The sequence below is a fragment of the Canis lupus genome, chromosome 15, assembly GCF_011100685.1.
Source record: "Canis lupus familiaris isolate Mischka breed German Shepherd chromosome 15, alternate assembly UU_Cfam_GSD_1.0, whole genome shotgun sequence".
NCBI classification, from domain to species: Eukaryota; Metazoa; Chordata; class Mammalia; order Carnivora; family Canidae; genus Canis; species Canis lupus.
Genome location: NC_049236.1, coordinates 33,022,760 through 33,094,848, shown reverse-complemented (window position 1 = coordinate 33,094,848; position 72,089 = coordinate 33,022,760). Strand labels below are relative to the sequence as shown.

Genomic DNA, 72,089 nt, shown 5'->3' with positions numbered 1-72,089 from the left:
AGACAGTACCTTCAAAATAATTAGAATAAAATATTCATACAATTCAGTAAACCCCCTAAAGAATATCCTTCATTGAGCAGAATTTACTCTGCAATTACAAAATATCTCAGCAGCTTTAGAGAGAGTGTTTTCTCAGTAAAAAATTTATGGTCAACAGAGAAAAGTCAGTTAAGGTTGTCAAAGTGTCAAATTTATTGACCACTGAAGAATGCAACTTTAAAGAAGACTGGCAATGTTATGGGAAAAGTTAAAATAAGAAGACCATTAAAAATACACTCTTCAGAAAATCTCCAGTGTCATATTAGATTCAGATATGACTTTAAATGATTAAATTATATAAATAAGTACCAAGAATAATTATTCTCATGTTATTTTTAATATTCAGATAATCATAAATAAGGATTTTTTTAAACTTTACATGAATATGTATTATTTTGAATTTTTAGATAAAATTTTGAAAATATTTTTTGAATATAATTATTTTATAGGCCAACCAATATGTAATAATAGCATAAGCACGGCATGCTGTCACAGCCACAGTGCCCACCACCATCACCAAAGACACGCTCGACGGCGGTGACCTCAGTCCTGCTCTGTCTGACCTGGAAGAGTCTGGACAAAGTGTGGATGGCTAAGACCCTGAGCGCAGGCTACATTTCACAGGGAACAGAGACAGATGGGAGAAGCAGTTGTCCATATTATTACAGCTTGATGCTGTGATGTATGCATTGCATTGTGCACAATGCAAACATTGCGATATTTGCTGCATTGATAGTAATAATTTTAAGTAAAAATAACTAGCCAAAAAAAGAAATTTCTTCAAGTTTTCAATATGGATCAGCCTTTGTGGCCTGTTCTACTGATTTAACTAGAAATTTGGATATAATCACAATAGGCCTATGAAGGAAAGGGTTGTGATAGGAGAGTTAATTCCCATTTTCCTTAGAGGAAGTTATTAGTATGATAGACAATGTCCAAAAGTTTTTTAAATAATCAAGAAGTAAGGACACCTGGGTGACTCAGCGGTTGAGTGCCTACTTCAGCTCAGGGCATGATTCCGGGGCCCAGGATCGAGTCCCACATCAGGCTCCTTAGGGGAGGCCTGCTTCTTCCTCTGCCTGTGTCTCTGCCTCTTTCTCTGTGTCTCTCATGAATAAATAAATAAAACCTTTAAAAAAATAATCAAGAAGTAGCGCTAGAAATGTCTTATGTATAAATATGGAAGAAAACAGCAGAAGAAACCACTAAACTGGTTGAAAGTGGAAATGGACTTGGGATGAGGTGAGAAGAGTTGGCGCTAAAAGTTTATATTATTGTATTTGAGTTTTAAAATTTTGAACATCTGTTGGTCTTTAAAAAACTAAATAAGTTAAATTTTTAAACAAAGGGCCTGATCTACATAGCAAGACACCCAGTTTTCCTGTCCCTGCCATTTCCCATTTTCCCAAGCCTCTCTTTATACAACTGATTTCCGCCTGTTTTCTGACAATTTTGGCATCAGAAATTACTAATTACCACAATCTTGAGGCCATGCAGACTGACATACATCGTCTTGGAATTGTTAAACCGTTAGGAAGGGCTTTCTGTTAGCTCAGTTTCAATCCCTTCAGAAGGCGAAATTTTTGCTAACTCAGAGCATTTTTACAAACATAGTTGATTGGAATCTGGAAAAGTGATGAGCTTCTTTATATTTTTGCATGGCATTCCCAATGTCACACACTAGAATTCATTTGAACGATTACCTACTTGTCCCAAATATCCTCACCATATTAAAGGAAAACAGAGATGACCCTCTTCTGGTTTCCCATGATGGAGATGAGAGCTATAAATGTGTTATTATAAATCATAATCAATGGTGGGTGGAAATTCTGGTATCGAATAAAGGAAGTTACACCCCAGATGAGGCTTACTAATGAAGCATTTTTTTTGTTTAATGCATCATTGACTTCTCCTTCCTTGTGTTTCTGGGTAAACAAATCAAGAATTCTGAGAGTTGTGGGCTGGCCTTGGGTTTCCCTGCAATGCATTTCCTGGGCTCTATCACTGAAATGCATGTCATTGTCTGTACATCAGTCCAGAGGCCCTCAGGTGCTGTTGTGACTAGTTCATTCATGGTGTTCAAATCATCTAGTTGTAGTGGCAACACTTTGAGGTTAAGTCTCTGATCATGACCCTCCAGGCTTACTCCGTTATTGGCAGTGGGTTCTTTTTCACAGTGCTGAAACCTCAGATCAACATCTGCTCAAAACAGACTTGATCAGCAATGAGAAGTAGGGTACTCCACATTGAAATTGCCAAGTGAATCAGTAGAGGGTCACTTTAGACTCTGGATAGTTTCACAGCTGGTTGAAAATGATATTGGGTAAAAAAGTTTGAGTTAATATTGAGGGCAATTATCCATTACCAGCCTGTTCCAGCCTCCCTTTTAAGAGTAAACTGATCATAATCAGAGCTACATTCCCTGGGGCTTACAGAGCTCAAGATAGGCATGGTTTTTGTTGTTGTTGTTTTGTTTTGCCTTTTTAAAGAATTTATTTATTTATTTATTTATTATTTATTTATTTGTTTGAGAGAGAGAAAGCAGGCACGAGTAGGAGGAGAAGCAGAGAGAGAGAGGGAGGGGGAAGTCATCTCAAGCAGACTCCACGCTGAGCACTGGAGGCAGGGCTCCATCCCACCACCCCAAGATCATGACCTAAGCTGAAACCAAGAGTCAGATGCTAACCGACTGAGCCACTCAGGCTCCCCAGGCAAGGTTTTAAGTACTTTTTCTGTCTTATCTCATTTAGTCCTCATCACATCCATAGGTGGTTTTTCTCCTTCATAGAGTTAAATAAAAGAATGTCATACATACTTAACAAAATCCCTGCCTACGCATAAAGAAATGTTAGCCCACTATCATCACTAATCATCGATAAAGAATCATCAATGTGTTGTAGTTATAAAGCAGAGTCTCTCAGAATCCTACCAGTTCAAGGTAGACTCCTCCCTTGGGGGAGGAATGCAAAGAGTAGAATAGTAAACTTTTATGCAAGTTCATATTCATATATTTTAGTGGCTAGTAATGTCAACAAGCAAGGGCAAGACAAAAGAAATTTCCCAACACAAGTTATAGTGACTCAAGTACATCCAGTGTCCAGATGTTACATGTGACTTTCCTGCGCCAACTCCTCCCCAGTTTAATACCAGCCTTTTAGCTCAGTGACCAGAGATTCAGTCTCACAGCCTCAACTGCCCCGGAGGGAATAGGATGCCGGGCAGACAGTGGGAACGCTTTGTAAATCTCGTCAGCAAAGATGCCATAGAGGAAATTAAAGCAACAGTTTAGTGTCGCGTCTCACTCTGAGAATGTACAATGCCAAGGACCCATGTTGATAACACTTTTTAAGGGATTGAAGTAAAGGCTTCATCACTGTATTGCTAAGTTTACATTTTGGAAACAAAACTTAATGAGATCTTATTTTTAGTGAAAACTTTTAACTACAAAAAAAAAAGCTTTAAGAAAGGATATTAAAAAGTTAAACATTAGAATCCTAGGTGGGCCATGGTTGGGGTGGGCAAGGGGCGTGATGTAAGGATGCGATTAAATCAGGAACTTTGGCATCAGATGGATAGGACTAGGATTAAAATGACACTGAGCCTAACTAGCTCCGGGACCTTGGGAAAGAGGTCATGTAGTCTCTTTACATGCATGGTTCTGCATCTGCAGAATAAGATACCTTAAAGAATCTTTATAAGGATTCTGTGAGGGTACACCTATAAAGTACTTGGTACGTAGTAGGTGCTTGGTAAGTGACAGTTATAACAGTAACAATGAAAAGGAGACCAAAGAGAGCCAAGAAGTACCTTTGAGTTCTGCACAGCAGAGGGATCATTTTCAAGTCATTCGCCATAAACGATTCACCCATCTTGCCCCAAACTTGGGCATATCAACCCCTCCTAACCTCACAAACCAGTTCAGAGAGTTGCAGTCATTCTCTCAGAGTTCCTGTCTCCCTGCCTGCACCCTCCGGGTGTGGGGTGGTCACCCTTACCATGCTCTCTACCACCCCAATGCAGACACCCAGACTAACACCTGTTTGGATGAGTGGTCCGCCCTTTAGGATGTCAGGACCATCCTGCTGTCCATCCAGAGCCTGCTAGAAGAACCAAACATCAATAGCCCTTTGAACACACATGCTGCCGAGCTCTGGAAAACCCCCATAGCCTTGAATAAATATCTGCAAGAAACCTGCTCAAAGCAGGTCTCCAGCCAAGAACCCTGTCTGGCCTCTCTCCTTGCGCTATCTTTCTATTTTCTCCTTAGATGGTCTGTCCTTTCCTTCATTTCTGTCCAGGACTCTGTATCTTAAGTTGTGGTGTCATTTTTGTTTTATTTCTGTGTTTTAAATTAAATCTCTGGTTGAGCCCTGCTGATGAATATATTAAATATATAGATTGTTGGGGTTTTTTCGGTAACAATGAGAAAAAAACATACACACACACACAAAACCACTCAGAAAAATGTAAGTCTGGACAGAAAAGGCTAGAGAGGCAGATTATGTGTTTCTCACAGGTAATAATACCTCAGGTGATGCATATTTGCATCCAGTGGGTACCAAACAAACTTTCACACACGGCAGACATTCAATAAATAGAACCAAGCAGAACAGGAAGCACGTTTAGCAGAAACACCACTTCCTGTAGGAAATAGCCAGCATTTCAGAGTCTCCCAAAGGACAGCAGATATGTTGAACTCACCAATGCAAACTCCATAAAATACAGAAATTATCTGTAGTTAAACTGCAAATGACCAGAGAGAGGGAACCAACAATTCCGACCAGGGTGGATGATTACAGGAAACATGGAGGGCAGACACTGAGAGATACAAAATCAGGACATGGACAGATAAGGAGTTTTGGCTCCTAAAAGGCAGAGAAATTACCATCTCTCCAAAGAGGAAGAGCCCACATTATTATTTTTATTACAGAATTAGCTTATAGTGCATTCTTGTTCTTATTCAGTCATATATTCATTCATTCTCAATTATTTCTTTCATTTAGAAAGAAACCTTTTAGCTGTTAATGACACCTGGAATAACTGAGACCCCAATTGGCAATGTTAATAGTGGTTTTAGGATGGATAGCCCAAGCTCAGTAGATACCCCTGCAAAGTGGTGTTTTCATGAAGTTTAATCCTATATAATAAATTTGCCATTATTCCTTCCATCTCAACACTGCCTTTGTAAGTAGATGAGGAAAGTATTATCAGACCCATTTCACAGATGACAGGACTAAGCTCCTTGCCATGTTAATTTCCCAAACCTACAGAGTTTATGTGAGAACTGAGTGTAAAATCCAGGTCAAGTTAAGTAAAACAAAATCCCAGGACCTCTGCTCTTTACCATATTGCCTTCTGAGAAATACTTTTGTGAATAATATGGTGGTTTTTATTTGCTTCTGGTTTCAAAATGTTACATTTTCTAATCTGACTGTGATTTCAGCCTACTCTATGTTGAATATGTAATCTCTGAACTGTGAAAAACCTTGTGATATTTCTAAGGATCCAAGAGCTATATACAGTCTAGAAGAACATCAGTTATAATGGAAATAATGGATGCATTGAATGGGTCGGATCTTTAAAATATTCATTTCACACAAGGAAATGCTTTAGAATTAGACTCCGTGCTAACACACTACAGAAAAAATATCAATAACCTTCGGGATGGAATTAAGGCTGAAATTTAAACCCAGCCTGGCCCTAGAATTGCTATGTTTAACATTTACTGAAGGAGCCATACTCGGTCACATTCTGAAGATTGAGACTTGTTTTGTTAAATCCATATGTATATATCTTCAGACAGGCTAAGAAATGTAAATGTAATATAGTTTTCACATGTTATGTGTGAAAATGTTCTCCTTTTGGTTGATTGGTTATGGAGATTCTGAATTCACAGACCCTGACACCTGCAGATATATGCACATTTGCAAATGGTAATTAGACCCTCATCCTGCCACCCCGTTCAATGCTCCCACCTCTAATATCTTCTATTTATCTTGTTTAGATTTTGGTTATCTTTGCAGAACTCTCAAGGAAGGAAGAAGAGGCTGCTGCTCTGGCACATTCCCAGGACTGAATTTGTCATCACTGATGTTTTGAACCAGCTGCATTTGGGTTATTGTAATAATTGGTTCAGAAAGGTTAGAGAAGTCTCATCTCATTCCCTACCCAAAGATGCTGGGACGATGTCAACCCCAAAGGAGTACAGTACAAAGGTAGTCTGGAATCAGTCGGTCATTTTGTGTAAGGAAGGGTAGGTGCACGTCAGCAGGCCAAGGTCTTTGACATCCTTTACCAATCCCCCTTTTCTGAGTTGCCTTTTAATGACGCCGGTGGAAACAACACTTTAAATGACTTATTGAATTTTCCAGCTGGGAGAGATGTTAGGGATTATCAAATGCCATTTCCATCATTTTATGGAAATGAAGGCACAGAGAGATGACATGCTTTTCCCAAGGCGACATAACTAGTAGTGACAACTGGAACTAGAAACTGGGTTTACCAACATCCTTTCGCTTCACACTCTGCCTTCCATGCCCAGTCAAATAAATGAGTTAAGGGAGATGGTCACTGAATTAAGCAGTTGTTTTGATTGAACTGGTGTAATAAATTCAAGTTCCAGCAACGAGGATTTTTTTTTTTTCCAGTTGAGCCACAGTGCTGATGAGCAGACTTAAAGCTGATTAAGCATTTCAGATTCAATTCTTTCTGGATTCCTTGGGCCATGCTCTCATCTGGCTCAACCTCAAAATAAAGAACTCCGGAACATTTTATTCCTTAAGAAATGCAATTAGGTATGCCATTGTAAAATGTATTGTGTGATTATAGGAATTTTGCCATTATATCCTCTCAGCCAAAGATGATTTTATTATGTAGAATTGAATTGAAGTCATGTAAATGGAAAACACTATTTTTTAAAACACCAAGAAAGAACAACATTGCAGAGATGTGATAACATCTACATCACATAAATGCTGGGTTTTGACTAGTACTTAATGTTGTTTGGAACACAGAATAATGGAATCCATGAAGGAAATAACCAGCACCACCTTTAAATTTCTCAAGTAGATCTCAGGGAAAAATGCAGCATTTAACAGGCACTGGAAACCATCATTGAATATCTAAAGGCTTTCTTTCAGTTGTAGGACAAAGGGACTGGTGTCAAAAAAAGAGGGGGGGGGGGAAATCAGATGTAATGATTGATATTTCTTCTGTAGCTCCTGGCCTGGTGTTTTTAAAAGCCATGAAGTACCCTCATCATTTGTGGCCATAGCAAGAGATAGTGGAATCATTCATGAAATCAGTTAAATGGGGGCATTTATGAAAGCATGTGAAATTGATATAAAGAAAGAAAGTTAGGTCATCAACATATTTACCATTAAAATCTATTGCATCTGTGTACATGTGTTTTGGGTATAGTTGCATCGATTGCTATTTTCAGCAGCAAGTTCATTCCTTGTTTCAAGCCAAGTTCCTTTTAGGATTTCCACGTGACTTGCATTAGCATTTTTGGCTTCAAAACTCCCTCTGATGAACCATTGGCAGTTTGAGGTTTTTTTTTTTTAAGAGTGCTTAAAAAAATTAGGCTGTGACAGTTATCCAAAACATAATTTGATATACTGTTTAATTATTTAACAGGCTGTTTAAAAATTGAAATGTGGCTTCTGGTTGGTTGGTTGATATAATACTATTAAGGTGGATTGGAAGCCCCTTCACAACTATGATTATCAGCAGAGTCTTTCATGGCCTAACTTTATGAATTAGATCGTGTTCTAATGAAATGCTAATTCAAAAATGTTGATATTGATGATGTTTTTAAATGTATGTCTTTAAAATATTACTAAACACATATCTTTAAAAAAAGAATTACTAAGCCAAGGAAATTGAGTGAGATATTCTTTTAAAGTGAAAGTACTCTTATTATATTTATGTACACTCTCATTTGTATCTCATTTTCAGATTCTAAAAAAAAACACATTGAACACCAATAAAAAAATAAATTAAAAAAAAAACAACAACAACAACAAAAAAATAAAAATAAAAATAAATAAAAAAAATAAAAACACACACACACACACACACAAAAAATACAAAAACAAAAACCCAGGATTCTTTTCTACAAAAATATCTGTTGACCATTGTTAGCGTGGTTTAGATCTTCACGAAATATCTGGCCTTGAGGCAAGCTCTAAGATAGTGATGGGTTTCTTGTAACAAATGACTATTGGACATCACATAAACCTTAGAATTCCTTTTATAGGAGGAAAATGAAAGTGAGTGACAACTTTTCTGCACCATATTATCAAATTGTGCCTCTTTTTGTGAAATACAGTAGTAGTGCTTTTTTTTTTTCAGGAGTAATATAAATAGAAATGGAAATATAATGTGGCTTAGATAAATATTTCTTGAACAGTACTCTGAAGACCTCTGTATTAGAATCACCTGGTACTGTGGTACTTGTTTAAAATGCAAATTCTTTGGAGACCTGGGGGGCTCAGCCAGTTAAATGTCCCACTCTTGATTTCAGCTCAGGTCATGATCTCAGGGTGTGGGGATAGAGTCCCACTTTGGGCTCTGTGCTCAGTAGGGGAGTCTGCTTGAGACTTTCTCTCCTTCTCCCTCTGCCCCTCCTCTCATTTAAAAAAAAATACAATGAAAATTCTTGGCTAGCCTCAGACCTACAGAATCTGAGGGTTCTTTAAAATTTGAAAACCACTGATTAAGATGCTTAACTATTCCTTGTTTCAAAGGAGTTCCTGATCCACCTCAAAACCAGATTTGTTAGTTTTTCCCATATTCTTTCTTCAAATTACCCTTACATTATAATTACTGCCTGAAGACAGGGGCAGTGTTTTCTTGTCCATTGTATTCTCAGGATTTAGCACAGTAACTGAGATGTGGTAAACCTGTTTAGTAACTATTTGTTGAATTAAATGAACAACTAATTAGTATAACATGGAACTTTGGCCATGATGAAGCAGAAGTGTTGATGATAATCCAATCTCCCAAATCACAAACTAAGGTGACTTTATTTATTTATTTTTTAAGATTTTGTTTATTTATTAGAGAGAGCACAAAGTACAGTTATTGAGACCAAAAAGAAGCTGATTAGATTCTGAACAGCTACAATCATGGCCTGAGGCTTCTCTTCCTCAGCTTCTCAAGGACTGGTTGAGTCGAAGATCTTTGAGCAGAATTTGGACACCTGGCAAAAGAAGGGGGTGACGGCTAAGGTTATGAAGAGATTTAGGAAGCTTTCATGAACAGTTTGGCTTACAGAGACAGAGAGAGGGAAAGGGAGAAGCAGACTCCCCACTCAGCAGGGAGCCAGATGTGGGGCTTGATCCCAGGACCTTGGGATCATGACCTGAGCCAAAGGCAGATGCCTAACTGACTGAGCCACCCAGGTACCCCTAAAGTGACTTTAAATAAAGGGTCAGTCCTTCCCTCTGCCACCACCCAACAGGCTGCCACCACCGCAGAGAACAATCCACAAACTTTAGAACTGAACTATCACCTCAGTAATGATATTCAGGTATGTCTACAACTCTGTAATTATTCAGGCCAGATCTTTTGCTCATCCAAATTTAGAACTGGAAGCACTCTGTACCCTTGGCATTGGGATCAAGAATGCTCTTAAGAGAAGTCAAAAATGCAAGATGAGCAAAGTTCAATGCAGTGAAGTGGTTGACTAAGAATTGAGGGAAATTGGAGAAGCCAGAGACACCAGAAACTTTGTATAATTCTTTGAGGTTAAGTCTGGAAATCTGTTAGAAAAGTATAGCTAGAGGGTTTTCAAAATTTTGGTTAAGCATTCAAGATTAAGAGAAGTACCTTATTTACTCGAATGTAGGGTGCAGTTTGTGTTAGAAACATCACCCCTTAAAGAGAGTATGGGGGGCTGATCTGGGAAAACCACCCCAGTGTACCTGCTCTTATATTTATCTCAATAAACCACTCTTCCGGGTAAAAAGGAGCAAAAAGAGGGAGCCGCCTAAGACATTTCTTAGTTTGAATGAATGATACATTCAGTAACAATATTCTAGGCTCAGAAGGCACTAGAGTTTGACTGTTTTGAGGACCTCGATCAGGGCCTCTTTACCTTTGCACCCTCACACTCCTGAAAGAGCTCTGGCTCGCAGCAGTAGTTACTTGGTCAATGCTTGTTGGATGTTGAATCAAAACAAAAGGAAAACTCACACTAAGCAAGAATAGAGAATTTTAAGTAATTGGGTTTCTCTCTATCAAAATTTTTCTGTTGAGTATTATACTAAAGCATAGGCCTCCACTGAAAGTATAGACTCAGAGTATGAAAGGTAAATATGGACAGGACTAGAGCCAAAACCGGAATGTGGGATGAGAGCTTGGCCACTGGTAAGACAAGTACAGTTATTGAGACCAAAAAGAAGCTGATTAGATTCTAAACAGCTACAATCATGGCCTGAGGCTTCTCTTCCTCAGCTTCTCAAGGACTGGTTGAGTCGAAGATCTTTGAGCAGAATTTGGACACCTGGCAAAAGAAGGGGGTGATGGCTAAGGTTATGAAGAGATTTAGGAAGCTTTCATGAACAGTTTGGCTTACAGACCCTCCCTCCTTTGGCACACCTATTAACATCTCCCAGACACGGCCAGACTTGTAGGCGTACAACCTGTGTAGTCAGAGGGACTCTTGGGCTGCCATCTTGAAATTCTTAAGAATTTTATTTTAGAGCTTGTGTTTTGCAAGTGAGATTCCATGAAGCAGCAGAGTATGTGTAGGAGCAGAGAAGATATGCACCATATGAGTGTCTGTCCTTTCTTGCCTCCTTGCTCACATACAGTGTTTGTGATGTCCCAAGGACACAGATTCCAGGTGGGTCCATGATGTGGGCAAGTTCAACAAGCCTAAGGAAGTACAAGTAACATTTAAAACTGAGTCATCTGGGCCTACTGACAGCCCCAAGCATCTATACATTCAATCTGAACCAGAGTGTGCTTGGAACAGAGGGAGAAAGCAGTGGGACTTTGAGGAACATCAACCTAATTTAGGAATCCTGTCATTTTTACTGCTGTTTTTCCCCAAATGGGCCAAACACGTTTGCTGAAAATGATGCTGTAGTAGGAAAGGGGGAGAGATAGGGTCAACCCAATGTTCCTTCTCCTTCTAGTTCTTCCTTACTCCTCAGTAAGATAGAGATAGAGAGTGTTGGTGGAATGTGTGTATATCAGGAAGGAAAAGAACGTTTCACAGCATTTCCACTCTTGTGGTAAGAACAAAATATATATGCATGTGTGAGCTACAGACTATGACTTGTGCCATTTCGTGATTCTGCATCTGCTCTTACATTTGCATTTAAAACTGACATTGTACAGTATAAACATGAACAGTAAAATTCACGCTAACGATTTAAAATTTTAATTTTTGTCTATTTAGAATGACATTTAATAATAAACAAAACACTATGACACGTCAAGAGACCGCAGAACAAAGGAAAAAGTTTATCTTTTAATATCTTTCCTGGCACTTCCCCCACCCCCACTTCTGCTTTCTCAACAGGGAACTGTGTGTTTTTATTTTGCTCTAAACTCTGCATGTGAAATAGCTAGTCTTGCTCTCAGGCAAGTATTCCAAGGACCATCTTCTTGGAAAATGCTGGAAAGGAGGCATGAACAGCAGAGAAGTGAAACCTGAAAGAGTATTTAACCTCCTTCCCAGCCAATGGGGCAATCGAAGGGCATTGTCAGGAACTCTGTTGAAGTAGGCTGATCTAGGTTTTGCTCTTTAGCTGTGTGGTCTTGTAAGTATTGCTTAACCTTTCTGAGCCTCAGTTTCCCCATATGTGAAAGTGGATTAGTAACATGCATGGGTTTTGAGAGAGATAGACACTACTCATACAAAGTGTCTACCACATAGTGAGCTCTAAGTCTATAATAGCTATTAATACTGCTGTAATCAAAGGTCCGGTTATTTCTAGGACCCATAGGACTGCCTTATCTCTGGTGGGCTATGGTGGACTAAGGTTTGCTTTCATGAAAGGATTTGAAGACATGCTGACTTTTTTTTTTTTTTTTTTTTTTTCCTGAGGCCTAAAACTCCTCCAGCAATTCACTCCGGATTATTCTACTTTTCCTTTTCATAGGCCTACCGGGAAAGAGGTATGATACAAATCCCGAGCATTTCATTGTGAATGTAACATAAAATACAGGCCATATCTGCAAGACCAGTGGATGCCTGGAAGGGGGGTGCAGTATGTTTCTAAAAGAAAGAAGTTCTCCAGAATGAGAGCATGAAGGAAGGGGAGAAGGAAGAACAGGAATGAATTCTATCTTCTTGAAAGCTGCAAGTAAAACTCACCATCATCAACCTGAACAAACTTGAACAAGTCAAATGTCTTACAACCCATTGGTCTCGGTTTCATATAAAATAAGGGGTTGATTATGTGAAACTACCATCACAATCAAAGATTTAGAAATTCAAAAAGTATTTATCAGAGACCTGTTCCAGATATGACACAGTTCTAGGCATTGGGGAGACATGAAAAGAATAAGGAAGAATCCTTGCCCTCAAGGAGGTCACAATTTGGAAAGAAGGATTAGATCAACATATCCAACACTCACCATATATAATACAGAGAAGAATAAAGGTTATAGGAAGAACAGAGACTGAAAACAGAGACCTTATTTTGATCTGATAAGAGCCTTTCTTTACTCTTCCTGTCACGTACTAACCTATGTGAACTTCTTTTGTTTTTTGTAATAAGAACCACATTTTTTTTTTTTTTGGCACATGCAATCTGTGTCAAACATTGTTCCAGAAACATTCACCTATGCCATATTAGTTAAACCATGTGAATACTTCTAGAATGAGAGAATGGACTAATAGAAGCTCAAGACTTGTTCAAGGTCATGTGGCTAATGAGTAACAGAGTTAGGATTTGAACCTAGGTTAAACTGACTCCAAAGCCCATTTTCTTTCCATTTTGCTTTCTTAAGGGCCTACTGGAGTTTCTCCAAAGAGACCACATTGCTATGTTCCTCCAGCTTTGTATATGTTATTCCTCTATCTGGAATGATCTTGACCCCTGGTCTCCATGATAAGTTCCTATACATTATTACTAACCCACCTCTGCTATTAAACTCCTTCCCCTACCACTTTACTCTTCCATCAAAGAAAATTAATCGATTGATTAATTAATTAATTCAATGCTTCCAGTTATCGACTATATGTGTTATAATTTTACACATCATGTCATAGAGAAATAATTCATTTATAGTTTTGTTATAACTTTAAGGCAGTAAGCTCCTTGAGGGACAGTTCATATCTTTTCTGTTTTTGTATATTTAGCACATGGTAAGGCCTCAATAAGTTTTTCCTAAAACACATTGAATTGGATATTCAGTGAGGGGAATTAGTAATGGTTAATGTTATATTGCAAGGCTCTGCAGACATTTTCTGTGAAGGACTAGAAAGTAAGTATTTTAGGCTTCACATACCTAAGGGGTCTCTGAGGCAATTACTTACCACGGGTGTTTCAGTACAAAAGCAGCCATCGAAAATATACTTAAATGAACAGGTGTGACTGTGTTTCAATAGAATTTATCTACAAAAAATAGACTGGTGGGCCAGATTTGGCCTTCAGAGTGTAGTTTACCAACTCTTAATGTAGTGTATGCCAACAAACTGATATTAAGAATGGGAATAGGGGTGTCTGGGTGGTTCAGTTGGTTGAGTGTCTGACTCCTGGTTTACAGCTCAGGTTGTGGTCTCCAGGTTATGAGATCAAGGCCCAACTAGGGCTTCATGCTCAGCGGGGAGTCTGGTTGAGATTATCTCCCTCCTGTCCCCCACCCTGGCTCACACACTCTCTCTCTAAAATAAATAAATAGATAGATAGATAGATAGATAGATGATAGATAGATAGATAGATAAGTAAATAAATAAATAAATCTTAAACCAAAAAAAGGGATGGGAATAAAGAAGGCCTGCCAAGCTGCAGAAACAGCATTTGCAAATGTCCTGTGGTAGTATATGTTCAGGGAAAAACACAAACCAGCAAGGCTGTTTTATGATATACAAAACAAAGCAAGAGAGTAACAATAGACACATTTGGAGAAGTAGGGCAAGAATATGGAGGGACTGAAATGCTAGAGTAAAGAATCTATTCTAAATCCAGCAGGTATGGGAATACCATTGAAGTTCTTGAGCATACTGATGACCTGCAGTGACTGTACATAGATTAAGAGGGTCATAAAATAACCTAATCAAGGAACTAATGACCATAAGAATGGAAAGACAGGGGCAAACATGAGAAAGATTGAGGCAAAACTGGCAGGAACTGGCATGGACAGAATAAAAGATGACACTGACCTCTCTATCCTGGTGTCGGGGAACATGCAGACCCAGGAATAAAACCAGGAAAGGCAAGAGGAGAGACTGGCTTCAGAAAAAAAAAAAAAAAAAAAAATGACGAATGTGTTTCAGACATGTTAAGTCTGATTTTCATACTTGTTTTGCCTGGTTAAAGCCTAAGTTTAAAATACTGTGACTTATAACAGCATTCCTTTCCAAAACTGGATTAAAATGTTTCTGCCATTTGGCAGGGAAAAGACTTTTAAATTCTTTTCCCAAATATACCTTTCTGTGATGTTTGATCTCTGTTTAATTTTTCTTTTAAGTTCCATTTGTCCTAACAACTAAAAACACTTAGGAAGTTCCCTCTCCTTTTCCATGTTTTTAAATTTTTTAGTCACATGTTATGTAATTCTGGACCAATTTCTTTAGGTTCACATTTCCTTCATAAAATGGGACAAATTAATCGTCAGTGCAGGGAATTTGGGTCATTCCTTATGAACTGTGATTACTGAGGTAGAGTTAGGGTACAGCCCAATGATAAGAACACAAAACCTAAATGTCAAGCTAGAGAAACAACTGAAATTGAATTGTAATCATAAGATGTGTCTCAAAGGAAAATTGATGTGGCACATAGAAATTGAGGTCAGGAACTTGCAAGTTCTGAGTCAGGTTGCCAAATCTTGGTAAGAAACATCTGAGAGCACAGCCCAAAAGACTAAATCAAGTCATATGGTTGAGACTCACATACAGGAACCATGTGCAACTGAGGATGCAGAGTGTTAGTGGAAGGGAGAGTGTGTGGGTCTTATCTGATTGTGATCAACCATGAAATGTAAACTCACCCCAAACCCAGTGATATTTGGAGCCCCTAATGTCAGACAAGGGCAGAGCTGGTTAAGTATAAAACTTACAGTTGAAAGCCACACTCAACTCCTTAGGGCATAAAACAACAGATCTACCATTACACACCTATTAGAATGGCCAAAACACAGAATACTGACAATACCAAATGCCAACAACAGAAACTCTCAACCATTGTTGATAAGAGTGTCGACTTTGGAAGACAGTTTAGCAGTTCCTTACAAAACTAAACACAGTCCCATCATACCAGCAATCATGATCCTTGGTGTTTACCCAAAGGTGTTGAAAACTTAACATTCACACAGAAACCTGCACATGGATGTTGACAACAACTTTCATCATAATTGCCAAAATTTAGAAGCAATCAAGATGTTTCTTAGTAGTAGAATAGTAGAATGAGTAAAGAAGCTGCGGTACATCCAGACAAGGGAATATTATTCAGAGCTTAAAGGAAATGAGCTATCAAACTATAAAAAGACATGGAGCAACCTTAAATGCATATTTACTTTTCTTGAAAGTGAAAGAAGCCAATCTTAAAAAGCTATATACTGTGTGATGCCAACTATATGACATTCTGGAAAACAAAAAGCTATGGAGACTGTAAAAAAAAAAAAAAAAAAAAAAAAAACCAGACAGAGGTTGCTAGGGATGGGCTGGGAGTGAGTGTTAGGGGATGAGCATGTGGAGCATTGAGGAATATTATGGCAGTGAAACTATTCTGTATGATACTATAATGGATACAGGTCATTTATACATTTGTCTAATCCCATAGAAGGTACACCACCAAGAGTGAACCCTATGTAAATTATGGACTTTGGGTGACAATGATGTCACTATAGCTTCATCAGTTGTAACAAAGGTACTACTCTGGTGGGAGGTGCTGATAATAGGGGAGGCTGTACATATGTGGGGACAGAGAGTAAAAGGGATATCTCTGTACCTTCCTCTCAGTTTTGCTGTCAACTTAAAATTGCTCTTACAATAAAGCCTTAATAATTTTTTTAAATCATTCACTAAAAAAAAAAAAAAAAAAAAAAAAAAAAAAAAAAAAAAAAATCCTAACAAGGATGATGAAATTGGAAGATACAAGAAAAACTTGCAAGGAAAAATTGTACCACAATCTGAATAAAGTCTGCAGTTTAGTAAATAGTACTGTACCAAAGATAGTTTCTTAGTTCTGACAAATGTAGCATGATTATGTAAGACGTTAACATTAGAAGAGGGATGAAGGGTAGATGGGAACTCTTTGTACTATCTTTGCGACTTCTCTATGAAATCTAAATTTATTCTGAAATAAAGAGGCTAAAATAAAAACAAAATCTCCACATGCTTCCTGGTTCTACAATTTACCTAGTTGAAAGATTAGTCACGGCTTAGATTGGCTTTTCTGCAAAAAAGTCCTTACTGCAAATAACTCAATTGCTCAGGGCACATATGCCGAAACTCAAGGATTCTGGTTTCAAGCCTGATTCTGTTTTACTAGTTGTGTGACTTGGAGCAGGTTTACTTCACTTCTGTAGGTCTCTATTTACTTCACATACCAAGTGAGTACACTAACAATACTTACCCTTCACAAAATCATCCGCGAGCTTTGCACATTGCCACTGATACATGGATAGTACTCAATAGATGCGATTGGTGTCAATAGTATCGATTGATATCTGTATATTGTCTGTGTGTAAAAATTTAACTTGTCCACAGGCAGAGCTGAATATGCAGCCCTCAGTCATATCTCATCACTGCCCGAATGAAATGCTAGACTTGTTTTGCTGTGCTTTGGGTTCACAAACACAAGACTTGTTCCAGCCTTCTCTCAGAAGTATGATTTTCAACTCAGGCAGTCTTTTATATTAAAGCAAGCACTGTGAGCAGATGGTCCCTGTTCTGGAGTTCCAGAATGACATTAAAAATGAGTGGGCAGAGGGATTTTATTAGTCATTTGTTGGCTTCACAGCAGCCATTTCCATGAAATTATAGGACAATGACAAAATTAAGGCAGCTTATGTTGGGCTTTGGAAAGCTGGTCCCTATGTCTGCAAATATTCATAGGTCAGGAATGTAGAACACGGGCAATAAATTGGAGAATTACTGCCTGATGATCTCGGGTCCTTCTGACTGAAAAGCCAAGACCTCTCAGGAGCTAGGCCCAGAGGAAAATTAAGCTCATGACAGGAAATATTGTGATGCCGAAGAAGGCCTATAATGCCTCAGCTTTCTGGTTAGCACTGTGCTGCCAATGGAAGGGAGGTATTTCCTAATGGGCTGCTGGAAATTGCCCTTGAACTGGATCTAACAGGTGAAGAGAAACTGGGATCATACCTGGGACTTTAAACCAACCCATCCAAGCAGGACTTCTTTTCAAGTCTTCCCTGGACTGCCAGGGCCCTGCTTACCCCTTTATCACCTCATAGTCACCCCCTCTTTCCCCAACCATTCCTCTGCCAGACTGTCTTCTCACTATTCATTGCCATCTCCACCAGCCTACCTCCCAGCTCAAGTTCTCAGAAGCTGGTGACAGATGATGTGGAACAAAGGAGCATGAAGCTTAGAGGCTCAGACTTAAGTTCTGGTGCTACCTCCACTACTTGCTTGCATGTGAAAGAGTCTGAACATCTCCCATCATCTCTGTTTTCTCATGTTCAAGAGCTTCCTTTGCATGAAAAACAACATCAAATCCCCTCCTTGATCTGCAAAAGCCACATGGAGTTGTTGTGAGGTTTAAATGGAACATATATTAAAAGTAACCAGTACCTTGTAGCCACTCCATAGACATTAGTTACCCTCCCCTTATTACCCATTGGAGGACTTTATTTAAAAATTTTTTAAATATTAAAATACATATTTTTTAAGTAAGTTCTTTTTTCTACACCCAACATGGGGCCTGAACTCATGACCCTGAGATCAAGAGTCATATGCTTTACTGACTGAGCCTGCCAGGCACTCCTGGAGAACTTTAATATCCACTGCCATTGGCCTGAATTTTGGTCTTGCTCATAGGACAGTGAAAAATAAAATATCTTAGAATTTCAGAAAATACTGCCTTTTGAGATTTCAAAGCCACATGAATATCTAATGGAGTGTCTGCTCTGAGCTCAGCTATCTCTGACAGCAACTGATTTTGATTGTTACACAAAGGATATATAGGAAGTAAGTAGTTAATTAGATGACCTTCTTTCGGGATCCCTGGGTGGTGCAGCGGTTTAGCACCTGCCTTTGGCCCAGGGCGCGATCCTGGAGACCTGGGATCGAATCCCACGTCGGGCTCCCGGTGCATGGAGCCTGCCTGCTTCTCCCTCTGCCTGTGTCTCTGCCTCTCTCTCTCTCTCTCTCTCTCTCTGATGTGACTATCATAAATAAATAAAAAAAATTAAAAAAAAAAAAGATGACCTTCTTTCTTAACACTCATGTGATATTTGCTTGAATAAATTTGCCCACTCTTTCCATCGATATTTTCACTCTAAATCCAGTGAGAAGAGAACAGGGAAAGCACTCTGATCCAGGTCTTGTGTCTCCTTAAAAGTTTTCTGGATATCTCCAATATATCTATCCTCTACCCTCTTTTCCCTAGGAAGTGACTGGAATCGACTTTGCCAAAATGTTATCCATTTCTTTCAGCAGTTCCTAGAATTTCTAAAAGTGACAGAAAGGCTGCTTTTGTATTTTTTGGAGGATGACAGGGAAAGAGAGATCATTTACAAGTGACTGAAAGGTTATATTAGCTTTTCAAATTGCCCTTCCTTTAAAATCTCAAGTTTGATACTGGGCACCTTTGGTTCTAAAGCTGAAAAGAATTGGTCAGTTGCTGTGACTCACAGGGACAGCAAGTTAGTTTTATCAGAGTAACTTAACTGTCAGAGTAACTTTCAGAGTAACTGTTAGAGTAACTGCCAGAGTAACTGTCACAGTAACTGTATGAGAAAGAGTATGTGTCAGAGTGTCAGCTCTTGTGCAATGATTTCAGCATGGTGCTCCTATCTGTGCACCTCAACTTCAGAAATCAGTACCGATTGATTGGATGTGAATTAGACTTACTGTGGTGGGCATTTCACAACGTATACAAACATCAAATGTTTTATGTTTCACAGCTGTAATTAATATAATGTTATATGTCAATTATACCTAAAAAAACTTTATAATGTATTTTTACCCTCTGCCTTATATTGTTCTCTGTCTTCTATTCAATTTAGAGAATACGTTGTATCTTCATGTACTTACTTTCAAAACTTTTATTAGAATGATGATTAGATATTTTGTGGAAAATAAACATATTGAAATGAAAAAAAGCAAACATTTGGAAGAGCTGGTAAAGAGGTGTAGCAGGTCAGAGTTAAATTCAATGTGTGACTAAAAGGAAATTGTTTTAGGATGAAGAGAAAGAATAGAAGAATGCAATAAAAGCAAAGTAGAAGAAATGATTATGACACCAAAGAGGCAGGATAATGCAGCAGTTAGGAGCATAGATGTTCTAGTTTCTCAACCCAGATCCACTCATGTTAGCTTTGTGATTGTCTTAACTTTTTTGCCTGTACCAGAGATGATGTGCTAACGGTAACTGTCTAATAATGTTGCTAAAAGGATTAAATGAGTTAGTGTCTATCACATAGAAAACACCATAAAAATCTCTGTTAAATACAAATAACAATGGCATAGTAGAAACATGACATGATGCCTTTGTTGAAACCCATGGAAATGTATGGCACAAAAAGTGAACCTTAATGTATGCAAATTTTTAAAAGATCATTTAGGACATTGGGTGGAAAGCAGAATATGAGAAAACAATCTAGCTATATGACAATTGGATCAACCAAGCTCCCTGAAGATGGTGGAGGGAAAGAGACCAACCTAAATAACTTTGGGAAAGAGTGGAGTCTATGAGACTAAAGGCAAAAGAAACAGCACATGAGGTCCGTATTGCAAATGACAGAGTTACATATTGGTTAGAGTCTCTGATAACACTTTTGTTAACAATTAAATAAATGGATGGCAGGTGTTGGAGCCAAGCTTCTCATTTGCTGGAGTGGGAGGTTACAGGAGAGTGAGGGGAGGCGGCAAGAATGACTGGTATGGTATGGTATGGTAATGGACTACAGTTGGACACATCAGTATGAACTAATGTTAAGCTTAATATAGAGACAGTTATATAGAGAGAGTTATATATAGACATATTTACAGATGTGTGTACATACATAAGCTGGTCTACACATATGCATTTTCTTACTCTATCGGTTGAGAAGGCCTAGAAGCAATAACACTCAGTAGCAATGAGTACATCTAGCACCCAGATCTTGGCTTCTAATGCCATCCCATAAAAGAGTAGGATTCCTGGAGGAAATGGATAACTGTGGGACTGAGAAGGGAAATGTAACAGCTGAAATGGGAGCATCTTGCAGTGCCAAAGAGTAAAGAAACTAACAGCTCAGAAAAACTAACAACAACAACAACAAAAAAAACCCACTCCCACAACAAAAAAACAAGTTCATATCAATGGGAGTATTTCAAAGGGACCCAAGAGTTGATAGAAAGCGCTCCCAATGACCAAAGCTGGAATAATTTGAGCAATAAAATAACATAGTATTGGTTTATAAACCAAAATATAAAATGAATATCCATCGGTCCATATTGACATAAAGAATTGAATAAATAAAATTATTGGGGGGTGAGGGAAGGAAATAGACAAAATTCCCAAGCATACTTCCCAATAATGTATGTAGATAGGAAGCGGACATACCCCTCCACACACACACACTCTTTAAACATGGGCTGTGCATAATGACTTCTTTCTAACGAGTACAGTTTGGAAGAAGGAGGGGAAAGTATCTTTGTAGTGGAAAAACTGCCACACGCTACCTTAGCTAAGTAACCAAGGTGAACATCAACAGTGATAAGTCATGTTGATAGCATATATTCTCAGAATGATGTGATAAAAATGGAATGTGACCTATGTGGTGTTCCTCTGCAAAACACATAATCCCAGTGTCATCATGAGAAAAACACCAGACATATCCCAGGGGAGGGACATCCTACAAAACATCTGACCAGTACTCCCCAAAACCGTCAATGTCATTAAAATATAGGAAAGTCTGAGAAACTGTCACAGCCAAGAATAGCCTGAAGAGACATGGCTACTAAATTTAATAACGTGGTATCCTGAGTGGGATCCAGGAACATAAAAGGTCATTAAGTAAAAACTATGAAAATCTCAGTGAAGTGTGGACCTTATATAATAATAATAATGTATCAACAATGGTTCATTAGTTTTAACAAACATACCATACAATGTACCATACAAATGCAAGATGCTATTAGGGGAAACTGAATGTGGGGCATATAGGACACCCATCCTATCTTCACAACTTTTCTGCATATCTAAGACAGTTATAAAATAAAAAACTGAAAAAAAAAATGACTAACATCTATGAAGCACTCATTATATGGTAGATACTTCTATGTATTAAGTTTATAACCCCAAAATGATTGATACCACTTATAATAAATCAACCAAAAATAAGATCTTAAGTTAGTTTCATAGTAAGTATTGGGGGAAAAAAATAAGTTTGATTGGATACCCATTTTGAAAAAGAAGACTAGGGCACCTGGGTGGCTTAGTTGGTTAAGCGTCTGCATTTGGCTCAGGTCATGATCCCAGGACCCTGGGATCAAGTCCTGCATCGGGCTCCCCATAGGGAGCCTGCTTCTCCCTCTGCCTATGTCTCTGCCTCCCTCTCTGTGTCTCTCATGAATAAATAAATAACATCTTTAAAAAAAAAAAAAAAAGAAAAGACTAAAATGATGAAACTAACCTTATTTTTTAATATTTTTATTTTTTGGTTTCAATAAAATTTTTTTGCCTTTCTTTTTAAAAAATATTTTATTTAAATTCAATTTGCCAACATATAGTATAACACCCAGGGCTCATCACATCACATATCTTCCCTAATGCCTGTCACCCAGTTACCCCATCCCCCTCATTCATCTCCCCTTCAACCCTCACTCTATTTCCTAGATTTAAGAGTCTCTCATGGTTTGTCTTCCTTGCTAATTTTTCCGTTAGGTTTCCCCTCCTTCCCTTATGGCCCCTTATGCTATTCCTCATATTCCACATATGAGTGAAACCATATGATAATTGTCTTTCTCCAACTGACTTATTTCACTCAGCATAATACCCTCCAGTTCTATCCATGTCAAGGTAAATGGTAGGTATTCATCCTTTCTGATGGCTGAGGAATATTCCATTGTATATATTTGCATAGCACATCTTCTTTATTTATCTGTCGAATGACATCATGGCTCCTTCCACAGATTGGCTATTGTGGACATTGCTGCTGTGAACATTGGGGTACAATTTCTACTTTACAACAATCTTGTTTTCTTTCTCATAAGCCTGACCTTCCCCCTCCAGGCACGGCTGTCAGGCCATTGGCACTTTTCTAGTCTTCCCAGAGAATGCCAATACCTCTGCTTCCAATTGCACAGCAAGGTTGGTTTAGAATTTCCTCTCTTCCCAATAAAGCAGGTTTGTCAGTACATTTTAACTGCATGGTAGCTATAGTCTATTGACCTCTGACCTCTGAGGTGCAGTGTTGAGAACAATTCTGATTTTAGGTCCAGAAACAGTGGAAGAGGCCCCCATGACAGGCTAGAAATATCCGTCATGACTTTAGGATCCAGGAACTGATGATATATAATCTATGATCTCAAAAATGTAGCGACCAGCAATTTCTCAGCCCCTCTATGTGTATGCTGTTCCTCACCTCAAGAAGTAGAGTTGATGTCCCCTCTCCCTAAATCTGGGCTGAGCTCCTTAGACCAATAGAATTTGGAAGAAGCAATTTAGGACTCCTGAGGCTATCTATGCCTTAAAAGGGATTAGTAGCTTTCCTTCCTCTCTTTTAAAGCTAGGTGGCATTCAAGAAGTCAACTAACAAGACCACCATAAAGAAGCCCAGGCTGGCCATATGGAGAGAGAGTCATCTTCTGGAAGATCACTGAGGTGCCAGTCACATGAATCAAGCCTTATTGGACCGTTGGAGTCCAAAGGTCTCCAGCCTGAATGGCTCTCGGTGACATTATGTGGTGCTCTGAAGGGTCAGCCAGTTTAGTCCTGCCCAAATTTCTGACCCACAGAATCACCAAAAACAGCAATCATTGTTTTAAGGCATTGACTATTAGAATCGTTTATTAGACAGCAGTAGATACACAAAACATCGTAATGAGACAGGGTTTTGACATTTTTAATTTAAAGAGAAGCAGTTAGCTCCCAGGCCCCAATTCCAGGTAATCTGATTCAATGGGTCAGGGATTGGTATGTTTTAAAAGTTCTCCTTTAGAGACTCTTACCTAGAGCTATGGTTCAGAACCACTGGTCCAGCTGGGATCATAATAAGTACTACACACAAAGTTAGAAAGTTAAACTGAGCTGTAGCACAGGGATAAGACTTTAGCAAGTCATTAAAATCTGGGATTAGCCAGATAAAGTAAAACAAAACAAAAACTCTTCCTTGTCATCAATGATATGACACACTAGGCCAGGTAAGTTGCAGAGGGGCAAATAAAGAAAACAGGAATCAAAATGTATAACCAACCTGGCAAATAAAAGAAAACTCCTCTTGTTTGTTTGTTTCTTTGGTTTTTTTGTTTTGTTTTGTTTTTCTGAGCAACGTAAGATTTTTCTTTCTGCTTTCTCTATCTCAGCCTTTTCTGTGTGTCCATACTAAATAAAACTTGGCCTGGAGTTGGGTGACCAAGGTCTGCATTTAACATCACCTTGAGTGGATTTTGCAGTGTGTTGGTGGATCCATTAGGTCCTCACCCCCAAATTCAGGCCCAGTGTTACTCAGTTGCAACATACATAGCAGTACAATCAAAGGAAAATACTGATTTTTTTTTTTTTTTTTTTTGGCTAAGATTTTTGGAATTGTATTTTGTGCTTCATGTCCTATTCTCAATAGAAATTTGGATAATAAAAAGGCTTGACAATTTTTGGTGAAAATGAGAGAAACGAGTTTAGGAGCCTCAGATGTGTGGAGCACTGTTAGATATTTTCATCTTTCCCTGGAAAGTCATTAAGGAAATACGTATGCCAAGCCACACCATCAATTTCCAGATATTGACTCTAACAGAGATGTCGACATTCTAGTCACATCAGCAGAGTTTAACCTCAACTAATGTCTACTGACACCTGACACTTTCCTTGCCCTTTAAACCGTTTATATCTTTGCTCTAGGCAAAATGCATTCGGGTCTCTATTGATATGTAATTGTCAAGTACTTGAATCTAAAATTGTAGACTTCAACGAACCAAAAAAAGAAAAGAGGAAAGAAAGAAAAGAAAGAAAAGAAAGAAAAGAAAAGAAAAGAAAAGAAAAGAAAAGAAAAGAAAAGAAAAGAAAGAAAAGAAAGAAAAGAAAAAAGAAAAGAAAAAGGAAAAGAAAAGAAAGAGTGCTGGTTTTCATTGGAGGCATGTCTGCTTTGAAGCTTCATATTTCAGAAGCTGAAATAAGAGTCTCCAGTGGTTTTGATTATAATCGTTGCTATGTGGTCCTCCTGTTTTCCAGGGCACCTAATATAAGACCACGTGTGCGATTGGCTGAATAGCGCTGATTAGTGAATGAATATGACACAGAAAAGCCTAGAGGTCTTTCAGCCCCCAGCCACTTTCCAGGAGGGGAAAGAACATCCTCTGGGCCAGGCACATTCAGCCTTTGGATGTGTTCATATAAAATACTTTCAGCGCTCCAATTTCCACTCCTGTGGATTTTTCCTGGCTCCAACTCAGTGACCTGATTCTCTAATTTTTCCCCCTCTGAGAACATACTTTTTCTTAAGTTATTTTTTTCTCTGAAATCCACACCGCCTCCCCTCCCTTTCCTTTTGATTTCTTATTCAGCCTAGAAACTACCTCACCAGTTGTAATTAGTCCGAATACTTGAGGGAGGGAGGAGGGCTCTCCTCAGGAAATAGCCAGAATAAAGCAGGATTCCTTCTTCTCAGAGTAGGGAAGAGAAACCCAAGCCCATGTAAGCTGATTAAATCTCTTCTTGCTTTTTCATCTATTGTGAAGCACCGAACTCTGATGAGGGCCTGTTCTTTGTGTTATTTTATAACCTTAATTGACCCATACCACACATTGTCAGCTTGTTAGGCCAAATACACTTTCTAATATGCTTTCTTGGACCAAGGGAAGAGCAGAAATATACAATTTTAAGTGTCAAGTTCGCAGCTTTCTATGTTTTTTTCTATCTCAGCCTTTTCTTTGTGTCTGTACTAAATGAAACTTGCCTAGAGTTGGGTGACAAAGGTCTGCATTTTATTCCTATTAATGTCAGCTTGAGCAAATTTTGCAGTGTGTTAGCGAGTCCGTTAGGTCCTCACAAATATTATTTCTGTGAAAGGATTATAACGTTTCCTATGTTTTCTACAAAGTCAATTTGTCGGGTTTTTCCAGTTATAGTAACTACGAGCCACGCGTGCTGTACATTGTTCAGCCTTTTAACGATATAATCTCGAGTGAATATAATACCCCTCTAAAATAACCCTGAATGTAGTTATTGATACCCCCATTTTGCAGATGGAAAATCTGAAGCTTGGTATTAGATATAATAACTGGCCCAAGGGGGCACAGCTAGTGTCAGACCTGAGATTCAAACTCAGGGCTCCTTAGCACCAAGCCTTTATATTAACCACTATATTAAACTGTCTTTCGGGGATCCCTGGGTGGCTCAGCGGTTTAGCGCCTGCCTTTGGCCCAGGGCGTGATCCCGGAGTCCCGGGATCGAGTCCCGCGTCGGGCTCCTGGCATGCAGCCTGCTTCTCCCTCCTCCTGTGTCTCTGCCTCTCTCTCTGTGTCTATCATAAATAAATAAATAAATAAATAAATAAATAAATAAATCTCTAAAAAATAAAAAAATATAAAAATAAAAATAAAATAAATGTTTAAATAAATAAATAAATAAATAAATAAATAAATAAAAATAAACTTTCAAAAACATGTACTGCCAGCTTGAAAAATCATTGAAGAGGGAGAGAACAAGAGAGAAATTAAAAAAAAAAAAAAAAGAGGAAAGAGAGACAAAAGAAAAAGTTTTCTTTTGTGAGTATCCCATATGTGATGGCAGGGGAACCCACCAACTGCATAGCTGGTCAGAAGCATTAAAACCTGAGAAAGGCAGGTGCTTGGCAGAGAATACCCTGATTTGCAGAGAACTAAAGTAATAAAAGAAAGCTTGTTCCCTGGGTGGCGCAGCGGTTTGGCGCCTGCCTTTGGCCCAGGGCGCGATCCTGGAGACCCGGGATCAAATCCCACGTCAGGCTCCTGGTGCATGGAGCCTGCTTCTCTCTCTGCCTGTGTCTCTGCCTCTCTCTCTCTCTCTCTCTGTGACTATCATAAAAAAAAAAAAAAAAAAAAAAAGGTGCATCACCATAAAAAAAAAAAAAAGAAAGAAAGTTTGTTACCTGGTTGCAGTGTTTCGAAGAATGCTTACAGGTATTGCTATGTTTCAAAATTAGTTGTTGGGGCTCCTGGGTGGCTCAGGTGTTAAGCATCTGACTCTTGATTTCAGCTCAGGTCATGGTCTCAGAGTCCTGAGATGGAGCCCTGCATTAGGGCTCTGTGCTCAGAGAGGAGTCTGCTTGAGATTCTCTCTCCCTCTCCCTTTGCCCCTCCCCCACTCCCATGCCCATACACTCTCGCTCGCCCCCCCTCAAATTAATAAATTAATCTTTAAAAAATTTTTAAAAATAAAAATTCATTGTTGAACTTGATGTACACTCTGTCTCTAGTCATCAAGAAGTCACTGGGCTGAGATATAATCCTCTTTATCAATTAGTGTTTGTTACTGATTTGGAGAAGATGTAGACTTTTCAGTAAAGAAAGCATAACATGCTACTCTCCCAACAAAATTTCATAAACTTTCTCTCTCAATAAAAACAAGTGGTGCCTCGGTGGTGCAGTTGGTTGAGCATCTGACTCTTGGTTTTGGCTCGGGTGGGGATCTCAGGGTCATGAGATAGAACCCCATGTCAGGCTTGGCACTCAGTGTGGATCCTGCTTAAGATTCTCCCTCCCTCGCCCTCTCCCACTGTCCCTCCTGATCATGTACTCTCTGTCTCCCTAAAATTAATAAATAAATCTTTAAAAAAAACAGTAAGTATAAAAATGAGAAGAAATGTAAACACAGAAGCTTACATCATCATGTTTGCATACCCCCTACTGTGTGCTAAAACCATTTTATTCCTTTTCATGTATTTTTCAAATTCTGAAGTGAATATCTATGTAATTATAATCTTTAAATTCTAGTTCTTAAATATCTCTTGATTTCTATTTGCCAAAATTGATTATGAAAACTAGTACTTGCACATGTGACTGCTTTATTGATAGATACTATGTTTAGACCAGAGACTCCTGATTCAACTGCCTGTTACACTGGCACCGACACCACCAGGAAACTACTCCCTGACCTGCACAAAGTCATTATTTGATGTGCCCGAAAGATAACTGTGGTTACAACTGCTTGGCTGTACCCTTGATAAAACTCCTGATACGACCCAGAACGAGTTTCCAGAGCTACTGTAGCTGACAGTTGGCTGACTGACTGGAACAGAATCCTAAGAGAGACATAGGTGATATCTCGGGGACCATGGTCACTGGACAATGAACACTGGGAAATCTACAGGAAATGTAATTTCATTTTACCTTTGAAGTTCATGGTGAGAAGATCATTCACATTTGTGACCATGGCACTGAGACATTTTTGCAATTTCCCATAGCTTAGGGGCTTTTCATGGTGCATTAAGTATCTATGGTGTTTAAACAGCATTACAACCTATTAAATCCACGACCCACAAAATAGAAAGCTTGATAGGCACAAAAAAGTAATTCACAAGAACAGTTTTCTAGGAGGTTATTTCTCTGTAAACTATATATTATATCCTTTTTGTAAAGAGTAGGTATTTGGGTCCTTGGGGTCATCGATAAGTGGAAGATAAAGGGGAAACAAATTCAACTGCTTCTACCTACTTTTCTCTGTCACATGTTTTGTTTCTTACAGTAAATGGGTATAGATGAGTCTGTAGCATTGCATAGTCAAGACATTAGGAGTCATTGCCTTAGAATTCATAATTCTACTTACTTTCTATGCCAAAGTTTGACCACACCTGTGTATCCAAAACTGAGAGAGAGACCTACTCATTGCAATAAAAATATCTTCAACCAGGGGCTGCTCTAATTTAGCTTGGCTTTGGTCTTATGAAATGACTCACCCAACACTTACAAAAACTTCTCCCATATTGAATAAATAAAATATAACTGAATCTGTAATTTGCAGGAACCAACTGAACTACTTACTAATCCTTACTCACTTGGAGATAGAAGGACTGCAACATTTTATCCTCTGAAATGAAACTTTTTTTTTTTAATAGATCCTTGGAAAATAACCATTTGACTTCTGAACACAATGTTTCAAACTTCAGTGTTAATTTCATTAAGCAGTATAATCAGAAAGTCACTTGAATCATCATGTAATCATTTTTGCTTCTGGACCTTAATAGTCGTGGCTCTAAGGCCTGAATGCTCAAATAGTCATTCCAACCAAGAGGGAATTAATCAACCCAATGCTATTCAAACCCCAAAGTAACTCCTTGTAGCAATTCTCATTTTTAAAAATGTAATCTTAAAAAAAAAAAAAAAGAATAGGGTACTAGGGATTTGGGGAGGTTTCTTACAACAGAGGTGTGTCGGCAACTTTGGAAAAACAAAAGGAGAGGCACACATCTTATGGAATCTTGATACCAAGTACACACAGTCTACAGGGTGAGGGCACACTTCCTATCTTCTTTAGCAAAATTGAACTAGTTCTATTGAGTGATCTTACCATAAACTCTGGAGAAAAACTTATGTGTAATTTCAAGACAAAAAGAGTAGAATGTTCAGGTAGAAACCCAAATATCTCTAGTGTCATAATATCATACAATAACATGTAGTACCCATTCTCCCTCTTTTTAAGTTCTGCTTGTTAGTATTAGTTTTTGTAATTTAAATGGTGTCCATATTCATTTATGTGAAAACTTTCCTGAGATTACAACTTCATATTCATTCCACAAAAATTTAATGAGTATCTGCGCCTGTGTTGTGTTGTAGAGAGGATGAATGAAACATGGCTCAGCATTCAGACTGCTCAGAGATTAGTTGAAGAGATAGAGATAGAAGCCAACATTATGATTGTAAAAATGTTATAAGAGTGTAAGTTACTGTAGCGTCCCAGGGGAAAGAAGGTACTCTTTGGACCTCCCCCATTCTCTGTCATACACACTTTGTATAGACTTTCATCCTCACTATTCTTCAAACAAAATATGGCTCCTATGTTGCCAAATTTGGGTCATGCCTTAGCCTTCATCTTGCTCAATATGTTAACAATATTTCACATAGTTGTTCATTTCCTCCTTCTTGAAAGACTTTCTTCACTTGGCTCCTGGGAAGTGATTCTTACTTCACTTCCTGTCTCATTGGTCACTCATTTTAAGTCCTTTGTTGGCTCCTCTTCCTCTTCCCAACCTCCAAATGTTGGAGTGCTCCAGAACTTAGTCTCTGACCTCTATTCTCTTCTCATTTCTCCCTAACTGATCTACCTCATTTCTAGGTTTTAAACATCATCCATCGCAGATAACCCCCAAATAGCTATCTCTGCCCATGTTATTTCCACTGAACTCAAAAGCTATTATTCAACATCTAATTAACCTTTCCACTTAGAGATCCGATAGGCATCTTGAACATAACATAATTTTTAAAAAATATTGGTTATCCCCACCCATCTGTTCTTCCTACAGTTTTTGCTATCTCAACAAATCAGATTTCATCATTCCAGTTGCTCAGGTCAAAACTCTTGATGTTATCCTGGAGTACTTCCTTCACACCGTAACTTTCAGCTTTGCCTTCAAACTATATTCAGAATCTGACAACTCACACCACGTCCACTGTGATCACCCTAAACAGCATTTGTCACCTGGGTTATCGCACTAGCCTCCTTAGCAGGTCTCTCTGCTTTCATTCTCACCTCCCTACACTGTGTCCTACATGGGACCATCAGAGTGATCCTATTAAAATATAAGGTGGATCACACCACATTCTGCTCTCTACCTTTCAGTGGTTTCTATTCTTAATTACAATAACTGTGGAAGAAGCCAAGATGTCCTTCAACAGATGAATGGGTAAAGAAGATGTGCTCCACATACACAATGGAATATTCCTCAGCCAATAGAAAGGATGAATACCTATCATTCACATCAATGTGGATGGAACTGGAGGGTATTATGCTAAGTGAAATAAGTCAATTGGAGAAAGACAATTAGATGGTTTCACTCATATGTGAAATATAAGGAATAATGCAAGGGATCATAAGGGAAGGAGGGGAAACCAAACGGGGAAAAATTAGCAAGGCAGACAAACCACGAGAGACTCTTAAATCTGGGAAATAAACTGAGAGCTGCTGAAGGGGAGGTGAGTGCGGGGGATGGGGTAATTGGGTGACGGGCATTAGACAGGACATGTGACATGATGAGCACTGGATGTTATATGTTGGCAAATTGAATTGAAATTTTAAAAAATAATAAGTAAAAAGAAATAAAGCCTAACCATCAACTTTTAAAAGAAAAGAATAAGAAGAAGAAAACTCAAAGTCCTTTCCGTGGCCTATAAGGCTCTAAAAAACCTTGCCTACAGCTACTTCTCTGATCTCATCCCTCTCTCCTTCACTCCACTCCAACCACACTGGCTTCCTTTTACTTCCTCCAGTATACCAAGAATACTCTGCCTTGGGCGCTTTGCACTTGCTATTCCCTGGGCCTGGAATGCTTCCCCACACCTCTTTCCTCATCCACACTGACTGAACTCAGACTTTATTTTCATCTTTGTTCTCCATCTCCTGGTCCAAGGTTACTTTTTTCTTTTTTAAAGATTTATTTGTTTATTTATTTATTTGAGAGAGAAAGAGAGAGAGAGAGTGCGAGAGAGAGAGCATGAACTGGGAGAGAGGCAGATGGAGAGGGAGACAAAGACTCTCAGCTGAGCAGGGAGCTCAATGTGGGGCTCGATCCCAGGACCCGGGGATCATGACCTGAGCCTAAAGCAGACACTTCACTGACTGAGCCACCCAGGTACCCATTCTATCTAAAGTAACATTCTCAGCCCCTGTCTTTGCTATATTTTCTCCATTTTAGTTCCAGCTGGCATTATGCTTTTGTTTGCTACTTATTTGCTGTCTATTTGCTTCCACTAGAATCTGAATTCTTTTTTTTTTTTAAGATTTTATTTATTTATTTATGACAGACACACAGAGAGAGAGGCAGAGACATAGGCAAAGGGAGAAGCAGGCTCCATGCAGGGAGCCTGATGTGGGACTCAATCCTGGGACTCCAGGATCACGCCCTCAGCCAAAGGCAGACACTCAACTGCTGAGCCACCCAGGGATCCCTAGAATCTGAATTCTATACAGTAGAAAAGGTTGCCCTTTTCACTGCTGCATCTCTAGATCCCGGGATAGATTCCGACACATAATAGTCTTCCAAAAATTAATAAATTAATTTATTTGAGGTGTGTGTGGGGGTCGGGGACGGGGGGGAGGACAAAAACTCCAAGGCAGAAGAAACCAGCTCCTATAAAGGAATACATTGGTCTAAAACAAGGCTTGGCAAACTACAATCTGGAGGCCAAATCTTGCCTGCTACTTGTTTGTTTGTTTGTTTAGTGAAATTTTTTTGAAACATAGCCATGCTTATTCATTTATGTCTTAATGATGATTGTTTTTGTGCTACAATAGCAGAATTGAATGGTTGCGCCGGAAGACCACATGGCCTGCAAGCCTAAAAATATTTATCGTGTGACTATTTACAGAAAAAGTTTGCCACCCCTTGATCTGGAGGGTAGAATGCATGGCAGAGAGAGTGGGAAAAGAGAAGGGTAGGTGAGCGCAAGCTGGAAACGATTTAGACAAGTTTGGATGTCAGATGTAAGCCAAGAGAGAATGAGACAATGGATGCTTTTAGGCAAGGGAGCCCCTGAAAGGCAGGACTATGTCTAATATTATTTGTGCATGAAAGAGCGCTTCATATTCAAACGAGTCATCCCAGTGGCAGCTGCTGCCAGGACTCCAGCCTTAATGTCACGGCCATGTCTGGGATTAGCTGTTGCTGCAGGAACCAAAAAATGGTGAGAAGTCATTTGCTTTTCCCACCCCGTCCATACTAGAGGTTGGTTTGGAACTGATCTATCTCTTGTGGTAAGTCTGGTATAGACTGCTCCAACAGAATCCATTGGAACCTCTGGATATCTGGCCTGGGCTAATTTTAAAAGTTCCAGAAACATGAGATTGGTTCTAGGGTCACCTAGAGACTTGTATTTTTGGCCTTATTGGTCCTGCTTTAGGAAGCTTCTGGAATTTAAGAAACTTCTGAATCATTTCTATATACAGTGACAAGCCAAACTCTAACATTTCAGTGGTTTGACAGCTCAACCAGTGGTTTGACAGACCTTTTCCTAATTATCTAAACCATGTGGATCAGTTATACTTTACTAGTAGGCAAGGTCAAAAGATTGCTTGATCCTCTTGCTTTTACTCAGATTGGATTGGATTTCACAATAAAGCAACCTTTCTGCTGGTATTTTTTGGCTCTTAGTATTTTTGTTCCAGGCAGACTGTAAGGAAGGGCAGAAGTACATTTTGAAGGCAAAAAAAAAAAAAAAAAAAAAAAAAGAACAAATGTGTTCTGAATTTCACAGAACAAAGTGGAGCTCTGGCTTGTGGTTGAGCCTGGGCACAGTGGCCCCCCCCCCAGCGCTCTTCCCTCTGAGAACACAGTGGTGAAATCTGGTCTGCTCCAGTGAAGCTGTGGCATTTGGGTTTAATTTGATAAATCCCAGTGTTGCCTACTTCGGTTTGGGACTTGGTTCTGGCCAGACTTTTTTTCCTTTTTCTTTTTTACCCATCTCTCAAGTGCGTATAAGCAGAGCAATCCAAGTTTCCACTTGTATCTACTGAATCACTCAACTGGTCTGCTGCCTTCACATCAGTTTGTGTTGTTTATTGGCTTCTGTCTTTAAAAATTCTGAGTATGGATTAACTGAAAATTGATCGGTTATCATTTCAAGGAGGAAGCGGAAAGCTCCAAACAGACAACAGTCTAGCCTTAAGCAAAAGAAACAAAAACTTTGATTTCTACTGTAGATTTGGGGACCCACCCTTTCTCTTGGCTTTGCAGCAGATCAGAGGGCTTTTTTCTTTTCTTTTTTTTTTTTTTTTTGGTTTAATTTAATACTTCGATTTTCGGGAAGGAACCAGATCAAGCTTTTTAGGCATTATCTGCCTGGGACGTGCTGAATTAATTGCAGGCTTCATTTTGTAGGAGTCAGTATCAATGGATGGGGTGCTAGCTCAGCCCTTTTGAAAGCAACAGACGGAGGTGGCTCCAATAATTACATTAAGACCGTGGATACACACTTGCCTTGGGGATTTGGAGTTGGGTTTAATCAAATCTGGATTTGACATTTCACAGCCCACATCAAGGATTTCTACAAAGGAACATCAGAGCATTGCCAGCTATGATCTTGCTCTTACTTACTGCCTCCTCCTGAGTAACTGAACAGGCCTTGTGCTAATCTTGTTGATGCTTTGGCTACATCTCTACCCTGCTGCATAGCACTCAGAGCATCTGTAGGCTATAGTTTCTTTCAGTGAAAAGGCATTCATTTAGTGCCCATCATGGCCCAGGCCCTGGGCTGGGATCTAGGAGAGACATGATAGTGAGCAAGACTGACCAGATCCTGAGCTACCATCATACTTACATGGAGAAGGGACCACAAAAGCCCAACCCATGCCTCTAAAGTAAGTAACCATTTGTCTTCATTCATACACCTACCATGTACTAGGAGGTGGTACTTGCCCTTGAGTCCAGTGGTTATCAAACGTGAGTCCCCTAAGAAGCCCCGGGGATGCCTATTTAAAATGGGAGTGAGGTATTTGTGCTTTTCATAGGCAGACATTCTGGAGGCGGTTGTTCTTTGAGCCATATTCTGAGAAATAATGATAAAAGTAGAAGTGGTGCCAACAAACATTTGCTAATGTGGTATAATGAAAGCTGCCCCTGTCACAGTGAAGGCTTAGAGGGGAAAGAGCTTCATTGGGGAGGCCAGGGAAGGTTCCTGAGATGAAGATCTAGCTCTTGCAGGATAACAAAGAGTTTCACAGCTGACCATACCACAGGCAGAATGCTGGACGGGAGGGAGAAGTCCAGGTGGAGAAGACAGCAGGTAGAGGACACCGAGGTGTAGCAAGTGTATGTGTTTGGGTGCCCTGTGAGTGTAGAGCTGAGAGGGAGAGCCCCAGACACCCCAGAGGCAAAGCAGGCTGGAGGCAGGGCATGGAGGATCTCGAAAGCCAATCGTGTTCAGAATTAGAGCTGAACTGCCAGCCTCAGGAGGAGCAGGGCTGCCAGCTTCACCCTAATGCCCTTAGCATTAGGCCAGCATCCTCCCTGCACCTGCTCCCCACCTTACTCTCCATTCACTGGCTTCGTAATTCTCTTGGATCCACCTCACATCTTCTGGCCCCAAATTTCTACTCCTTTAGGAACAAGTAAAAAAAAGATGCAGCTCGAACACCTGTAACATAATGCACTAAGTTTTAGAAAGGATGCCCGAGAGCATATTAAGCCTAGGTGAAGTCATTTCACTTAGAGGGTGGCCTTGAACAAGACCTTCTATATATTAGTGATCCACTTATTAGTGGATCCTAAGTTTCTTAAAACCATGACAGTCATTGGCTGTTTGTAAAAAAAAAAAAAAAAAAAAAAAAAAAAAAGGATCTTTTTTACTAATTCATCACTAAGTGTGATGAATTAATACCAAATCAATGATTTGGGGAGCCACAGCTGGAAAGGAATACAAAGATGCATAAATGTGGGCTATTTCTCTGGCAAGACATCATCAATTCACAATGATTGGAAGAAAACAACTACTAGCATAAATATATGAATATTTTGAATTGTGGACCATCACAAAGCATTCAGTCTTATTTTCGAGTGTAAGAATTCAAACTGAGTTCCTATTGGAATTGGATCCTCAAGGCCTGCTGAAATAAATTATTTAGAGTGATTTGTAATGGAACATATCAATGTCTTTTTCTGTAAACAGTCCTTCCACATTTTTTAAATGGTCCATGATTCTATACGACTTTAACATTCTCCTTGAAAAGGTGAATGCATCATTCATTTCTTTAGCAAACCTATTGCTACATGAAGTGCAAGATAAATTTTAAACTCAGCCCCAGCATCAACTGTTACAGATTAAAAATCTGTCTCACTCTCTTAAGAGTAAGAGAAACATATTTCGGCAACCAAAATTCATTAAAAAAAAAAAAAAAAAAAGTCAGAAGTAGTGAGGTGTTTCTGTGTTAGCCCCAGCTTCTTTCCACAGGTTATTATTCTTGTCTCTAAGACTCTAGGTCAGCCGTGGAATCAGGTTTCAAAAGCCTTTAGTTCTGCAAACATCCAAAAGTCATGAAAAATTCTCATTAAGCCCATTGGCAGTGTTCCTCGTAAACAGCAACTGCCCCTCCTTCCCACAATGCTGGGCTATGAGAACCTGGGGAGCTGCCTGCAGCAAATACTCACCCAGAGTTCTCACCACACACACGTTTCCATGAAAAACAAGCACCAATGGGGCTGGCAGGAGGGGCAGACACAGAGTGCCCATCCATCCCCAGTGCTGCTCGGGCCCATTCCTGATTGCTTTAAGGCTAGCAGCTGATTTGCAAGCATTGGAAGGAATTCTGTATGAAGGTTTTTGCCAATCAGCAGGGAGGCCAAGACTCCCCTTCTTGGCTGCTCCGCGTGGAGCTGGTCTCCCTGTGGTTCGGGAGGTTCTCTCCCTCTCCATCACAGCTTCCAGGGTGGTAGGTCTGGTCTCTGCAGCTGACACAGAGGCAGAGGGATGGGGTGTGTGTCCGGTCAAGACCCTACATTCATTCCAGTTCTGCTAGCACTGTGTCTGACACACTTCAAGGGAGGCCTCGTTGCTGTGGTGAGCATCAGTTTAGGTGAATAAATTCACGTCCTTCGGGATTTTATAAACTTTTAACTAGAGCCCCTCATAATGTGGATCCCTCAAGGCCTAAGAGGCATAATTATTCTATTCTGTCCTCACAGGACTCTCTTTTCATCTATTCCATTGATTTTGCCACACTTTGCTGGACTTTGCAGCACTGTTCTGTGTCTTTTGAGAATTCTGTTGAGAGACTGATTTGGTATAATGGGTAACCTCACAATCCTTTTAGTTTGTAAGCCCAGAGATGAAACAGAGGCTCTGCTGTGAAACTGCACTGTGACCTAGGACAAGGTGCTTAACTTTCCTGAGCCTCTTTACTCACCACTAAAGTTTAAAGACCAACAGTATGTTCTTTATCAGGTTGTTATAAGAATTAAATAAATTATCACATGTGCCCTATTAGAACAGCACCTGGTCCATATAAATGTAAGTGTGATAATTTGGAAACACTGATAGAACGAGATAACTGAATTTTTCATTTCTTCATATGAATATTCGACACACTATAATCTATGCATTTGCTAAGAATACAATTCCAGAAGTTTTCTGACCAACGACAAGTTGCAGTTGAATCCATCGAGCTTTAAAGTGGTAGCTGCTGGAATGGTGTTGACTTTGCCCATGCCATGTACAGGAGCACACTATGCACTTTACTTAAGGCCATATTTAGTATTTATCTTTTATTCCATGCTTACTCTCATGTAGGTGCTGCATTAGGCAGTGATGTCTGAAAGAACAAATCGAAGCCTACCCTTAGAAACCTTTCAGTGTGCTCACAGTGTGCGCATAATTACCATAAGCTTTGTTCCTCTGTATTAGTGTTTATACACTGGAACAAACAGTCTTGATGTCTCAGTGACTCAATAAAGTCTTGCATTTATTCATGTTATATTAGCGATCTATTGCCGTGTAGCGAATGGCCTGAAAACTTGGCAGTTTAAAACCAAATATTTATTATCTCTCTCAGTCTCTGAGAATCAAAAATCCAGGAGCAGCTTAGCTGAGTGATTCGAGTTCAGTTTGTCACCCAAATCATATTGAGACTGCTGGAGTTGTAGGTTAGCAACTCCCTGAACTAGCAGGCCTCAACTCCTTGCTGGCTGTCTGAGGGAAGCCTCCATTCCTTACCATGTGGGCATATCCTTGGGCTGCCTAGGTAAGCCCAAGACAGGACAAATGACTTCCTTGAGAAAGAGTGGTGACAGAGGGAAAGAGAGACAATGAGCGTGCAAGCTCCAACACAGAAGCTATGGTCTTTAGTGATTTAACCTTACAAGTGACATACCATCACTTCTGCCGTACGCTATGTGACCCTGGTACCTTTTGGGAGGTAAATACACAGGATATGAAAATCAGATGTGATGGTTGGACTGTCGACCACACAATGAACATGTGTCATAGTCTACTGTGAGTCATTGGTCAGGAGAGACAGAAAAAGGCAGAGTCTGTGTGTTCACACAGTCTTATTTCAGGACCCAAGTTCCTTCCATCCAGAGGCTCTTCCTTATGCTCTTGGCATTCCTCACCTTCACTCTGCACCTTGCCAGGAGATCGGGAGCCTAGTGTAGAGGATGAATGTAGGAGTTGCCCACTAGATTCTAGTAGCCAGACTGGAACATTGTATACATTACTTTGGCCCACATTCCATGGGCTAGAAACCACCTAATTGCAGGGGTGGCAGGGAAGTGTGTTCTATCTGTGACTTGGGATTTAAAAGGAATGGGATTTGGCGAATCTCTTTTCTACTTGAAAAGAGACTGTACATTTAAACAGCTTATTTAAAAAAAAAAAAAAGCAGTCTGTTCAGTTTTAATACAACAACAAAAAAATATGATTGCCTGCCACTACGCGACAAAGCGACTGATTGATTGCATATTTTCACCTTTTCAATGCATTGTAAATGCAGCCCCTATTTAAGGGGCCCATAAGCAGGTGGTGGAGAGCAGATCCTGAACCATTAAGTTTGCTGCTTTTTCAGGAATACTATTAGGATGCTGGCAGGAACAAGTCTTGCCTTGTTTCCCAAGTGGGGAAAAAAGAAAGTCTTTGTTCCCAAGCAAATGAAAATACAAATCACAAGACTAAAATTATGAATGCAAAACAATATATTAAAATGTGGCTTGTATTTGCATGCATTTTAATATGCATCTGTCATTCCTTTTGCTAAATTCAGTAGGCGCTGAAAATATTAAACAACTGAGTACAATTAATAATTAGAGGAATTGTTTTAAGATATATTTCAACCTATGTTTCTATTGCCAAACCTCTTGGTCTTTCAGGGCTCTAAGATGTCAAAACATATCATTTTATTGGTCAGATTTCAGATCTTTGTGGCTTGAGAACAAGTCATGAAAATATTTTTTTACAAATTGATGTGATAACACTCGAAAGATTAGAACATGACTGAAACCATTTCTAGGATAGAAAATCACATCTAAATTTGAAAGCTGGAAAAGGCTTTGGAGATACTTTGGATTAGATATTTTCATCTCTCCTATTTATCCTATTTATTCTCAAGTCTGGCTGTCTTTATTCTCCATCCAATGAATGAATGTCTCATCCAACAGACTCATGAGAAATTTAAGACCCCTTTTTCCAAAACCCCAATTCGCTAAGCCTTCTGCTCCAGTTATCTTTGCAGTCAAAGTTTTCAGTCACAAATGCCTCTTCCTGGGGACCGTTTACCTGGCTTTCAAAAGCAAACCCCCAAAAGAGAAATCACTTTTAGGGCAGTAGCAGAAATGAACCTAAATTTCAGTCAGACTTTGAATCCTTGCTCTCTGCACCTCAAGGCTCCTGGCCCAGGGAAGAATCTATTTCATGAGAACCTAGCTCTAAGTCATAAACTTGAAATACATCAAGCTCTTTGTTGTTAATTGGCACTTACCTCACCTGAGGGCCTTTGCCAAGGAGAGCAGAGGGGTTAATGGGGAAGGAAGAAAGGAAAGAGCCTGGAGCTCTGGAAAACAGTCCCAGCCACATGTGATTTTTCAGCTGGGGGACTTCCCACCCCTCAGTATGCTAGAGCAACAAAGTAGCCTATGTGCTTTCTCAAACCTCCGCTGTTTGTTTGGGGGGTAATGCTCAGACTGGGGCTCGAGTGATAACTGCTTCATGTAATTATGAAGACAGCTTGAACACTATGCCCCTCTTTGTTTCGGCCTCCAGATGACGGCTGTCTAACCGCTGTTTGTGCCAGTTTTATTTCAAAGCACTTTTCTTTCCATATTTCAAAGGTCAGTGTGTTTACTGGTGGCCAAAAAGAGCCTGTGTGTAAGAGAAAGAAACACATGTGGTTGAGTGGCAGAACTGGATGAGGAGTAGGGAGTACTGGACTTGAATCCTAGATTGGCTTCTAGATACGTGAAAGAGTGAAAGAGCTGAGAATATTTGCCCTCTTCTTTTTCATTACATAGAAAGGAGGGGAGGTAAGTATCAATGGCCTCTTTTAGGGGAAAAAAATGTAGAAATCTGGTTTAGGAAGAAGAAATGTGGGTATTTCCAGTAAAGAAACATTATCAAATATGCAGCCAAGAAAACGTCTACTTCATCTTCTCAAAATGGAAATATTTCCCCCTTCAAAGAAAGCAGGCTGGATATTCTGGCCACCTTTAGAAACCTTGAGATTGTTTTTGGTCAAGGAATATTAGCACAGGGAAATAAAGCAAACCACAAACACTTTCTCAGGAGGCTCAGTTGGCTTTCTGACATCATTACTTCAAACATCAAGGTTGATCAGACCGTTACCTGCCCATATATAAAACATTAGTGTTTCTATTATGAATATTTGAGAACAGCATCAGATTTCAATTACATAAGCTTAATAACTATTTCAAATGTTCTTCATGATTCATTTTCTTCTGATCTGTGTTTTCCCCATCTATCTTCCTTCAATTCTCTGTGTGTTGAGCTCCCAGGGAAAAGAGATGCATACAACTGTTGTAATGGTACAGAGCACCTATTCTCAAACTAGATTTGCCGGCGTTCAGGTCTTGATCCGACCACTTATTAGCTGTGTGACCTTGCATCAGTCGCTTAAACTCTGCCTCTGTACCCTGCCTACGAATAATACAGGTGTTGTGAGGATGGAATGGGTTGACACGCGTGAGGTAGACAGAAGAGTGCCGGGCATTTAGCAAGCATCCAAACTTGAGCTAATCATGAAATGAATTCTACTTTTGGGGAAAAAAAAAAATCTTCTCTTTTGTGCTAGTATTTTTCTTCTTGAATCAATCCACCTACACCTGTAGAAATAAAAAAAAAAAAAGTAAATTTGCAAATGCCAAGGAAACGGTGCCTACACCTTAAAAGGCGGCAGAAAGTGAAATAGAAAAAGAGATTGGACATGTCTGCGACTTAATCTTCCAGGTCCTGTGGTTAAGTCAGGGTACTTTCTGCTCGGAGTTTGCGCAAGACCAGCAATTCTTGGCGATTCTTGGCCGTGCCTCTGGAAGGGATACAAGTGGGAGAAAGGCTAAGGCGAGGAAGCCCGAAGTGCACTGCGCACGTCGTCTAAGCCTTGCATTTTTACCTTCTGGAATCTACGGCTTGTCACAAAGAAAACGCGGTTCGGCGAAGCGCAGAGACTTTTCAAAGTCTGTTGAGCCGGGCAGGGACGCGGCTGGGAGGCGAAGCACTCCTTACTGGATGCACGAGTCGCCGGTCGCCTTCCTCCGTCACCTGCTGAGGAAGGACGCAGCCCAGGGCCCAGGTGGGGGCCGGGCTCCCGGGGACCGGCCCCCACACAGACAGCGCCAGCGGGAGCCGCCCGCATTGGTCTCTAAGCCATTCCTACCCCCTGTTCAGATGAAGTAGCCTCATGGGGCAGTTTGCCGCGAACCGTGTAATTCTAGGCATCCACGGGAGGGCACTTTGGAAAGTAACGTCCTTTTCGCTGCTGAACCCAGGACTGGCTCTCGGGCGCAGCCACTCGGTCGGCGGCCCGCGCTCCGCCCCCAGCCCTTCGGATCTCCGCAGAAGCAGAGGTTCATGGGAGACGGTGCCGCACATGCGCAGAGCCTCGAGGCCCGCCTCCTCCTCCCGCGCGGCCGACCCTCTGAGGGGCCGACGACGCGCACCGAGGCGCCTGCGTGAGGGGCTGGCGCGCAGCCCCGGGCCCGGCACCCGCCGGAAGTCACGGCTGCGGAGCCGGCCTGCGTCAGGTTAGGAAGGTTCCAGAAGCCGAGGGGCCCGGCAGGCGTGGCTCCGGGGGCAGCGGCAAACCTCAGCTCCCCGGGCGGGATGTGCCGGCGGGTTGAGGCCCTGAGCTCGGCGGGGTGTGCGGTGGCAACGATGGCGTGAGCTGCCCGCAGAAGCTTCTAACAGCTTCTCTTCAGGTTTATGAGGTAATGCCATTGCCCACCCCACCCCATCCCCGCGCTTATTTTAAATTTTATTTTTTTCCTAATTACTGCAGTTTGGAAGTCGAGGTTGGAGGTGCCTCGGTGGGTTCCTGCTGCGAGGAAATCGAGCACATCCTCCTCCTTCACTTGCAGGACATCCAGGGCGCCACTTTGAAAGTTTTCCTTCAGGTTACAAGGGGAAACCGGAACGATGCCACATGGACCCCACTCTGGGTGGTGTGGGAAAGCACAAAACCTCTTCATGGAAATAGAGCTTGCGCATATGCATTTCTTCGTGGCAGGACCTTGTTGTCCACTCCCCTCTTCATTGCCTTGGAACAAGTACGGTCCCATGTTAATAGGAACCTGGCAAAAATAAATAAATAACCAAAAAACAAAACAAAACAAAAAGCCAAAAAAAACCGTTATTTTCTTCATACCTAATTATTTCATTGAATTCAACCAGGTTTTCTAAACCTGTTTGTATTTAGACATACGGCATGAGTAATTTGTGAGCATTTACCGAAAACTCTTATCCAAATTTCTTTTAAGAAAGATGCCAGGACCTCATTCTCAGTTCTGTTACTGAAGCTGTGATTTTCCCATTTTAGAGTTGAGATGCTACAGCTAGACAGGAATATGGATTTCACTTTCAATAAAATCACTGGCTGGTAAAGCCCAAATTAAAACAGAGCATTGGAAATCAAGCTGCCTTTTTCTATTAGAACTAACAAGAGCTGTTTCATTTTCCAAGTCAAAAGTTCTAGATACTGAAATCCTATTTGTAGGCAATGCTCAAGCATTATTAAAAATGCAGATAGTCATCACGAGCTGGCATGTCTTCTCGTGGTTGCCAGGATGTCTTAACAATAAAGCCGAGGACAGGTGCACATAACACATCAATGTTTTAATCGAAGAATAAAGACGGAAGACACGAAATTCTCCAAAGCAAAGGAGAGATAATGCCTCCTCTTGAGAATCAACAGTGACCTTGTTGTTTAGAAAAAAATAAAAATGCTACTCTCCATCTCTTTTCTGTATTTCTCTTCTGTCTGCAGTTTTCGATCTTAAAATCACAACAAAAGAGGAATAATGGCAGCAATGAGAACTTTGTTTGTCTTGGTGCCCCCGTTAGTCCCTATTTAGAAAAGGGATTCTTAACCTGGCCTTCATACAAAACTTTACATACATATCTCTAATGGTATTTTTTTTTCTGAGAATTGGGTCCAAAGCTTCCATAAACATGCAAAGAACTTATGGCTGTCCAAAAGAAGTTAAGCCAAACACACAAACACTGAAAAAATATGTGACACCCTCTTAGTCCATCTTTCCTGTACTGCTATTTTGTTTCCTCAGGGTTTTTGATAAAAGCTAATGAGTAGTCAATTCAAGGTTAATTTTTCTGGTCAGAGTAGATATGGTGCTGCTATGACTGTGAATATTGTAAAGAGATGGAATCACTGGGACATCCTACCACCTACTTCAGTTCAAACCCATCTTTCCTCCAAAACCATTTCCCTTCTACTATGGTATCATCCTGTCCATTCCCTTAGGCTTGAGATCTGAGTTGTCTTGGAGTCTTCCCTGACCTTTATCTCTCCTGTGTAATCAATCAACAGTCCTTTTAGGTCACCCTCACAGGTTTCTTACCACTCTCCCGTTCATCATTAAAAGCCAGCATAGACTACCACTGGTGGTTTTATAACTGGCTGAACATTAGGATTACATGGGGAGCTTTTTACATTACACTAAAGCTTACATCCTGGACTCAGAAAGTTTCATAAAACTCTTCCGGGGTAAAGCCTGGGCATTTGAATGTTTGAAAGCTTGTAGGGGGCAGCCAGTGCTGACAGTTACTTGCCTACCCTAGCTGTTGGACTATATATATATATATATATATATATATACACACACACACACACACACATATATATACACACACACACATATATATATGTTAAAGTACATATATTTTACTTTAAGAGCTTTCTAGTTGGTGATCTAGTATCCAGTGTTGCTATTCTTTATCTTATTCCATATTTACTGTATATATAGTATACCATAGTATATACAATAAAAATATATATTTATATTTAACTATATATATTTGACTCTATAGTGTTTACCATATATATTTTTGTGTAAGAGCCTTCTTGTTGGTGATACTGTATCCAATCTTGCTACTCTCTCTATAACATATATATATTTATAGATATATTTTGTTGTTGTTTTGTTTTATTTTGTTTTTACTATAGGAGCCTTCTAGTTGGTAATCTTGTATCCAGACTTTCTACTATCTTATTCCATATTTTCTCTCCCCCAGATTAATCTTCTCAGTATCTTAATTTTCTCATGGCTTTCTTTGATTAGGAAACCCCATTGTTATTTATTGTCTGTCTGTAGAGGCACCTAAATTACTCTGTGGGACTTTAAGGGTGCCCCAGAACCCCACTGGGAACTCTGAGGAAGGATGAAGAGATGAAAGGGCAGTGCTCTTAGAGCATCTCTCCCCTAGTTTTGCAATGGAACCCTCCAAGATAAAGGGGTTTGACTCGCTTAAAGACACAATCTGTTAGTGACAGAGATGGATCTAGAACTAAATCCTCTTACTCTTGACCCCCTTTCTGATTCGGAATGCTACATATCCCAGGGCCATTAATAATTGGTGATGGAAGTCAGTGCTGGGCCTTTGCCACATTTCTCCATTTGTTAGCTTTATTCTGCTTTCCTCTGTTTGGAACATCTTCAGCAGGTGTATCTACATCTTTAGGAAAATCTGATGTGACTGAGAGATTTGGCTAGTCCAATTTGTCAGACTTGTTGACAGCAGCCCTGGGAGCTGTGGGACCAGTAACACAGAGGCCTTGATGCCATGCCTGTCAACCTAATATCATGGTGTTTAAGCACAGAGAGTTCTGCTTTAGCCTCAAACTCTGTCCATGATACTTTGTATTAAATAACTTTAGGACCAGCTCTTCGGTTATCCAAATAGCAGCTTATCTGTGATTCAAGGAAGATGGAATGCTCTACCTACCCCTAAATATCATCCTTACCCACTTTCTACATTACATGAAGTTCTTAATTCTGGTTATTCTTCCTGGTGATAAGACAATCTTTATTTTGTAAAATGCAAATGTGAAATCCCAAAAGCATAACATTAACTGATCAGCATCCATTAATACCTTAGATTAGATTTTTTTTTTTTAATATTTTCACTGGTTCAGAGCAAAGTCCTGACGGAACAGAACAGAATTAGTGTGGGTAAAAGGTGACTGAGGAAGGGTAAATATGGAGGGGAGCAGAGAAAAAAATCTGGAGGTTGGGTGCAGTATTCTAGGAGGAACCTAGAGAAAGTAAAACGGACAGAGGGAGCCAAAGGCTTAGCTTTGCCTGATTCCCAGTCTTGCCAAATTCTGTATTTATCCTGAGTTCTCCTTGGTTAGCTCCCTTTCTTTATTGATTTTGCCTGGCATTGGCTAAAATACTAAAAATTTTGGGGAAAAAATACTACCAATCTCTGTAGCTAACATTAATTGAGCACTCACTATGTGCCAGACATTGATCAAAGCATTCTACATGCATCAACTTATTTTATCCTCCCCATAACATTTGGAGATTAGATGCCATTAATATCCCTCATTTCATAGGTGTTGAAACTGAGGCCCAGAGGTTTGAAGAACTTCCCTAAACTCAGCCAGCAAGGAAATGGTGAAATCAGGGTTCCAACCCAAGTGGTCTGGTTCCAATGCCTAAATTCTTAACCCCTGTGATCTACTGTCTCAAAATCACAGCATCTGTAAGCAAATGATGGGGTTCTTCTTCAAATCCAGACAGTCTGATTCCAGATCATCCCACTATAATGCTTCCTAGGCTGCAGTGAATCTTTCAAGTACATCATGACTTTTACAGTCATAGAGACTGTAGTGGTCCAGAAAAAGTGTCTTGGTTTAGGATCTTTCTAAAGTGATCGTAGTCTCGTGTCTTAATAACAGTGCTCTATTGATTTATTATCAAATGCCACCCTGACAAAGGCAGTCAAGTTCAAACCTCACAAAATGTGGGACACAATCCCTGTCCAGCTGTTATTGTCCCACACTGAAATGGAGAATCCAGATAAAATTACTTCTGGTCTCTGTAAAAGACCAGCTGAAATAAAAATTGTTTAATATATCTTTTTCTTCTATATAACCAAACATCCTAGCACCCAGGGAACATCAAAGATAAATCTGAAATCTTGGATTTAGGAAATCACTGTACCACCTTTAGTGTTATTTTGCAAGGGCCTCCAAAGGGCATTCGGGATATTATCTAACGAATCCTCATTGACATTCAGCCAGGTTTTCACCCCCGGAGTGCTACCTTCCTGCTAAGAAGAACTTCCCTGGAAATAAAGCAGATGGCAGGTGTCAGATTAATATAAAAATGTAGCTGTAGTTTGGAGAAAGGCTTGCTCAATGCATCCCCTTCCCCGTAATGATGGAATGAATTCTAGTAAGATGGTCCATTTGGGGGCTGGAGAGAAGAATAAAATGTCTTTTAGGCCAGTGCTACTGGAACTCAACTTCTTGATGATTCTCTGGGAGCTGAGGAGGGAAAGAGAATGGCTGAGGGAAGGGAGGAGGGAAAGGCTGAGAGAAGGAACAGGAAGGTTATATGTTGTGTAAACTATAAGGGCTCCATCTTGGAAATCCCTTCCTTTTTTCTTCTAATAATTAGCTATTTTCATACCTAAATTAAATCATTTCTCCCTACTTTCAGTAAATAAATATGAAACAAAACCAACCAAACAAAATGATACCCTTGTTTCATCAGAAAATAACCTTTTCTATTATTCTGCACTTTTCAGGAGGCAAATGCCTCATCCTCTCTCAATAGATTTGACCTATCTTTGCTTGGGAACATCTTTCATTTCCATGGAAGTCTTAAAGAAATAGCAAGACATTGCAGCAGAAATTCCCAATCTTTTTGTCAAGAGAAGCTGCTTTTCATTTCCCCTAAAGCTGTAAGGTCAGGGGTGGGGGTGGGGAGTTTCCAGCAGATGTTTCATTCCTCCCTGGGGAAGCTGTCAATCCCCAGGCTACTCAGTGGAGCATTATCAGATCAAGCTTTGAGCTCTACCAGCAGACTCTTAGCAACTGGTTGAGGACTGGTATAAAAGGATTCCTCCATTTGATGAGCAATGGAAAAACTTAAAAATAACAGAAAGATAAGGAGGGAGAGGATGGAGAGACAAGGAAGGAAGGAAAGGAAGGAAAGGAAGGAAGGAAGGAAAGAAGGAGAAAGAGAAAGAAGAGAGAGAGAGAAAGAAAAGAAAAGAAAAAAAGAAAAAGAAAGAAAAAGAAAAGAAATAAAGAAAGAAAAAGAAAAGAAAAAAGAAAAGAAGAGGAAAGGCAATTACTTGCTTTTTCACTTCCTGAGAACATGTTCTGAGTACCAGCTAAACTCGTTTGCCACCAAAGTTGATCAAACAGTGAAATTGATGGAGTTTAGCCTCTGGAATTTTTTTTTCTTAGCTTTGTATCATCCTTGTACACATCCCAGGCCACTTTTCCTGTAAATGCCCTTGTTGCCCTGGCAAGTTTCCAGGCTTGCAGGTCCTGAGTGGGACATTCAGCTAGCTTTCCCTCTTTGGAGTACCATTCTTGCTGGGCTAAGAACTTCCCTGGAAATAAAGCTGTAACTAAGGTACTCACCATCCCGCTATTTATTCTTGCGTCATTCATATTTCTTGAGTTTTCAGGATACAAACTATGCTTCTGGTTCGAGTTGGAGGATGTAATATGGAGATGGAGAAACTGAACTTTCCAGGTAGCTATGCTAGGAATAACTTATAGAAGAGTATATGGACATCAGAATTCAACTACAGAAAAGTAAACTGCAAAGCTTAGAGTTTGAAGAAATTTCAGTGGATCATTTGATCCAGTTCAAACATCTTGGATAGAATGATCCCATTTTACAGATGACACAGATGACACAATTGACACAATAGAAGCTCAGAGACTAAAGACCATATCTAAAGTTATCTGGTCATCTTTAAGACAGAGGGAAGCTGAGGGCCCTTATCTTTTACCTCCTACTTTATGCTATTTTACAAATATTTAAAGGAATGTATGATGCCAAAACATAATGATTTATGCAAATGTGGTATCTACCAGGGAGAGAAAAAGAATGGGATACTTAATAATGCAGCATAGGAAGTCCTGTGATAGCAATCCCTTCTGGTTAGTAGCATACTTTGGCTTCTTTAAGAATCTGACCCAAACTCAAAGTTAATTAAAATTAATGGTTTAGATTCCTGACTTTATAATATAGCAAGTTATTTCTTATGCCATTTTTGTCAATTTTATTCTATACATGGTCCTCTGTTAGAATCTCCTCCTATCCTCCTCCTCTTTGCCTCATGACTTGCCATCTCAACTTGGTTGTTTTGGTACTGTTGAGATCTTTCCCAAAAGGCTGAGTGATTCCTCAGAAGATCAGATAGATAACACTATTGCTGGGTCAACCAGGTTCCCAGGCCTTATCTCCTATATGCTGCTTGTAGATGGCCTTAGTCAGTATACACTAGACATGGGTGAGTGAGAAAGAATGTTTCTGGTAATAGTTATGATTATAAACCCCAGAGCTATGTATAAATCGTTTTCATCATCACTGCAATAAGGATAGGCAGAGTTTAGAAAGAGAGAGAAGACAACAGATAGTGGGGGTTCGTTTGAGGTGTTTCCATTTGGTGTGTATCTTTGCGACAACCCAGTAGTATCTGGAATTCTAGATATAAAGTTGAAATACGGATTCTATACTTGAACTATGAATTTTGAATTACTACAGATAGAGACAAAGAACGTTTCTGCAGTTGATATAAAAATACCCATTCCCACACAAATGTGGGAAAGGGGACCATATGGAACATGAGAAGAAAGGGCCATATTTTAAAGAACCAAATGAATGCAAGGAAGAGATACAAAATAGGATCGGAACATAGATGTTTTTCTTAACCTCAGTGGTTAACATTTTCCAATTGTCATGTAGGAAAAAGTAGAAGGTTTTTAAAAATAAATATTATCTAAAATTATTATTAATTTATATTATTCAATATGATTGTGAATTTGTGTATATATACTCATGCTGTGTTCAGTATCCATTGCCCTGTAACAAGTTATCCCAAGATTTAGTGGCTTAAAACAAGTGGCTTAAAACAATAAAACATTTATTATCTCACAGTTTCCAAGAGTCAGAAATCCCAGAGTGGGGATTTTAAGTAGATGTTCTGGCTCAGAGTCTCTTGTGAGCTTCCAGTCCAGATATCAGCTAGGGCTGCATCATCTGAAGCCTTGGATGTGCCTGGAGGATCTACATCCAAGAAGGATCCCTAAGTAGGGTTGTCCAGAAGTCTCAGTTCTTTGCCACATGGACATCTCCATACAGCCACCTATGTGGCTTCAAGACATGGTAGTGGGCTTTTCCCAGAGTAAGGGGTCCAAGAGACAAAAAGAGAGACATACAACACTTAACATGGAAGCTGCAATCTTTTTTTTTTTTTTTTTTTTGGACTTTTATTTATTTGAGAGTGAGAGAGAGAACACAGGAGTAGGGGGAGGGGCTGAGGAAGAGCAAGAAGCCTGGTGCAGGCTGTATCCCGGGACTCTGAGATTGTGACCTGAGCTGAAGGCAGCCACTTAACCCATGGAGCCACCCAGGCACCCCTAACTTTATCATTTTAACCAATTCTCAAGTGTAGATTTCAGTGGCATTAATTATGTTCACATTGTTGTGTGACCATCACCACAATTCATTTCCATCATCCCAAACAGAAGCTCTATATCCATGTAGCAAAAATTCCCCATCCTCCTACTTCCAACCCCTGGTATTCTCTATTCTACTTTATGTCTCTGTGAATCTGCCTACCCTGAATACCTCATGTAAGTGGAATCATAATATTTATCCCTTTGTGTCTGGCTTATTTCACTTAGCATAGTGTTTGCAAGATTCATCCAGGTTGTAGCATGTATCAGAATTTCATTCCTTTTTATGACTGAATAACATTCCATTGCAGGTATATACACATTTTGTTTATCCATTCGTCTGTCACTGGACATTTGGATTGTTCCCACCTTTGCTGCAGTCTTTTTATAGCCTAATCTGGAAGTGTAATCTATTCACTGGAAGCAAGTCATTAAATTGAGCCCACGCTCAAGGGAAGAAGAGGGAGAGAAATATCAAAGAATTTGTGGATATGTTTCTAAAAGAGTAGAAGATACTTAAGTTGGTTTTACCAGCTGCACATGGTGCTTTACATGGGGCTTGGTCATGGTCCTTAATTCCTGTAGATTTTATAAAACCCTGAGTTTAAGAATCTTTGTGACTGCACTTGGAATAGCCCCAACAAGAGCACATGATGAAAATGGGCAAACCAGAAAAATGACATGCCTGGTGAATATTGCTCTAACAAGGCTGATTTTGGTACATAAGGCATTATGGGTATAACCTAATTTCTCTGCTGCTCTCAGTCCTGGGTTTACCAGCAGAAGGAATGAAAGTAGACCTGCCTTGTGTTTCATTCTACTGCATATGAGTGGGTACATTTTTCATGACAGTAGTAGCTGAGGCATAGGTATTCAGAGCATATTCAGAGTTATTCCTGTTGGTGTCTGTCTTTGTATGTAGTAGCAAGAAGGCTTAAACTATACTGACAAAAATAACAACAAGAAGAAACAACCTCCCACCCTCACTCTTACCCCTTTTATTAATCCTGTAAATGTTCTTCCTTCTTTTAAGATGAGCACCATAAAGCTGAGCTCTTTTGCCTTTTTAATTTATTATGCTACTTCAATTTTCAATTTTGTGATGAATGTAAGGAATTTGGAAGTAGTTTGCAAAGATGAAGGCAGGTAGGATAAAAAAGCAATTACCTCATGCCAGTTATACCAGGAAATAGTGGAGATGCCATTCCTGCAGCATTTTCTGTCTATTTTTCTTCATTACTGTAATGGTGGCCGCTCTCCTCATTACCCAGCACATTTCTCTTCATTACCAGCTGTGGTGATGGGGGTGATGATGAGTGCTATTTACAGCTGGAATTCTGTGAAGGGCCCAGCAGATGAATAATAATTATTCAAACAGATATGTGGAAGCCAAAAAGACAAATGGTTAATGTGAAGCTATTGTGTCCCAGACAGGCAGGGAAGTAATTTCTTTCTTTCTTTCTTTCTTTTCTTTTTTTTTTTAACATTTTATTTAGAGAGAGAGAGATCACAGGGAGGAGCAGAGAGAGAGGGACAAGCAGACTCTGTAATGGGTGCAGAGCCAAATATGGGGCTCGGTCCCATGACTCCAAAATCATGACCTGAGCCAAAATCAAGAGTAGGATGCTTAACCAAATGAGCCACCCAGGTGCCCCAAGATAATTTCTTTTGAAGGGAGAGGGGGCATGTATTCCTCATTCATGGACTATCCTGCAGTGTTGGGTGGAATGGCTTCTTTAAGTTACTTAGTTTGTTATTATAAGAACTGACTGAAAAATAATGATTCACTTAAAACTATCAAACAAATGTCGAGGCCCACTGTAACCCTTGCCAGAAAGAAAGCAGGGCTTTCCTTGGGTCTACACTAAAAAGCTATCTCACCACAAACTTCCTCACACCCTCCACCCTTGTATCAAACTATCCACCTACCCTATCTGGGGCAATCTTGTTAGGACAATATTTATAAGGTGTATTAACTATCATCTATCCGTGTGTCTGTGTGTGTGTAGCTGTCTATCTGTATTAGTCTGAGTTATCCAAAGAAACAGAACCAACAAAAAGTGTGGGAAGAGAGAGAGAGAGATTTTAAGGAATTGGCTCACCTGATTATGGAGGATTAGAGAGTCCAAAAAATCGGATGGGGTAAACCAACAAACTGCCGATTCAGGAAAGAGTTGCAGTCCTAATTTAAATTTTTTTTTTTTTTTTTTTTTTTTTTTTAATGATAGTCACACAGAGAGAGAGAGAGGCAGAGACACAGGCAGAAGGAGAAGCAGGCTCCATGCACCGGGAGCCCGACGTGGGATTAGATCCCAGATCTCCAGGATCGCACCCTGGGCCAAAGGCAGGCGCCAAACTGCTGCGCCACCCAGGGATCTCTTCAGTTCTAGTTTAAAAGCAGTTTGGTAAGAGAATTCCTTTTCATTTGGGGAAGGTCAGTCTTTGGTCCATTAAGACCTCCAACTGATTGGATGAGGCGCACTCACGTTATGAAGGGTAAGTTGCCTTACTCAGAATCCACTGATTTAAATGTTAATCTCATCCAAAAAACGCTTTCCCAGAAACATCCAGAAAAATGTTTGAGAAATACCTGGCCACCGTGGCTCAGCCAATTTGAATTTGTGACCCGCGAATAACAGTACTAAACTGAGTTTTTACCTAGTGATGAGTCTTTGACTTGGACTATAAAGATTCTTCAGGGAGTGTGGGAGAATCCATCCAGCAGCTCTAACAAGGAGTTGAGTCCTGCCTTCCATCCTGACTCCTTCCAGGCACTTGACTTGAGGGGAATAATTGCCCCAGTGGCAGAAGGGGATCTATAGGTGAGTTTGGAGGAGAGCCAGAAAGTACGTATGATTGGGAACTGTGGTGAATTGTTTATTAAAGAACACCTTCCAATTTAATTATCTAATTGCTAGTCTTGCTTTGACTTTCTCACTAGCAGTGGTCCTCACAGCTATCCCATAGCAATCTTGCCCAACTCAAAAAGGTGTTGAAACAGACTGTAGAAGTTCCAAGCCAGGCAAGTAGGAGCAAGTCAGCTTCTCAGAGATGGGCTCATGAGCAGGCCTCTAGTTAACCCCTGCTAGACCGGAGCATCTGGGAATAAGGCCCTGGGAAAAGATTTCCACTAGAAGGGCATTGCCATTTGCCAAACTCTGACGGTGTGTGCAGCCTGTTAAGAATGATAGAGGCGGTGTTCCAGCACAGCGGGCTTTCAATATGAGACAGAGGGATGAAAGGAGTACAATATGAAAACAGCAGGTGAGAATGGATGTATCACACAGGGAAAAGATGTTAGAGGAATACTGAGGTATATTAATTCTCCCCAGGCCCCCTCAAATTCAGTAGCTTCAGTGAGAGCAAAAATATGCTCTTGAATTAGGCTGGGCTCCTAACAAGTGCCAAAGCACCATCTGCTTCATAGCAAAAGGCATAGGAGGTGGGAAAGGCAGACCTGCATGGCAATCAATCATGATACTGCCTTCAATAACCTCGATTACCTCAGGGTATCTCACAAGGTGTCCTGTGTGGACAAGCTTAGGGAATTTGATATCTCCAATATGACTCTTCCCCAGACTTAGGCTACTTCCGCAAGCAAAAGGGCATTTACCTCATGGCTTTGGGATAATTTTCATTTTTATAAAGGCTTGAAACAAGCAGCAGAAGCAGCAACTATTTGGCACCTGGAGAATCCCTCCTAATGATCTGGGTCTGGAGATGCTTCTCAACATAGTGTTTGTGGGCAGGTCATCAGGCCCTGTCTGTGACAAATTGTTCACACCATTGAGAAAGGACATGATCCTGTACCTTCACACCCATCTCATTGTAACTTCAGGGTAACAAAGGCAAACCAAAGGTAAGTGTCCTGTAGGTGTGTGAATCAACTACATCCCTGAGAGAGCTCAGAGAGTTCCTTAAGTAACTAGTTTCAGTCTTTTGGCTTAGGCCTTTAGATTTATTTTCCCTAGTGCTTGGGCCACTTGCCATTTCCCTAAACCAATTTCCTGAGCCCCTGAACAGGAAGCATGCGATGACAATCTCCCCAATCTAGACCCAAATAGCTTAAGTCCATAGTGACTTTGTTCTGTCTTGGCACCAGACATCCATTTGGAGAATTTGGATGAAGCAAATTTCATCATGCCTCTCCTCACTGTCCCTGGGTAACCTCCATTCTCATGGATTCAGCCACCACCAGTGGTCTTGATGACCTCCAAATCCATCTCTCTCATCGGAGCCCAAAACTTTCTTCAGAGCTTAAGCCTGGACTTCTCAACCTGAATATAAAATGGACACCTCAAAAAATATGTTCACAATGGAACTCACCCCAAACATGTTCTCTTTTATTTCCTAGCCCTGTTAGTGGCACCCTGCCTCACCACTCACTGGAACTAGTTACCTTTTACTTCTCCATTTCTGATCTTCACACACATCGAATTTATCACCAAATTATGTGGATTTAACATTCTGAAGAGGTTTTGTTTTTTTTTTTTTAAAGAAAAATATATCTCTTTCTTTCCATTCCTGAAATTATTACAGTAATCCAGGCTCTTAGAGTTATCCTAATTTGCTTACAACCGGTCTTCTTCTACCTAAATTCGTTTTAGATTGCATACAACAGTTTAAATAATTGATCTCAAATACTTTAAATCTTTAAAAGCTCCCCATCATTTACTAAGCACCAAACTAAGCAGTAAACTACTTATCCAGCCCTCTTTGACTTCCCTCTCCAGTATTATCTCCCAATAATGCCCCCTGTCCCTTTCCACTTTTGAAATATCCTTTTAATTCCACACATGGACCATGCAGCTTCCTGCTCCATGCCTCTGCGGGACTTATTCCTTCAATCTGGAACACTCATCCTACCCTTCTTCATAGGCTAATTATGCCTGACTCATCTTTAATACTCAGCTAAAGCATTAGCTCTTCCAGGAAACCTCTTGTGAACTCAGAATGGAACAAGTACCGTTCCTCTCTATTATTCCCCATAATACTCTGTAGATAAATATCTCTTTTATTATCCCACATGTCCATTTCTCTTACTGAATTTTTAGGACCCTTTTAAAAAAATCTTTACTCTCAGATTTCCTCAGATTCCTAGAATGACAGTAGAAATGGGAAAAATTCATTTTGCACATAAGTCCTATATCTTTGTGGTTTTAGATTTCACTGAGCAAATGTTATTAATTCTACCAACAAATACCTTCAATTCACTAAAACGTCATATCAGTTTATTGTACATGGAACATCCCTGTGTAAAGATCTCCAAAGATCTTTAATATCTCCACACTTGGAAGCCACACATCTTCTCTTTAACCTACAACATCTAATTCTCCAATACCACTGACCTCGTTGAAAAGTGATTTTTGGATTAAGTGCCTTCTGTGATGTATGTTTCCAATATGGCTGACATTTCCAAGTGACTAACATGACTTACTCTCTTGGCTGCAATCTTGGGGTTCCACAAACAGTCATCAGAACATCAAACAAGCAAAGCAAACTGGCAAAATCCCATCTTAGATTATGTTAGGGATCCAACACAGGCATTGCTGGAACATTAAGAAATCTCTAGAGAATACCTAAGAATAGAAAGGGACTCTCTGCCAGCTTACCTAGTTGGAAAAGAATATCTGGCATTTCATTATCTCAATTAAATCTTTGTGTTCGTCACACTATAAATATAACTGGGGTTAAGAAATCAATCCTCATCTATGAGAGGCTTGGAATTTAAAGATGCAAATATTCTTGGATGCATGATACAAATACTTATAGATCATATTATGTTTTTGCTTTAAAATTCTTAACTCCTTGATTACATTCAGGATCAAACTCCTTATGATACAACATCCCTGAGAGACATTATGGCATGGAAAACAGAAGTGTGTGTCCCAGCACCAGAGTAGATTGATATCCAAATACTTGCTAAGAATATAACTATCCATATTTCAATTTCTTCATCTGCAAAATGGGAATAATAAAATAAGAATAGTGCCTATTTATGAAGTATTGTGGCAATAAAAGACACGACAAGAACCTGGAAGAGTGTCTGGCACATAATTATTAAATAAAATTTAACTACTGTTAGGTAACATATGACTTGTCCATTTCTCTATTACATTTGTCATTGTACTCCAGCCATATTGAACTTGAAATTCCTCTGTTGCATTATTCTCATATTGCTTTGCACCTGCTACCAGGAATGTTTCTGCCTCCTTCTTATGGTTAAATCCTACAAATTTCCCTACCAGTCTCTGTTAATGGACCAATTTGTGTACTGTCATAGATCCCTGTGCTTCCTGCTCCCACTGTCCTGATGCTCCTTCACATGTCCATCTCCCACACTATACTCTAAAGCCCTCAGTGGGAGGGAGTGTTTTCTTTTCCTTTCATCTCCCAATTTATACACAGTAACTGCCATATAAAAGATGCTTAAAAATACCTATGAAATGAGCTGAAGACTAAATATCCCCCCAAACAAATGTGAAAAGTGAAAATAAACATCTATCTAATTCAAAAGAATGAGAAGACAAGCCACAGATTGAGCAAAGAATATTTGCAAATGATACATCTGATAAAAAGAAAATTATCCAGAATACATAAAAAATTCTTAAAAACAATAAAATCAACAAACCAATTCAAAAATGGCTGAAAGACCGTAATGGACACCTCCCCTGTAAAAACATACAGATGGCAAATAAACATATGAAAAAATGCCCCATATCATATGTCACAAGGGAAATTAAAATTAAAACAGTGAGATGCTGCGGTGCCTGGCTAGCTCAGTTGGTAGAGCATGCAACTCTTAATCTCAAGGTCATGAGTTCAAGCCCCATGTTGGGCATAAAGACTACTTAAAATAAAAATTAACAAAGTAAAACAGATACCACTGCACATCTACTAGAATGGTCACGATCCAGAACCCTGATAGTACCAAATGCTGACAAGGATGTGTAACAACAGAAACTCATTCGTTGCTGGTTTGGTCTTAAGTGTGATGGAGGACATGAACTATATGGTTGAGTATCAGTGTACAGGCTCTGAGAAATGCCTCTCAAACTGCAATATGTAGAAGAGTGACCCAGATTCTGATTTCATAGGTCTGAAATTCCATGTTTCTAACATGTAGCCAGGTAAATAACAATACTGCTGGTCTGTGAACCATATACTGATGGAAGGTTCTAGAGTCAGGCCCTCTGGGCTCAAATCCCAGTCCTGATATGGGCTTTTTAACCTCCTGGGATTCAATTTTTTTCCCATCTGAAAATTGAGAATGACAACAGCCCTGACCTAGGGTTTTATGAGGATTAATTTAGGGAATATATATATATCAGGCATTTAGAGCAGTACTCTGAATCTGATAATCAGTGTTTGCCATTATTACCCCCTTGGAATTTAATTCATCCTGACTTGAGCTCATACAATTGTTATGTGCTTTCTTATCATATGCTCACCTATTTTGGGCTTTCATTCTCTCTTAAACTGAAGTATGAATCTCCATATTTTCCAGTTTACTGCTTTTTGATAGTAAAAATGAAAGCACGTAGGAATTGAGAAATTTCACTTGTTTTTCATGTACCATCTACCCTGTGTAGTCAGCTTATGCTTTTCATGTTTTTCTTCTCGTTCCAGGTGTACTTTGAAATATTCTATTTAACATTTTTGGCATTTCGTTAAACTTAATTCATCCTGATGCTATTCAATGTCAGAAGTCTGTTTAAAAATAACAGAGTCATTTACATTAGCTATTATAAATAGCTAAGTGATTCATTCAAATTATTTTGTGTGGCCTAAATGAAAAAAAGCTTCTCACACTCAGGCTCTTGCTGCCCGGGTGAGGAAGCCAGATAATAATAGGTCAGTTTTCCCTTATGACTGATACGGGACAGATAGGACAGATTGTATAGTTCATTATCAGTCCTCCAAGCAGTCACCACACCCTTGTTTTAAGACAATTTAGAAAATTGGGGTTGTAATGAAGGGGATCATTGCTGGGTACGAATTATGTTAGTTTTTACAGAGTTGTTGCCAAATCCTACTTTACTTGGATAAAAGGCAACTGAGAGTTTTAATGTCACTAACATGCCTCATAAATCATGACTATGCTAAGTATTATGAAAATTAAAGTGATAAGGCTGCAGTTCTCACAAAGAAGCAATCATTAGATTAAATGATAAATTGGAAATCATCCATACCTAAGCCGGTGGCTGAGAACAGGCAGGTCCCAAGACACACCATGCTGTGTAAACCCTGAATAATAAAGACAACTTAACTTGAATTCGGTTTAAGAGATTATAAAATCTTCCCACGTATATTATTTTATTTGATCTTCCCAGCGGAATCTCAAGGAATTCCACAGAAACATTTCTTTCTGCCACGTCTGGAATGGTAGTCAGTAGTTTGGATTCTTAAATCAGATTGCCTGATTTTGTTAGTTTAGTTCCTCCAGAAAACAGATGCCAAAATGGGATTAAATGTGCAAGAATTTTCTTAAGGGAAACGCCTGAGTTGGAGACAATGCGGGAGAGAGCTGGGATAAGGTGGGTCATCAGTGGTGCTTGTCTGGGCCTAAGTAAAGGAGGGAGGGTTGGGTGGAAGCGTCCTAGACTGTTGTGAAGTCTAACAGAGATTTGGGAAGGATCTTTACACATACTTTAGGCAAAGTGACCTGTCAGAGAACCTGTATCATCCAGAAATGGACCTGTCACAGCATCCCTGCAATGGATTTCAGTGAGCTGCAGCTGAGCACCTTGGTCAGTAATGCATCCTGTAGTTGGAGATCATAGGTGCCCCATGGTTAAAATCCTAGTTCCACCATTAATTAGCTGTTATTTTAGCAAATTACTCTGCTTCTTTCTAAGACTCATCTTCCTCATTTATAAAATGGTAATCATAGTGATGCCTCTTCTATTGTGTGCATTAAATGAGATGCACATAAAAATATTATTTTTCTCTGAGGCTTGTGGGCCTGCAAGTACCAACTTCTTCCATAAAATAGGAGATCCAGGTCCATCCTGCTGGGTGGCTTGTGATAGAGGTAAAGTCGGGTCTGAAATTCACAGATTTGCTAGGCTAATGGGCACTGCTTTCTAATCTCACTCATCAAGAAGCACCCCCAAAATTTTGCCTTTTGACTTTTGAATATGTTTCTCTTTTAAAAAATGAAAGAAATATGGGGAGCCTGGGTGGCTTAGTTATTAGTTAAGCGTCTGACTCTTGATTTCAGCTCAGGTCATGATCTCAGAGTCCTGAGATCTAACCCCACATTGCACTCCACACTGGGCATGGAACCTGCTTAAGATTCTATCTCTGTCAAGAAGGAAGAACATGATAAGCAAAAATATGGTTAAATACAATTGACTTTAATTCTCTTTAGTTTTCTAAATTATATTTGGTGGTTGAAGCCAAAAGTGTAACACTATCTTATGTAGTTCTAGATGTACATTGAGGAAATATGTAAGCAAATTAAATTTTAAGCAGGTAATTAGGGCACACAAATCAGAAAGGAAGAATACAACTTTCCCTATTTCTAAATGATGATTTTCTATGTAGAGAGCCCTATGAAGTAAAAGGAAAAACAAAATAAAATCTTCTAGAACTAGTAATTGAGTTTATCAAGGTTGCAAAGTACAAAAAAAAAAAAAAAAAAAAACCAAAAAGCAAAAAATCAACTGTATTTCTATATACTAAAAACAAATTACCCAAATAAAAAATGCAGAACCATTTACAATCAATAAAAAATTATGCATTAACAGAATATGTGTAGGACTTGTGTGCTGAAAACTGCAAAATGCAGATGAAAGAAATCAAAGAAGACCAATTTAAATGGTGAGACAAAAAAAAAATGGTGAGACATACTACATTCATGCATTGAAAGATTTGACATAGTAAAGATACCATTTCTCTCCAAATCAATATACGGGTTTAACTCAATTCCTATCAAAATCCCAGCAAGGGTTTTGTAGATAAAAACAAAACTATTTCTCAAATTTATATGGAAAGGCATAGAAACTAAGATAGACAAACCAATTTTGAAAAAGAATAAAGTGGGAGGAATCTTCTTTCTCATTTCAAGACATCATAAAGTGTTAATAATCACAAATATATGGTATTGGCAGAAGGATAGACACATACATCAATGAAACAGAATAGAAAAGCCAGAAACTGACCTACACAAATATGCCCAACTGATTTTTGAGTAAAGTGCAATAGCAACTTAATGAAGGAAAGATAGCATTTTCAACAAATGGTACTGCAGCAGTTGGATATCCATAGGCAAAAATTGAAACTCGACCAAAAACATATAACTTATACAAAAATTAACTCAAGATGAATTATAGACTTAAATATAAAATATAAAACTTAAAAAGTTTTAGAAAAATGTATAGGAGGACCTTTAGAATGTAGAGCTAGGCAAAGAGTTCTTAGATTTGAAATCAAAAGCAAGATTCATAAAAAAAATTGGTAAGTTAAATTTAGACTTAATCAAAATAGTACCTCTTGCTTTGTGAAAAATCCTGCTGAGTGTGAAAAGACAAGCTACCCATTGGCAGAAAATGTTGTAACCCACGTCTTCAAAGGACTAATATCTAGAACATATAAAGAATTTTCAAAAATCAGTACTATTAGCTTAATATAGAGACCAAAGTATGGAGAATTATAAAACACACAATATTATAAAAGACAAAATCTTGGGCCATCCCTGGGCTCTATGCTATTTTGCCACATAGTTTTCTGTGAATTATCTTATTTTACTCTCATAACCTTTTGCAGTAGTAATGTAGAAAACACATATTATTTCCTGGTAAATAATTAAATAATTAGATTATTGAATAGCTGAATGAATAAATTAATGTATGAGTGAATGGATGGTGCTGTAGACTAAATGCCTATGTTTCCTCCAAAAATTCATACACTGAAACCTAATCCCCACTGCGATGGTATATGCAAGTAAGCCTTTGGGAGATGCTCAGGTCATGAGAATGAAGTCCTCATGAATGGGATTTGTGCCCATATAAAAGACATCACAGAGCTCCCTCAGTGATTCTACCTTGTGAGTACACGTCAAGAGAATGGTCATCTTTGAGCCAGGGAACAGCCTTCACCAGATCTGGACTGTGTTGGTACTTTGATCTTGGAATTCTCAGCCCCCAGGAATGTGAGAAATAAATGTCTGTTGTTCAAGCCTCCCAGTCTGTGGTATTCTATTGCATATTCTATTATAGCAGTCCAAATGGACTAAGACAAATGGATGGAAGGATGGATGTATGTATGTTTGGAATTGGATGAAGTGTGGAACATGTAAAAATTGTTAAAGCACAGGGCATTTATAAGCATGAAGTTAAGTAGTTTATTTTAAGTGAATTTTGGTCACAAGACCAATTTAAAGTCCTTGGGCCCAGGCAGAAGGATGCAGGAAGTTCAAAGAAAAACAAAAATGAGTCACACCCTGTAACTATAAACAAGAACTCCTTACATACTAGGCATTTTTGGAAATAGTGTATAATTTTTTGCGGTAAGTACAAGATAAAGACTTTTGTTTAGAACTTTTCCTGTTACCCGCTGCATGTTCTGATCATCTGCAAGGCTGTGTATCTTTTATCGCTCAGACTTGTGGCTGACCACGCCTAGGAAATCAGCTACTCGTTTTTAATGTAGCAGGAAATGCAATGGCAAGCTTTCTGATACGAAAGACCACCAATGGAGCAACACATGTGCTTGAATTACCATTTGCCTGCCTTTGACCCTTGACATGACTTGACCTTCAGCTTCTGAGCATTCTCTTTCCTAGCTTTGGTTCAGAGGTCACCACACTTGACCTCTGACTCCTAACTTGGTTTGGGTTGTAGTGCACAATCTGTAGTCCCCCAAGGTCCAGAAAAGCCTTTTTACTAGTTCCCACCGGCTGTTGTCTGCTTTGTTCTCGCTCTCCAGGTGTGGCCAATTGAAATATGCAGCCACTAACAATCGTATGGCCCATTCAAGTTGCCTTGTGCCTCGTGTACTGCCTTTGATTGAATGCTAATAATTATTACCGTGAATGCCCATTTCCTAAAATTCTAACCATACTACACTACATTCTCCATCTCATAACATTTAGGAATCCCATGAGGAGAATACCAGTTAGCCCTTCTTTTTAAAGATTAGGAAACTGAGGCTCAGCAAAATTGAAGGTAGCTGATCTAAGTTTGCACTGCCAGAAAGTGTCAGATTTAGGATGTGTAATTTGTACTCCAAATCAATTTCTCATGCGTCTATTTATTAAGCATTCCCACCATAGACCATCCCAGTGTTGGTCTGGATATTGAATATACACATGTTTAAAAAAACTAGGTTTGAGGCACCTGAGTGGCTCAGTGATTGAGCATCTGCCTTTGGCTCGGGTCGTGATCCCGGGGTCCTGGGATCGAGTCCCACATCGGGCTCCCTGGAGGGAGCCTGCTTCTCCCTCTGCCTCTCTCTCTGTGTCTCTCATGAATAAATAGATAAACCTTTAAAAAACAAAACAAAACTAGGTGTGGGTTTTAAAAGATGCTATATCCTGCAATGTTCCATGAAGCTTTGACCACCTGTAGTAGGTGCAAGATAGCCGTACCTCACCTCAAATCTCTGATACTGAGCTTAGGATATTCATAGGAAGCCATGTGACTCATGCTTGCACAATCCAGAAATACCAGGGAGCTAATGCCCTGGAGTTCACCCTTGACTAATGTGGGTAGGAGCCAACGAACCACTTCCCCTTCACGTCACCCAGCAGACGTTTCCCAAAGGCATTTGCTGGCCCTCTTCAGAAAAGTGTATAGAAATGAGCTCCCATTAACCACAGCAATGATCCACTGGACAATCCATACTAGTATCTGGTTCCTTTCTTGTTTCACTTCCCTTGTCCATCACTCCTATTCTTGGGATCCATTTCTGAAGTAACTATGCACACACTAGATTGACTCAGCCCTTGCTTCTGGAGAAACCCAGGCTGACTCTACCTATCAGTGAGTCTGAATTAGTACATTTACTGAATTTTATCATAGTTTTACGTCTTACATGAATCATCGTGTACAAGGATTAATCAAGTTTATTTGGTTTCTTGATCAGTTGATTTGGCTCCAGCAGTGGTTTTATAACACTATTCACAAATAGCCCTCTGGAATAAATTATCAACATATTTGTGTGAAGTTACTTGTTTCTCATTCATAAGGGAACTTTAATTAGCTGCTAAGTAAGATGAGTTGGGTCAGAAGTCTCCTGACTGTTAATGGTTCTTATGTGAATAGTAACTGAAATCTTTCTTTGATGATAAAAATCTATAGTAACAAATCCATAGCTGTTCTTTCACATTCTTGAACTTCCCTTCTGCCTCCTGTAAACACCATCCCTCACAAGATGTGTAATGTTTATCCCTGAATTGGTTAAGCCCTATATTCTCTATAAGAACATACTGGCCACTTTAGCTCATTTGACCACTGAGTTCACGACTGCTTGAGGTGAGGAGGTAGATAAATAGGGATGCACATTTTGGAAACGTTTCCTGGTGATTCTGATGCTCAATCACCCCTGACCTCTCCTTTACCCTCTGCCCCTTTACACACACAGGATCTCACACCTGGGTTTAGGGAAAACCTAGATGCAAACCGTGCAATGGGACAATAAAATCAATTCTACAGAACATTGCCTTTAGAATCTCCATGGATAGAAAAGTAAAACCAGATGAGTAAAGTGGGTGGAGGGAACAAAACAAAATTGAATGTCTTTCTTTCATTTTATTCATCCTTAAGAGGCCCAGAATTAAATTGCTTTTCATGAAATCTCCTTAGCAAGTAAATTTGTATAAAAGCAGATAAGCTTAGAAATTCTCACATCTTTCAGAGAAAAATATTCCAGGTAATTATAATCTAGGGATCTGGGGAATTAATGGTTGTGGTTTATTCTGAATGTCAAGCAATAAAATTATAGAAATAGAGATCATATATAGATCATATACCATGGTTGATTTTGCGTTTTAGTTGTCCTTTACATTCAAAAGCAGTCATCTAAGCTGTATGAATTAACTATTGCAGTCAGCACTGAGTTGCATTATTTGACAGAATAGCAAAATTCATCACATCAAAATAGAAAGGATTGCATTAGCTTTTTCACTGTCCTTTGTGTCTGATATAAAACCTAGCATCAATGATCTTGCAGGAGTTAAGACAGTGGACACCAAGCATCAAGAAAGACTATCTGAGTTATCTGATATAAAAATTCAATTATAAAAGTGGAAAAATACATGTGAATGTACACATGCATACAGGAATAGCAAGATGATTCCATAATCGCTAAATCTATATTTTTTAATATTTACCAAAAGCATTTATTAAATATCAGCCTCTATGTGACACTTTTCAGGATGATGCAGATTTCTCCCCTTCATACTTTTTCCCGATCTCTGCTATAGCATTTATGACACTTTATTATAGTTTGTTACATATTATCTATCTCCCTAAACAGAATAAGGGCACAGAAGACAGGCCTGTCCAGTCTGCCCTAGCATGCATGTGGCCCATGGGAGACAGCAAATCATGTTTTTGGATTCACTAATCCACGTGAATGGATTAGTGAATAATTAAAAATTATTTGGTAGTTGGATCTAGACTAATGATGTCTGAGCTTTCTTTTTGGTCTGAAGACATGGGCAGGCTCGTCTCGTCACTGAGAAGGCAGAAGTTCCGTCTCTATTATGGCTCTCCTTGCATGTCATACGTAAGCTATTAGCTTAATACAGAAACCAAACTATAAAAGATTTTATAAAACACACAGCATGCCATAAAAGACAAGTGCATGGGCCATTCCTGGGCCCTGGCTGGAATGTGTATTATTTGCCAGAGACTTTTATGTCCTTTATCTCATTTTACCCCTACAGCCCTGTGAGGCCGTTATGCCTTCCATTTCCAGATCAGGAAATGGAGGTTCAGAAATCTCAAGTAATTTGCTTCGAGAGACAAAGCCAGGCACAGAACCCAGGCTTTCAGAATCAAGGTCCAGGGTTCATTCTGTTGGAGTTCGGCTGCTTTCTTCCTTTAAGAGTATTTGTTTAGACAAATATTCCGAGGGGAAAAATATCCAAACTGCTTGGCATTGTATCAGTTCAACACGAAACAACCTGGTGATGAGCTGAATTATTCACTCTTCACTTGATTATTTTGTCATCTTGTACACACAAGCATGCTCTGGTTAAGAATGAAAAATGTCTTTCATAAGACCATTGTGAGCTCTGCCCCTGGCATGTTCCGTTCAGTACAGTGTTGTTATTTTTCTTTTAAATCTTCAGACTTCTTCCAAATGCAAAAATGACCTAAGCTCCTTTGTGTTTTCCCTCCATAATTTATTCCTGGAGTTATTCCTCATGTTGTATTTAAAATTTTTGGCATTTGCTTTTAAATGCACTTGTGATTCTTGTGGAAGCTTTAATATGGGAGATCAATATTTTTCCCCTGAAAAACATACTTTTAATTTTACACACATCAACAGACTACTATGATTTGCCCTATAGAAATCCACCTTCTAGGCAACTTTTTAAAAAAAATATGCTATTCTGCAAAATGCAGCACCTGTTCAGACGAGAAGGAAAGGAGCAAAGAGAAAAATTCATTACGTGGCACCATGAATTCTTTGATCGGTTGTCTCTTTTCTCAGAGCCATTTCCCCCCATCACCACATTTCTCAGACTCCAAATGGAGAATTATAATTCTGGAAGGTGATGGAATGAGCTGAGAGCTCCGCAGATGCTGAGGCAGCCAGTTTACTATTAGATTTCAAAGGCAACAACCCCAAACTGATGCCTGAGGAAATTTGTTTTTATTTAGATAACAGAGAACTCAAGATGAATAAAACAATAGATTTACAAGTGCTATTCAGAACTACTATGTAAATAAGTAGCTTACACAGCCAGACATAGGGATAAACAAAGGAATGTCAACTGACATTCAAATCTCATTACTGCATTAATGTAATCTTTCTGGGTATGGGGTGAAATAATTCATATGAATGTGTATAGAGGAACAGAAAAATAAATTAACCAAATACAAATTTTCAACAATTTATCACCCAGCAATATAATCCTCTACAATAAATGCCCACAATACCTGATTCTTCTTGCAACGTTTCACCCGTTTCCTTTATTTGAGCAACTAGAGGATCTCTAAAGACCTCCTCATCGCATCAGACTGAAATGGGACTGACCTCATTCAGCACAACCAATTGTTCATAATTGGGTTTTGTGAACTGTGCTGAGTATTAGGTGCTTTCTATCGAAATTGTCTTCTACGTGATTCCTCACGAGCCCCATCCATTTCAGCTTTTCATTTCTTCCAGTAAATGTGGTCATGCTCAGAGCTTCAGAATCTTTACAATGTGAAAAAGGATGGAGTGTTGCCATTATCATATATAAGAGCACGTCTCAATTCTGGGAGGGGATCTCTCTGCTCTGAGATGCAGGGGTTAAAATGGCTAAGGATTTAGTGTTTGTGTATTTAAATTACATTCAATAGTTCAATTATTTAAAGCCGTGGGTTCCATGTACCAGTTCACACACTGATTCTACTCTGGGACCAAATTCTTACCCATCCACTGAAATAAGAAAAACAAAAACATTAAAGTTGGGAGGTTTTAATACATCCATGTTCTTATGTTTTAATTCTGAAATTCTATGGTATAGCATAAGTTGTATGAAATTATGTAGTGGATAATACAATATTGGTTTTGAATACTCTCTTTAGATCAACTAAGGCTTGACAACTCTGTTGAATTCACAGTTTTTTAGACTTTGCTGACCTATAAAATCCAAAATTTGCTACCAGGAATTTTATTCAAAAATGGTTGAGAAAACTAGTTATTCTTTGGATAAAAAGACCAAAGTCATTTAACAAAGTTTCACAGATATTTCACAGATAAACCCCAGACTGAGTAAATACGTAATCACAAAAGACAGAACAAAGAGAACCGTTGGAAAAAGTAAATAGGAAGATATGATCATCAGGCTGGGCAAAACTTCTGAGGAAAACATGGAAACCCAGAAACCATAATGGAGAAAAGTTATGAAAGAACAGATGTTCTCTTAAGGGTCCCATTTCCCAGAGTATTCATTATCCAAATCCCTCCGGTTTCTGTAAGAAAGCTCAGTTGTTCTAATATAAAAATGCCCACTAATAAATATGAACACCTCTACTTCTTTTATGATTAATACTAATATCTATTTCCACCCATTGTGTCAGTGGCTTGGTGATTGTCTAATATTGCTAGTAATGAATAAACAATTTAAATTCCATTTGAGTTGACAAATCTTAGAAATGTTTCAGAATTTTGTGAAGTTGATCACAGTGATGTGGGAGAATTGGCCAAATCATAAGCAAAGTTAGTGACAAATGAAGATTCAAAAGAGTTGAACAAGTTAAAAACTACCACAGAGATCCTTAGGCAAGAGGATAAAGTCCTCTAATAGTTTTGCAAGGTAAGTCCTCTTTGTAATCATCCTGAGAAAGCACTGATATTGTGGAGGGCTTTTCAAAATGCTAGAGTACAAGTTTGACTTACACTGTATTCACGATCAAAATAAAACAATTATGTTTTTTAAATGTGCTCCAAAATGAGCACTAAAATAATTGTGTTTGAATGTTTGAAGAATTAATGTTTAGAATTATAGTTAATATAAGATAAAATTAAATCATTATCTTCATTTTTTTTTTAAAGATAAAGACTAGGGATCCCTGGGTGGCTTAGCAGTTTAGCACCTGCCTTTGGCCCAGGGCATAATCCTGGAGTCCCAGGATCGAGTCCCACATGGGGCTTCCTGCATGGAGCCTGCTTCTCCTGCCTGTGTCTCTGCCTCTCTCTCTCTCTCTGTGTGTCTCTCATGAATAAATAAATAAAATCTTAAAAAAAAAAAAAAAAAGATAAAGACTAAATCAACTTAAAAATATTTACTAGGACATTTTGGTCCATTTTTAAAGTGGAGTCACTAAAAGTAAACTTCTTATGTAAACTCTCCTTGGAAAACACCTATTCATAAATATATATGTGTTATATCTACGTGTGTGTGTGTGTGTGTGTGTGTGTGTATAAATATATATGTGTTATATCTACATGTGTGTGTATGTGTATATATATATATACACACAATAAGAGATAAGATTATGAAGAGAAATTATGAATTCAGAAGAAGAAATATAATTGATGTGTAAAGCTATGAAGAGATGCCTAACTTCACTAGTATTTAAGAAAAGTAGGGGGATCCCTGGGTGGCTCAGCAGTTTAGTGCCTGCCTTTGGCCCAGGGTGTGATCCTGCAGTCCCAGGATCGAGTCCCACATCGGGCTCCCTGCTTCTCCCTCTGCCTGTGTCTCTGCCTCTCTCTGTCTTTCATGAATAAATAAAATCTTTTTTTAAAAAAAGTAAAGTAAATTAAAGCAGTAAACTAACAGTTTCACCCATCATATTGGTAAAAATATATGTATGTTTTGGCAAGAGTCTGAGGAAATGGGCACTCTCATTGGAGTGTAAAAATTAGGTTCCTTTTTGCTAAGTAATCTGTCATCTATATTAAAATCTAAAATAAACATACTCTTTGACCTGACAGTTCCATACCTGGGTCTATTTTGTACAATACTACCAAGGATATGTAAAAATACAGGTACAGGATGCTTACTATAGCATTAATTGTAGTAGCAAATAAAAAACTTATTAGAAAACTTCAGTAAATGTGGTACATTCACATAATGGAATATTAAATAGTCATAAAAAATGAAATGCGATCTGAAAAATAATGTCTAAAATACAGTATCATGTGAAAAACCCAGGAGCAAACAAATTTGTTCACTATCATTCCACTGTGAATATATATATTTTGCACCCCCTCCCCTCGCTCAGCTATCACACACGTACACACGGCAGCTTGCTGAAAATCAGGTATGATATTTTCCAAATTCTTCACAGTGATTATCTTGGGGTGCTAGGATTGGTAGAGAAGGAGGTGATTCTCACTTCTTGCTTTATGTATTTTTTTTAAATGATGGAACAAAACTATTTTTTTTTCAGGATTTTCAAATTAAAAACAAAAACAAAAACAAAAACAAAAACAAAACAAAACAAAACAAAAAAAAAACAATGCTAGTGACAATTATAGGCCTAGGATCTTACTTGAGGCTACAGATGATATCCAAGGGAGCACCATGGCTGAGAATGTACTTGTAGCCAAAATGCACACGCATGCCATCCCAAACTCATAATCTAGTTCAGGCCCCTTCACCTGGGACTCAGAGACCTGCAAAGAACTGTCTGTAGAATTCAGGGAGTCACAGTAATAAAGAAGCACATCTAGGGGTGCCTCGGTGGCTCAGTTAACATCTGCCTTTAGCTCAGGTCATGATTTCAGGGTCCCAGGATTGAGCCCCACATCGGGCCACCTGCTCAGTGGAGAGTTTACTTCTCCCTCTCCTTTTGCCCCTCCCCCCTGCTCATGCTCACTCGCTCTTTCTCTAAAATAAAATCTTAAAAAAAAAAAGAAGCACATCTATTACTGTATCACAGATTTGAAGTTTCTAAGTATTTTGATAATTGTATATAAGCATAATTGTCTTCCTTTGTAATTCTTTTTTTTTCTAATTTTGTGCATTTAAACAATTTTCCGAAAAGGGGTCCCTGGGATTCGTTAGATTTCCCCAGTGGGGCCATAGCACAAATACAAGGTTAAGAAGTCCTTTAAATGTATTGGAGTTTGGGAGAAAGACACTGGAATGCAGTAAACATGATGCTAGATTATAATTTAGAGGTCTGTCACTTACTCTTTACATCCTGCCTAAAGATAGCCTTGGACTCTTTTGAAAGCTTCTAATCTGTAGCAGGCACTTTTCCAGGTGCTGAGAAGTTGATGTGCACTGAACAAGCAATGAACAGTTCAATGAGCTCTCATGGAGCTTACATCTAGAGGGATGAGGTGGGGAGAGGGGAGATGGAAAAGAAGTAGACTAAATAATTACAGATTGAAGTAAATTCTATGAAGAAAATAAAAGAGCACAAACAGGCATTTGGATGCACTTTTCTAAATGCACCAGAAAACCATGGAATGTCTTAAGCAGGGTGCAAAACTGATTGGAGGAGAACAAGATGTATGATGGTTTGGAATACGGAGGTAGAAGTGGAAACGGGGAAACATGGAAGGAAATGAATTATATTTGATTGCTTTTCAATAGACTCCTCATTCCACTTAAGAAATAGAATATCCATTCTAGAAATTATCCCCCAAGTCACTAGCATATTCTGTAGATTAGACTAGATGATACCCATACAATACCATGAAAACATACATCATACTTGTCCATCTCATGGTATAGAGAGGCAACAGTAGGCTGGATATTAGCTCAGGCTGATAGAAGTTCTACAGAAAGAAGATTGAGGCATATGTTGTCTGCAGGCATAAGGAAAACCAATTCAGATTTTGTGTAAAGAATATGTTAACAGAACATACCCCTGCAAACCACCTGAAAAAATTAGGAATCCCAGCATATTCAGAAGATAAAGGACAGTGTTTTCAGCAAGAGACATGCATGACCATGCTTGCAAGATGGAAGCCTGCTAGCCAGCTCCTAGCCACGCTGAGAATCTTTCATAACAAGGAGCCTCTCTGCTTGATGACACACAGCTCTCAGCAGCAACAGCTGTGTGATCATTGTTAAAGCCTGGCAGCTTCAACAGCTTTGGCAAAGAGCCTTGTGTAACAATATTGCCAGAAGTATCTACCAGGGATATGATACAACACAATCATATTTCTGCTTCTGTTCTTGCTCTTGTCATTGCTATAACTACCATTTATTGAGTGCCTACTCTGCACTCTTGCAGTTGACTAGGAACTTTCTGTATATTACTGTATTTAAACACCAGGCAAGCACATAAGTTTAAGTACCAGTATATGATGAGTTCAAAGAGTTTAAGTACCCACCCAGCATTGTCAAGTAGAACTTTCTACAGTAATGAAAATCTTCTATATCTATGCTGTCCAATAGGATAACCACTAGCCACCTCAGTTGTTGAACTCTTGAAGTGTGGCAAGAACGAATAAAGAACTGATTTTTAAACTTTATTTTTAGTTTATGCAAGTATAAATTTAAAATAGCCTACATGTAGTTGGTTGGCTAGCATATTGGACAGTACAAAGACCAAGTTCACATGACTAGCAAATACCAGAAGTAGGGATTCACTCCAGGGATTATCTCGCTCCAGAGTTATGCTTTACAAATTAGTACTAGTTGAAACACCCTAAGGGATGTCGTCGTGTTGGCACAATTACCACTTTTCAGTTAGTGCTTATAGCTACTTTTTTGTTTACAAGTCTAGAAGAGCACTAAATTTGGGTGCCTTGAGCAATCTGTCATTGCAAATTCTACGTGTATAGGCAGTGCCACCTACTATGAATATGTGGTATTAGGATTTCCTGGTTATGTCCACCAAGCTAACCAAATGTGAAGGTAGGAAACAAGACTAATAATGAAATTATTGGTGCTAGATATTTAATGTTTGTCCCTTTAGATCTACTCTTTGCTGTTCTCTGCTCTGTTCTCAGAGTCCTGACAATATGGGCTGCTTATTAGGGTTCCCTTGCCTCGCAGCTTCTGGTTGTATCTAGCCAATGGAAGCCTCTGGTTGGAACCTAAAGGATAAAAGGAGAAAGAGCTGCAAGTCTTTATCCCTCCCAGCTCTTTCTCTGCCTGGCGATTGTTTAGCTGAGGCTACAAAATTCTATTTGAGAACACAGCTCCTAGTGGGAGGCTTTCCCCTCAGCCTGCAGGTTTTACCAGGTTCCAGTAAATATTCCTTCCCATTCCCCTTCAGCTAAGTCTGATAACAGCTTCCCATGGTTGCCAGCCTGGGATACTTCCTTGACTCTTGTTAGCTTCCCTTACTCCTGTCCACACTTTCATTAAAAAAATTCCTTGAGTAAACTTCCTCTGCTTCTCCTTTGGAATGTGTCATCTCTTTCTTGCTGGGGACACTGATGGATATACCATTCGATGAATTTAAAGAATAAAAACTAGTAACTCACCGATGAACTTACAATAAAGAAGTAATATGGTTTTTCATAAGGTAGTTATATATCCTTAGCCACACACACAAAAAAATGCAGCACATGGCAAATTATATATAGGAAAGCTGTGCCAATAAGTGATGTCTGATGACCTGAATTTTGATATTGAAAGGATCCAAAGAAAATATATAAGAAGGGACATTCATTGCAACATTACTTTCAATATAAAAAAAGTTGGAGCAAGTCATGTCATAGGTCCATCAGAAAAAGTGTGGCAAAATTATAAGTACGTTTTATAAGGAAAACTATATAGTCATCAAAAAGAATGAGGAATATTTTAAAATACCAAAATAGAAAGATGTCTATGACATAGCTTTGAGTAGAAAAAAGAAAGTTATCAAACTGCACATATAATATATTCCAGTATTTCTAAGGTAAATGTTTATTTAACAAGTACAGAGCACCTACTATGTGTCAAGCATTGTTCTAGGCTCTGGGGATTCAGCAGGAATCAGAACAGAGAAAAAAGTATCCCTATCCTTATGAAACTTGCATTCCACTGGAGGGTGGCAGGTAATAAATGAAATTAGTCAATTATATAATATGCTAAAAGGTGAAATATGCAGAAAAGAAGGTAGACAG

General features: G+C 39.3%; 2 long non-coding RNA genes and 1 other non-coding gene across 3 annotated transcripts; 2 read left to right on the top strand and 1 right to left on the bottom strand.

Annotated features, from left to right (window-relative positions):
- Positions 1-38,603: 38,603 nt before the first annotated feature.
- Positions 38,604-41,305, bottom strand: LOC119876995. The gene is made up of 2 exons (XR_005369963.1): positions 40,851-41,305; positions 38,604-40,563 (listed from the first exon to the last, which is right to left on the bottom strand). It is a non-coding gene; the product is annotated as an uncharacterized LOC119876995 (long non-coding RNA).
- Positions 41,306-41,445: 140 nt separating this feature from the next.
- LOC111090031 lies at positions 41,446-59,245 on the top strand. Its single transcript, XR_005370478.1, has 4 exons — positions 41,446-41,664; positions 51,632-52,225; positions 53,052-53,262; positions 53,506-59,245. It is a non-coding gene; the product is annotated as an uncharacterized LOC111090031 (long non-coding RNA).
- TRNAK-CUU lies at positions 56,172-56,244 on the top strand. The gene has a single exon. It is a non-coding gene; the product is annotated as a tRNA-Lys (tRNA).
- Positions 59,246-72,089: the final 12,844 nt, after the last annotated feature.